The sequence below is a fragment of the Oreochromis aureus genome, linkage group 13, assembly GCF_013358895.1.
Source record: "Oreochromis aureus strain Israel breed Guangdong linkage group 13, ZZ_aureus, whole genome shotgun sequence".
NCBI classification, from domain to species: domain Eukaryota; kingdom Metazoa; phylum Chordata; class Actinopteri; order Cichliformes; family Cichlidae; genus Oreochromis; species Oreochromis aureus.
The window spans coordinates 33738896-33810984 of NC_052954.1; the positions used below are offsets into that span (position 1 = coordinate 33738896).

Genomic DNA, 72089 nt, shown 5'->3' on the forward strand with positions numbered 1-72089 from the left:
TGTTAATGTTGGACAGGAAGTGGTTTTAGTGCAGGAAACACTAACCTCAACTTCCTGTTCACTTCCTGAGATGGAGCCAAGCGTCTGTGTTTCCACTGGATCATGGCAGCGATGTGGAGACGGAGCAAATCTGCTGCTTTGGGTTTGCTCTAGCTAGCAACACCATCCAAGCCACGACTGCAGACTCTCCTGGGACTGACGCATGCCTGCTGCTACCATCACAGCCACGCTGCCAAACTGGTCCCAAGAAAAATGAGTTTTTATTTAAAGGTTTTGTTTGTTTTTTACTTTTGGAGATAAAACAGAGTCTTGGTATTTGTTGGAGGCACAGGTCGGTGATGGTGAGAGGTCTTGGTGAAATATGTTTAACTTCCTGTTTGGGATTTTTATTCTGGTGTTTGAAGCTTTGAATGATTTCGTTATTATTCTAACGGTGACTCTGGTTTCTTGTCATACTGTTGAGATTCTGCTTCTGTTTTGACTCTGTGGTTTTCTGATTGGCTGTCGTGCGATCCTGTGTTTTGGTTCATGTCTCCATTATTTCTCGGTTTTACTTTGTGGTTTCTACTGAGAAGTTGTTGTTTTTTTATTTACTGGACTTGGTGCCTCCTTGTCTCTCACATCTTGTTGAGCGTTCATGTCAGTGTCTGTGACGGTCTGCTCCTCCCTGATTGGTTCACCTGCTGTTCATTACTTCCTCACTTGTCCCACTGCAAATTTTGGGAACATATTTAATCCCTGAGATTTCTCAATATAGACAAATACAACTTTTTGGGCTTCAGTTAAAGAAACAAACGTGTAAAATGACACATAATGTTGTTTAAACCTCGTGTTTCTCTCGTCTTTGTTGTGTTTCCATATCTGAGCTTCGATTAGCAAAGCTGTTCTTTGGACTCTGGTTGTCTTAGTAGATCATTTTTGCCATCAACCTAATAAAAGTCAGAAATCCTTAAATTAAGATTTTATATCTGGTGCTGTGGACTTTATTGTGTTTGTCTTTGTAGTTTTACAACACAAAGTTTTCCAATAACGTTTTGATCTAAATATTTATATAAATATACATTTTTAAAAAGTATATAAAATAATTCCTATTTGGAATATGGAAAAGTGGAATTACTAAATGGTAAAATAATAATAATAATATTAATAACAATTGGGAAATACACCCAAAAGATTTTTTTAGCACAGATACAGTTTCACAGATTCAATACTTTGATACTTAAATGGATAAAACTGCATCTCAGAGCATTTTTCCGCACCAAGGATTGATCATCAGCCGGGCGAGGTTAAAATTAAAAATACTAAAGTCTGATATGTAGCTTCATAATCATCTCTTCAAACGAGCACTCAGCCTATTGATTTATGAATATTTTAACCCCTCTAAGTAAATCCCACTTTTATTCCTTTCCGGGGGTAAAACAGAATTCTTGAAACTACCGGCTAAACATTTTCCGTAACAGGAAGTGAAGGTTAGCATTAATGGATTTGTGTTATCAGGTTGTCCTAAGATGGCACGCTGTCTCGTATCAGTTCAGTGACATAAATGCTAAAATGCAGATTTGATTTCAGTAAAACGACATTTTCTACTCTCTCAGCCTTTTTGCATTTCCTTATTTTTTATTTTACTGCACACGTTATTTCTTTCTCTCAAGAGGTGAAAAAAATCCTCCACTGAAGTGTTAATGGATAAATGTGACACTGCAATCAACACATCAGTGAAGGATTTTTACCCCTCGAGCACGAAACAAAGAGCAAAGTAAAACAATACGCTAGTATTCACCTCATCAAATGACAACCGCATGCACCTGCTTTGCTTTGCTAGCTAATATATTGAAAGTAAAAACTAACAAATAGCTAATTTTATTTAATGTGAGTGCATTTCAATACATTTAAAAAACACATTTTTTACTGTCAGTCTTTGAATATTACAGCCAGTACTGTCAGCATAGTTTACCGTGTGTGTCACATGTATGTGGTCTGTGTAGCAGCAGGCTGTAAAATGACAGTACAACGCAGATGTGATGCTGTAAGTCAGTCGAGTGTATTTAACGTATCCGTGTTTCTCTGCTTGCATGAAATTAAATGTCATGTTTTCACCTCCTGCAGGTTTTCTATTGACTGTGGACGATACTCAGACTCTCTCAGGCCCTGTGTGCGTCACATTTCCTCATTTATGTCTGTTTAAGCTCTAATTCACACGCACTGAGGTCACACGCTCGGTTTGGAGCATAAAAGAGCAGCAGGACGACCAACACGAGGTTAGATACACAGACAGACAGTCATTAAGACATTCCTCTGCACGCCGAAGCGCTCACTCGTCCCTCGGCCTCTTTCTTCTTTTGTATTTCAGCCACACACACTCCTGAAGGCTGCTGGGAGAGGCACGGGAGGGTGTCTCTGTCTGGACCCGCTTCGCCGTGGGTCTTCAGTCCAGCATTGCACAACAGCGGCAGCAGATTTGGAGGGCGTTTGGCTCGGCTCATCGGCTCTGAACGAGCGGCACCGCGGTGGCTCTGATTGGCTGCCCGGATACATAAACATCCATTGAGCGTGCCTTCAGGTGACGGAGAGGTTTAAGGTAAGACTCGTGTTTTCATACTGAGACAACAGCTGTTGACTGTCAGCTCAGTCTGGCTGGTGGTTTCGGTGCTGTTATGCTGCTGAAACTTCTGAATTCTCACTGGTTGGAAGGTGTGAATTACCTTTTAAAAACTGGACACCTGTGGAGGCGATACTCTGCCAATATCAATCACTGTGCTAGTAACAAACGGCAAGTAGTGACAGGCGGTCCTCAGCTAAGGAGAAGCTAGAGAGCTCAGGTTATTTCTGTAAACACGAGCAACAATCAAAGGACGACAAACCAAACTGGACATCTCGATGGGTGATGTCACAGTGGTTCAGGCCATCTTTTATATACAGTACATAGTCACAGTGGATTGACCGTGCAGTTTGGTTCAGTTGAAAAGCTGAAAACAGATTAAAGGAGATTAAAAAGAAAAAAGTAAATAAAAGGTCAATGTTGTTTATCGTCACCAAAGGAAATGCATTTTTTCCGATATCCAGCAGGGGGCGACTTCTCTGGCTGCAAAAAGAAGATTGTCCATGACAAAGCTGATCTATGGACTCTATGAACACTTCCCTGATCACGCTTAATCAATATAAGATGAGTTTGTTTTGTAATTTATAATCCCATACACCACTTTATAGACACAAAGAGCAATAAAGCAGCGTGTTTTTCAGGTAAGCTACTTTTGATCGATGAAGTCGACGTCTAAAAGTCCAGCTGAAGGCTTTTTAAGGAAGACTTTGTTTAACCAACATTTCTGTCTGTTTTACAATTTGTAATATGGCTCCAAAACACCAGCTCATAATTATCATCATGGTTTAGTCACACCAGAGTGAACACCAGAGCACAGAGCCCCCCGTGACGACCAAAAATCACAGGTTGCATTCAGTGTTTTTGCTGTCAGAGACTGATTGGTGGAAGTTTCCTGACAGTTTCCTGGCAGGAAGCAACCGGTCTGCAAACAGTCCAACAAACACTGTCTAAATAATTACAGTCTGATTTATAAATGCAGACAGGCTGCTAACATGTTGTAAACAATCTAAGCTGGTCTGCATCGATTAACTCGGATCATCTATGACGTGTCTTTGCAGTAGGGGACTCGACTAAGCTGGGTGCCAACTGGTTGTATTCTGGTTGAAGTCCTATAGTTAGTGGTTGGTCCTCGTCACTAAAGCACCCTCTGTTTTTCCCTCGTGTGACTGCAGGATTAGCTGTGGCTGACATCTTGTTTTTCTTTCCACCAGTTTTAATAAATTAAACGTTAGCGCTCAAATGCTGAAATGCTTGTTTCGGTGGTGCTCAAGCCAGGTTGTTGCAGCACCTCCAGCTGCTACTGACTGGACTGTGCTTGACTCTGTTGTATCAGTTATTTGTGCTATTTTAAATAGCCGATATACTGGCTCACAGGTGGAGTCATATTCTTTACCTTAGCTGACTGTTAGCATCAGGTCACATGATGACGGCCTAAAGGCCTGTGCTAAGAGAGCAGGAAGCTAGCAGCTGGTTATTTAATGCAGCGGTCCCTAATACTGGTAGTACTGGTACTGGTCCCTTAGTCTTTTGGTACCAGCCCGCGAGAGTTGAAGCTTGGATGGGAAATTTATGGTTTTCAGGGTTTTTAGCGTTATTTTTTTAAATTGTTTTTATCGTTAACTTGGTTTCCCTGGGTTTTTTCCTGTGTGTTATGAATAAATCTTCTTTTTTTTGGTACCGGTACTGGTTTTATTTTGTTTTATTTATCCGCAACGCCTTAAAGGCCGGTCATAAACCAGACATAAACTGGTCTGTGGCGGAAAAAGGTTGGGGAGCGCAGATTTAATGTATTGTGAAATATGTCGTTGGTGAGTCCTGAGTGGGCGGACACCAGCGTTCCCGGCTCATCGGCCTGTTTGTTGGCTTTGCCTGTGAATCTGAGCTCACATCCAGGTGTTTGATGAAACTGCCGTCATTACAGCTCCTACAGAGCTGCTGAGTTTGTGTGGTTTGTTGGTTTGCTGGCAAAGTGTTTGAGGGTGTTTATTACGTTACACAGGTCGGGCTTTTCTTTTCAGTTCCCAGCCACCAGATGAATGTAATTTGTTTTTGAACACCACAATTATATCGAAAACCATGCATAACTAAAGTTTCACAGAATAATGTATACAGCTCTTATCATATTATAAATGACTCATACTGCCCAACCATACAGCACCCCCGAAATGAAACACCTTTCAAATTCAACAATTTACAACCCCCACCATATTTTTTAATTTAATTATTTTATGTTTATTTTGTACAGTCACATCTTTTAAGGCCCTGTCGGTGTATTTCTCCCTCATCCCTTAAAAATCAAAAACAATCCGTGGCCACGATTTTAAACACGTCGACTTCGAGTCAAACGAAGGTCAACAGGATGGCATCAGCAAACTCTTTTCACGGTTTTGTAGATTTAAATGTGCGGGACAAGAAAGTGAAAATAACTTAGAGCAAGCCCAATTATGAATGATTAAAAAAATGTAAAAATGACATAAAGCAAAGAAACCAAACCTGCAGAAACAAATCAGGGGGATCCAAAGAGTGGGAGCTCTGAGGAGGCCAACAACAGGAATTAAAACCTCAAACAGGCTCCAAAACTCAATTATATCACAAAAACTCAGCGCAGTAACACAAACCTGGCACCGTGTCATCTTGTTTATTTAGCCGTCGAGTTCATTAGTGCATGTTCCCCCCTGCAGCCGCTCTGTCCCATCGGGATGGTCTTCACTGTGAGAGTCACGGATTCAGACCTGCCCCGCCAAAGACGCCGATTCGGCCTTTTAAAAACACACCATTCCATTTGTTCCATTTTAGGAGTAGTACCAGAGTTAGCTCGTAGTCAGGGTTTTTAGTCTTCTTTATTTTGTTCATTTTGTTTATATTATTTCATTTTCTTCGTCTGTTTAATGAATGGGTTTTATCTCTGTTTTTTACTGGAAAGGACTTTGGTCACCGTGTTGTTTGTAAAGTGCTCTATAAGTAAAGCTGGATTGAATTTTTACAATGAACTTTTTACACTAAAGCAAAATTATGTTTTAAGTCATTTTATTAGTCTTGGCCACATGAGGTCAAAGTGGACTCATGTTTGTCATGATGACAGATAAATTTACCCCTGTGAGTAAAGTGAAGCACGCAGTAGCATTACTGTATAAGGTGACATGTTGTGATTTGGTGCTGTGTAAATGAAACTGAATTTAATCCATTTAATTCGATTTTTCTGTTTGCATCCTGCAGTGTAAGGAACTGTCCCACTATCGCATGTTAAAGCATATCTCAGCATTACAAGTATGGCCAATTTCACATCACAATGGACTTTTCTCAGGTTATAAACGTGTTATAAACTTATATACACGTGTTGAAGCGGCGTGACTGCATCGTCAAAAGTGTTGCTGGGGTTTGACTGCTTAAACGAGCCATAGCTTCGGGCTTAACACAAAAATGTGGTCTTAAAATGTGTTGCATCATATCGATAAATAACTGACGTTATATTGAATTTTTTAGATTAGAATTTTTTAAGCCACGCGGGAAAAAGAGGAGCCTGGACCTCGAAATAACGTGGACGGCATCATGCAGGCCTTCAGTCCTGCTCTGTTTGGGCTTTTTTCTTGAACGCAGCTTTTCAAACTTACTCGACTTGACGCTTTTGTCATTGGTTAGTGATTCTAAAAATATTTGTAGCAATTTATGACATACGACTCATACAAACACAACTGAGAGCTTAAAGTGGAAGTAGAAGCTGAAAGTTAGTTTTCTGTGATGTTCACAACACGTGTCACCTGAAAAACTGTGCGAATTAGATGTAATATTTATCTTTTGATTACCAATAAGGTCAACGTTACTGGATGTTTAAATATGAACAAATATTCTAAAAATCTAAGATCAAATAAAAGCATAAATTCAGAAGCACCAAACATTTAATAATGTTTATAACTCATTAAGTTGACCTTGAAGACCTGAGTGGATGTAAGCTAAATTTTTCATGGATCGTAAACACGACTCCACTCACTCCCACTGAGTTTTATCAGCAAAACTTCAAATTCATAACTTGAAAATGAGCTGTCGTGTTTACAGAGGGACACAAATGAACGCCAACGCTACCAAAAACCAAACCTACTGATGATAACGATTTCAACAAAGGATATAAAGAACGTGCAGAACCTTAATCCCCCATAATTTGAGTTATTTTACCAAGAATGGTAATTTCACTCCTTCACAGTATGAGCATGCACATCTTTATTAAAAAGAGCAAAAGATAATATAACTTGTATTTTTTAGTAGCAGCAATAACTGATGTATTTTTCATTAAAGAGGAAAAATAGAAGTGACATGAAATGAAAATTTGATTTCTATAGCACATTTTCTTACACTTAAACAAAAGAGAAACAAAGACATGACCACACGAGCTGTTAATATAGACAAACTTAATGAATTATTGATTAACAGAACATTAAAGCATACACTACTGAACACGGATATGCACCCAGAGGAATTAAAGATAGGATAGGAAAGTCTGAATAATGCATTGGGATATGGAAACAGTTGTGATGGATCTGAGGTCTACTCTAGGCCAGACTGGATCTAATCCTGGATCTGAGACCCCCCCTGACCCGTTCACACTGCCCACAGTTTGGCAGGTGAAAATGTGACTCGTGTGCAGGTTACAGGTCTGGTATTCAGCATGTGACGGACAAATATACAGTATTTTACCCCAGCTCCATCCCTATGTGAATAATATAAACATACATTACTACACTCATTTATTCCCTTTTATGTAACTTTTAGAAGAAGTATTAGCAGTCTGAAAGTCCTATGTGAGTATCAGCGTAGGGCCATGAAGCTGTTTGGCACAGTAAACTCTGCATAACTGAATAATATAGCAAAAATAACCTCCCACCGGCTTCACTCATCTATAGTACTTCACTCTTTATTGGTGCTCCATCACTGCTCCAGATCACCACTCGGGCACATGATCCGTGATTGAGCGTGTCTGAAGGAGGCCGACTGCTGCTGTGGTGTTGAAGTTAAAGAAGCGTTGACTTGGAAATACTGGACACCATCAGAACGTAGGAAAAAAGACTGTAACCTCAATGCAGTCCCACATAAGACGGGACAGGTTTGTGCTGTTCTATGTTAAAGCAGATGCTGCAGGTTTGATGGTTTGAACACTTCGGAGCTGCTTTTTTAGGCAGGAGAGTTTCAAAGTCTGTGTAATTTATCTGCTCTTTGTTATCTGCAGCCTATTTGTAGACGCTAAATCTAGAAATCTATTCACAGACAAGAGCCAGAAGCACGTGGATGATAAAACTAACATTTAACCATATAACCTGTTAAACTTAACAAACACAAATTCTTCCTAATATTCAATTTAATTCACTTAAATATACATAGTGCCAAAAAACAACAGCAGTCACATCAAGATGGTTTATATTGGAAGCTAAAGACCCTACAATATCCTCACGAAAACTAATTTATGTCCTCTTTAATGCACATTTGATTTTGAGCTACCCCGTTGTTGAGGACACATCCTGGGCTTTTTGTATATCCGGTGTGTTTGGGCGACCTCTTTTAGCTCAAAAAGGAAGGAAATCACAAAAAATGTTCAATGGGCAGATTCTTTTTTCCTCAGTTCTCAGGAGGAGATGTCTGATGTTAGCCAAACTACTTTTAAGTCTCTTCGCTGTGTTTTAAGTTTGTTACATTTATATTTTCTGTCTTCCTGTCACTGAAACACATCTGGATCCCTTTCCAGTGTTTTACTGACACTGGGATGCAAACATGGATCAGATATGTGGACCAGTATAACTCAGAGCTCTTCTGCAGTCTCCTGTTTGGTTTAGTGTGTGGGTATTTGATGGCATCATCAGCATACATCTGTGAAGTTGTAGTAGGTCGTCTACTTTAATTCAGGTTGCTAACATACAGAGTAAACAGCACAGGACCAAATCTGTCTGCATACTGGTCCATATGTGAACCAGCTGCTGTGGGAACTGTTCAGTTGGGGTCCATGAGGGGGCAGTAGAGTCCCTCCTGGACCACCCGATGGTCTGAGGTTGTTTCTGCCTGTGTGTTTGGGGGAGTCTAAAACGTGGAGGTGGAAGGGAAATGAAAGCAGAAGGACCATGTGCTGGTTGTTGTTGTTGTATGAGGTGTTGAAGGAGATCTGACCGTAAATCTGGATCATAAAATGGAAATAACAGGAAGTTTCATGGGATTAAAACCGAGCCGAGGTCATTCAGCAACAGACAAAACACATGCGAGTGCAGGTTTGCTTTTCAGACTTCACTGTAATGAGATTACAGGAGCTCTGCAGTCTCTAAATATTGTTGCATGTTATTATTTCAGTCTGATTCTGGAGGTGAAAGATTAACAGCAGAAACAGTTATTGTATTTTTCAAATCAGCGATCCTTTTACTCCCAAACACACACTCGCTCGTTTAGGTGTAAATCTCATTTTCAGAGGCCGACCTCGGTTGCGTTCAGTGACCCTGAGGAAGAATTGGATGTTGTTTAAGTCCTGGATTACGCCTGTAAGGTCAGGATTAATTTGTACGTTTCAGTTTTTTAGGAGCGGGGATGAAAAATAAAACACCTCCTTCATGCTTCATTTACACAAACGCACCAAACTCTGTACGAACAGTTCAGCTATGACTCAAACAAACAGCGTTACAAACACACTGCAAGAATCTGTGAAAGGCATTCAGCTGCCAGTTTATTAGGCACACTGCCACTTGTGGAACTATCCTGTGATACATTACAGCTTTATTACAGTTATATGATCAGTGTTCCTTGTAAGTATCGTGGAAAGGGGTTGTATGACCTTTTGTGACACCAACACACTATGCTAATATTTTAAACTTGATGTACAACACATAAAAATAATCAACTTTGTCGTCGTGGTAAGAAACTGTTTGAAAGTTGAGAGACAGTTTAAGAAAGAAGAAGCCAGAAAAGACATCCAACTGTCAAAAATACCTCAGAGTCGGGTTACAAAGAAAGCCAACAGTTGGTCAACATTACGTTTGTTTTTGGTGAAATTTAGCAGTGAAAATTCATTTACAGTATATAGGATGTAAAAGGAGAATATAGAAAATTATATGAGGTTATTGCTCTTGTAGTGAGCTGTTTCTGTTATTTTGTCCATCCCGTTAATTCCTAAATAATAGAAACGTGAACAAAGGAAAAAACAAACTCGCCTTTATTATCTGTGCATTTAATATCGTGTAATTACATTTTAATTTTACTACTAATGACAGCTGAACTTTATTTTAACAACTTCAAGTTGGAAAAGCACAAACGATTGATATAAAACCCAAACGTGATATTTCCACATGACTGACAGTTTTAAACTGTTTTTTCTGCTGAATAATTACTACATGCATATAATGTATTAATACTTTGCTGAAAATACTTGAACACTTTTATACTTTAACAAAGTCCCAGAATATTTTTACTTTTGAATGGTTCCTTACGGTATAGTTCTGAAACAAAATGTTAGTACGTTATCAAAATGAATTATTGTGAATGTAAACGAATGAAAATAATTTAAATACTTACAAATATTTTAATCTAAAATTGATTGCATATATTTATGTTATATGTTACTTTCACTGACCTATTTTAATCTTAAATTATTTGAAGTGGCCAAAAACATTAGATTCATTCATGTTAACGTAGGTTTGTGTGTGTGTGTACGTTTTGTTGCCCTACCACATGTTACAAATACAGAAAGGTTTAACATCTCCCTCTGTCCAAACACGTGACAGATTTTGTACAATAATCTCAGATTTTAAGGTAAATTCTTCTTCACGTTCTTCTACAGTTGAATTTCCTGTGCTGAGGAAAAATCCTCCCGTAAATGTGAACACAGCCTCTGTGTCACAATCAATGGTGGTGATCAGTTATTGATTTGTGTTTCCAGTCATACCGAGCAACACAGTTTTAAAATACACTCACGGTGCATACAGTGTACAGTTTGTGTATCAGTACTACAAAGAACGTCTTCAGCGGGCTAGTGAGAAAGAACCAAATGTTAAAGGCTGGTGTAGAATACCGTACACGGTACATCAGACTCAGACCAGTTCATGAAGTTTGGGGGCCACACTGGTGCCTTTTGGCATCCAGCGTCAGCGCTGTCATGTTTCTGAAAGGTCCCAGTAAGAGCGCGCCGAAAACGGTTGTTACACGTAAGGAAGTGTTTGTGGAGGATTTATCTATTTATTTTTAGCAGATTTCAGATTTGCATTTTTTACTGCTTGTAAAATCTCAGGAATATATACAGAAAAAGCTTCATCATGTTTTAAGTTTACACATAAATACATGTAAAAATATTTTTTCATTTAAGCTGTTTGAAACTATTAATTTTTTATGTTTTACTGTAGAAGCACTTTTAATATTTATACAGTATAAATAAATTATAGGTTTTATTTATTCACAAAATACCTCTTATTAAACTATAATTACAGATATCAGCTATAAGATCATAATATTCAATTCAGTTTTTTTTTATATTGAGGCTCTTTATTTTTTTAAGGTAGACCCTACAATAATACATACAATAATATCATGCATGGAAGTGGACGGTAATTATTAAAGGCTCAGCGTGTGTTCGTACTGGGCAGCTCCCAGTGTGGATGTGCAGCAGAGTGGAAACCAGCTCCGTGCTCTTCTCTGGAAACACAAAGAACATGAAGTCTGAAATAAAACCAGGCGGCAGCTTCTGTGCTCCAGGTCCCAGCAACGCTTGTTCTCTTCTGCACATCCAGGGGGCAGCGTGGGGCAGGGAGGTGGGCTCCTCTGTGCTGGGTCATTCAAGTACACTCACACTGAGGCGCCGTGGACGGAGCAGGCTTTGCCCCGTTTTAGGTACAAAGAAATACTTAGATTAATTAATAAATCAACAAATAAGAAATAAATGAGATGAGGAAGAACACAATGTTTTTAAAAACAAATTCAACATTTGTTAAATAAATAAAATAAACCTTTAACATTCTGTGAGAGTGAAGTGTGATGGGTTTTAAAAAGGGTGAAAAGGCTGTGTTTGTTGATCCATCTGTGCAAAATTACACTTTTCAATAAAACAAATTCCTTCTTTTAGTTTATTTTTTTAAGTAACATCAGCAGAAGAGTTTTCACCACATCCAGATGAACACAATCAGCTTTTCCTACCTTGGTGATTGAACATTGAGACAACAGATCACACAAATAAGAAACGGTTCCCTCAAACTTGTAACAATACAAAACACAGAACCGCACTGAAGGACAGGACGGTGTTCCTGCACGTGTTGTTAGTGTCAGGAAAATGTTTGTACGGAGGGCCGACATGGCCGAAACGAAGATCACGTAAAGCATTCAGAGCATTGTGAGACTTGAAGTAAGCCTGTGAGACCAGAATGACAGTTTATTATTCCAGTTTTTCTCATTTTCTAAAACCAAAGCAGATTAGGACCTGTCTCACAGATAAACCGTGTCATATCCTGTTTCCACTTTTCCACTAAACCAGCACTTTACTATGTTAGCTTTCACTTCAGCTCCTTATTACCTTGGAGTTTCAGTATGGATGGATCCAGAGTTCAGTGCGACTCTTTGTGACTTAAACACTTCCTGTTCACACTCACAGCTCTTAACTTTCTGAACTAGAGCCGGCTGATCCCTCGGAAAATTTCCCAAAACGTAGAACAGGAGAGACGGGATAAAAGTAGTTTCCCACAAGGGACACACCTGATCACTGTACTCCTCAGCAGAGACAATATAATGATACAAATATATAGTAATAATATAAATATATAAAAGAGTGTGGGTGTTCAGATATAAAATGTGACAAATGGATTTCTGACATTTGCGTCTGTAATTACCTTTGTGTTATTATTTTATTTAATATGTATAAATTAATTTTACTTGCATTTTAATTCAGCGTTACGCTCGTCATATTCTAACATGAAACAGCTGAAAATTGTTACTGTGTTAAATATTAGAGTTATTTATATATATAAACATTAGAATGAGTAAATGGGGGATGAATACCAAAGTAAATCAATACAGAATCCACTTAATGTAGAAGTCTTTGAATTTTGTGTAATATTCCCCACATTAACTTGTTTTTGTATTTGTAGTTTTGGTCATCTGTAGCCTAACAGCTGTTATATTTACCTTTGTTCATGATTGATTAAAGCGGTGGATAGATTTAAAATTTGAAATCTTTTTTGCCCCCGTTGACCAGAAGGCGTTTGAGAACCACGTAGACGTCGAGGTGAGCTCCTGACGTAATCTGGATTTCTTCTGCCCGACACGAAACAGCACAGCAGGACTGAAACCTGAAAATCAAAGTTACTATTTTATTCATTTCATATCAGAAACAACTAAATAAATAAAGTTGCTGTAATCAGAAGCAAAGCACTTCACAGTGGTACTGGTGTCACCTGGCAGAGAGTCGCAGTGCGTCTCCCAGCTCATACTGGGCGAGGGGCGGGGCACATCCTAGGCTACATGTGCTGATGTCACTGGGCCCGCCCATACCCTGTGATTGGCAGGTGCTCTACAGGAAGTGTGGATGGCTGAACATTACTTTAATGTTGACATAACCTGACACGAGTTTATACAACAACACGGGGTCGAAAACACGATGAGATGTCGCGCTAAACGTGAGGCTTCAGCTCCCAACAGGAAGTTCCTCTTTTTAACGGTGGCTCGTCTGTCATCTGTGTGGACACGACACTGTGAGCACAACCGCACAAATCCTGCTTATTAACAGTTATTACCAAAACATCAATTAGCCGCACCACGTTTTCACTACATTTAGGAAACGATTATAATCCTGCTCCCGGAGTCGCGCCACGTCACAGTCAGTTAACTTCACTATTGCACTTATTTTCCATCATCTACACTTAAATGTAGCTAAACTTCATAAAGGAGCACTGATTTATTCACCAATGTCCCATCAACGTTGGCCACATCTATGCATCATAAACCTGCTGCAGGTTATTATTTTTCCTTTAATCCTGCACAAACCACGTGAAGCATTTCTGCAGTAATAAATGAAAGGCCGTAATAATGCATGTACGAATCAAAGTGATTAAAAAAAATCTCATTTTTCCCACACAGAAGTAAGGAAGCATCCAGAGTTCTTTGATAATGAAACCTAAATAAAACAGTGATGTAGTTAATGTGCATCGATCAGCTGCTTATTACAAGTAAAAAGATATGCTGTGTAAAATACAAACATTATATTATTTCTTTATCCAAGCGAACTTTTTAATGAAACACACTGAGCTGCATAAAAGCTGCAAAAGTGCTGATTTTATTTAAATGAGGTGTAACTGTATATTTTTAATAATTCTAATAATTATTAACAGAGAACTTTTTTTTACTCTATAATTAGTTCTTAATTAATCTAAATAAATTAAATAAATAGCAACTCGTCAGGACCTGGAAATATTTTACATATTTAGTTTTTTTTTTTCATTTTTACCTCCAGAGATGAAACGTCTCATTAAAATACACAAATATTCATAAATTTATTTAATATCTTGTAGTCATTTTTATTTTAACTGTTTTTTTAGTGTCTTTAGCTTGTTCTGCTAAAATAAAATCCACCTGTCTGACACTGAAGTCAATTAACTCAGTGACAGAATAAAAATTCATAATTTTTAAATTTGTTATACTTTCAATATTTCTCCGTATTTCCTTTACGTCTTTGTCATTGAAGTATTCATACATAGAATCTCTGATGTCCTGACTGTGGTTTGGAATCAAAGCTGCGACGGTTTAAAAACAGAAATATGAAATCGCTGCACTGTTGACAGTAAATTCAAACAATGGATTCAACCTGAAGCTCTCAGAGTTTAGTTTTACATTCATGCTGTTCTTTAATTAAAGCTAGGTTGATGTACGTTATTTCAAGAAGTTTTGGACACAAACGATCACCAGGTCGCCGCTCTGCAGTCGAGTAAACAGAACAGGAACGTAATCTCGATTTAAACGGGACGATTTTTTCTCCACTTTCAGGATTTTTCAGTAACGTGAAACTGCGACAGCGGCTCACACGCTTTCTGTAGGTTTTTATATTTTATTGCATCAAGAAAACCAAAACAGCCGTGATGTTAATTCCCTTTGAGAGGATCACACAAAGAGTTACTCCGCTGTGAGAGACTAAAACGAAGACTGTGAGTGGAAACGACTTCTTTTAACAAGAAGACGACGACCCTGAACGCACCTCACAAAACCTGGATCCGCTCGGGCTCGACGGCAGAAGGACTGGAGGAGGAAAAATGTTCTTTTTGCAGCAAAACCCAGGAGGCTCGAGCGTCGCATCCCTCCTGCAGCACTAGTGTGGCACCAAAGCACCCCCAGCCAGCGCCGCCATTTTGTGTCCGCAAACCGTTTTCAGTTGCAGTTGATGTGTTTGGAAAACTTTTGCAGACTGGAAGGCAGCTCCTTGTTTTCACCGCCACCTTCGCTTCCCTCCGTGTGCGAGCGGACGACACCTGCACAAAAACAAACCCCAGAGTGTGTGGGAGTGTGTGTGTGTGTGTGTGTGTGCGTGAACCCCAAACCCTCGCGCCATCACCCCCAACAGCCTCGCTTTTCCCCCAACACACCCAGTGACCTCTGTGTTGACGCTCCAGCATCGGCCATCTTGTTCCATTACAATTTAGTGTAACTGTGTGTGTGTGTGTGTGTGTGTGTGTGTGCGCGCACTGGGGCGGTGCGTGCAGACGCTTCTGTCATTGTCTGGCTCGGTTCATTACCAGTCCGTTGGTGGTCAGCACTTCACTGATCATTAACGGCTGTACAGCTGGACCCTGGCAGCGAGCCATAAGTGTGTGTGTGTGTGTGTGTGTGTGTGTATGTGAGCATTCGGGCGTATTATGTGTTTAAAATGTTGAGTTCACGCATTTGAATGTGTTTTCTATCAGAAATGGAGCAGCGAGCTCTTAAAGTTTAAGACGAGTTTGATCAAAGCTTTTAAACGTGACTGAAACGTAACGCAGAGCAACGACGCCTCGTCACTCTACGGAGACGCAGCTCGTCTGGTTTGTTAGCTTTCTGTTGCTGTTTCGAGGCTTTAGGTGCACATCAGTCTGATTTTAGACACCTACACTTGGAACCGCTGATCGCTGAGGCCTCGGTCAGTACCGCTCCCTCAAAGGTGCCGACGTGGCTGATGGGTGTCTGCAGGGGTGCGTGCTGTGGCTCTGTGCTTTATGGCAAAGGTGACAGCGATCAGTCACTCCCATTATGTGTGAATAAACAGGCTTGTTGTTGTTAACGGGCCGTTTTAACCCAAACCACAAATCTCCCCAATCCTTCACTGAGTCGTTTTGAGAACATCAACATGACCATCGAGTGGAAGGCGGAGCAAAAAAGAAAAAATGTACAAACTCAGCAGAACTCTTACCTCTGGAAACAAAGTCCCTACGACTCCTCCAACCTCTGCGGTGTCTCCCCACAGCAGGAAGAAGTGCCTCCATCCATCACTGTCCTGTGGACGGAGGTACAGAAGCATCAAAAGCACAGCTGGCATATTAGGAAGCGTTTCTTTCTACAGGCTGCACCCTGCGAACACTGACAGCACCCAGAATAACTCTCAGGTGCAAAGATGTTGTTTCTTCTCTATTCTGAATTTGCCTGATTTTATTATTACTTTCATTCATTTTTCTACCTTGCATGCTTAGTTACCTGCATCTGTCGTGAACGTGGACGGTGACCTCACCGTGCTAACAAATCGAATAATAGAAACCCTCCTTTCTGCTGCTTATAATGGACTGTAATCAGCATGGAGCCACACTGCTGCTCGCTCACCCTCAGCTTCACGGCGTGGCTCATCAGCTTCATCACCAGCACACTTCTCCTCATCATCTCCTCCCTCTCCAGGATTGTGTTAAACACTCTGGTTAAAGAGCTCTGTGCTAAATTGAAATGCAACTATATTTATAGAAAATAAGTGTTGATATCTGAGCATCTCCTGCACTGGACGAGGTTCTCGTCCTTTTAACTCTTTAAAGTCCTTAAAAACTCGTTCGGCCTCTCCGGCTGTGTCCACGCTCAGCTCACGGCCTCACCGAACGCTGAACAGATCCTCTTTTCTTTCTTCCAGCAGAGCTGAAGGTTTTCGGTTTTTAGGAATCCTCCAGTTGGATCGTCTGTAGTTAACTTCCTCCTAACTTGGCAGTCGTTGTAAATTTTAGTTTACATGGGTGTCAGACTTTACTCTAACACCTGGGAGAACTAAGTGTTTCGAACTGGTTCCCAGTTAGTTTTGGGGACATGAAAACAGAACCTGGCCCCATAAATAGTTAGGAAGACTGGATTTAACGAGCGAATGACTGTCAACCCTGCGACCGTGAGCGCCGCACTCGCTTTAGCTGTATTGTGTATATTTGTGTTTATTTTTAGCTGTGTGGTTCACTGTTTCTGCCCCAGGACTCATCTGCTGTGTCCCGGCCTGCAGTTTGGATAAGACATGCTGTGTGTCATCACGCCCACGTCTCTGTGTGTTCCTGTAGAATCTGAGACGCTGTATTAAAAAAAATGTGACTTCATACACGTTTGTCTGCTTGACTGCATGTCTGTGTGTGTGTGTGTGTGTGTGTGTGTGTGTGTGTGTGTGTGTGTGTGTGTGTGTGTGTGTGTGTGTGTGTGTGTGTGTGTGTGTGCTGGGGTAGAGAACATCTGCAAGTTTCTGTGTGTTTTACAGTACAACACACGCGCACACACACACTTGTGTGTGTGTCGATTCTTGCAGTTTGACAGCACGCTCATATCTCCTGTTTAATTGATTGATTGGTTTTATTATGCACATCAAAACACATTTGTCCAAACCACATAACAACAGTCTGTTATTAGATCAGCGTTACAGCCTCGATTCACAGTGAGAGCTCAGCAGCTACTGCATGCTCTCCATCTCCACCAACAGTCTTATGCTTTCACATGCAGGGTGCATGCTGCACAGGTCTGCAGCAGGTCAAAATGATGAATATCTTATTTAAGTGTTGTTGTTTATGTCTAATATTCAGATGCTGAGCCCCGACAGGGGGCCAACTTAGGCGTGGTGGGTCGCCGAGCTTACAGTACGCTGGCGGGAAACCCTCTGAGCTTAAAGATAACGTCAGGCCATCTGTCCCAAAGTTTAAGTTGTACTGTAAACGCAGAGGCCTCGTCAAAGCCATGGCTCACTATCATGGAAAACACAGACAGCAAACGTGAGCTGCAGACGGCCGTGCTAGCCGCTGAGCCGGGGCTGGAGCTGCTTTAAACGAACACATTTTATTAGTTTAGCACCAGGTTACAGTCAGCGTCATCCGCAGGTGTTCTGTAGTGTGAGGAAAACATCCAGCGCCACAGGAGGAAACAGCGTACTGTATATAAAAGATGGATGTAGCGTCTGCGGGTTCTGAAGTGCATGAAACCTGTATTCTGTCCAACGGCCAGCAGGAGGCGACTTCTCCAACTGTTCTTCACCCTCAATAAACATGAAGCAATAATTCAGAGTAAAATGCAACTGAAATATATAAAATCCAAAGTTTATTGATTCACATAATTAATCATTCAGAAATGTGTTTGGTATAAGCTGAACGTGTGCCAGTCAAGTACATTTAATGTGACCAGATTTCACATTTTAAATTGTGCTAAAAAGAACTAAATCACACAGAAAACTTTGCAGTAATAACATTTGTTAAAATCAACATTTTGGCCATAGAGTTTTTTTGAGTGATTGGGAAATTATCCCGACTGATTTATAACTTCAGTAAAAACTTTCCTTGTTACTTTGTGCACTCGGTCATGAGTGTCATGTCTTTTTATATTATTATAAAATTCTGAGAATAAATTTCAATTTAGATTTTGAACCTTAAACTTCAATAATCAAACTTTACATTTTAAATTTTGAATTATTATTTCTGTAAGTGCAGAATAAAAATAAACAACCAAAAATATTATTGCTGTAAAAGAAACAACAATAAAAGCTCCGACTTACTAACGGCAAAAATTAATAGAGAAATAAAAATCTTGTTGTAAACAAATACAGAAAGTTTGACTTTTATTCTCACATCTGGGCACTCACAGACTTTAAAATGCAGAAGAATAAACGTGACCCTGAATCTGTTCCATATTATTTTAATATCTCAGTGTATTTTTGTGCTTTTGCTTTGATAAATGACTCAAACTGACCGCGTTTCCTCTCGTCTCTGTCTCGGCTTCGTCTCCGTGCTGGGAAAAAAAAAGACTTTGTTCCCGTTTAAACCTCAGACTTTATTTCCCCTGAAATCAATACACACATCTAATTTTAGCTGCCCATCGGGGGAGGGGGGGGAGGGTAAAAATCATTTGTGGGGATGTGATATGATTAGCGCTGATGTAATGAAGTGGGTGTCTGAGTTTGGGTGAATAATCAGACTAGCTGCTCTGGTTTCTGGAGGATTTATTGCAGGTTGGTTTGTCTGCGATCATGTGACTGCGATCCGCTCCTTGTTATGATTATAAGCAGCTGTGATTGGACGACGGTGCTGTCCGTGTGTTTGTGTGAAACAGCAGGTGTGACTGTTGCGGTCTCCGTGAGCTTCGGTGTGTGTCCACGTTCTTTCTGTATGTGTGCTATGATCATACATGTGTGCCGTATGATTGAGCACTTCCTGTTCTCTGATTGTCATCGTTTCCAGATGCCTGATTGTCAGTGAATGCCCCCCCCACCACCACCATCCCCACCACCAGGCCAAACACAGCAGCTGTACAGTGATACGTGTGTAGCATGCAGTGTCTCCTATAACAAGTACTCACTATGATCTAGCAGCAGTGACGGCTTCCTGTGTGACTTTATCAGCGTTGTTGCTTCAGCTCATTCACGTTTGCAGCATTCATTCATGCACAGCTCTCTGAGCTCTGCGCTGTGACATCACCATCGCTGCAGCTTCATTCTGTCCTTTTTCAGCTGTTCTGTTGCAGATTTGCTGCTGTGATTGGATCTTTGTCCTGCTGATGACCCAGTTTGGTCCAAGCTGTGGGACATATTAGACTCTACTTCGGTATACCGAGGAGTTGACGGTCCACTCCTCCCTGTGCTCACAGCTGGTCTGAGGAGTTGGTTTTGTGCATTAATGTCTCCTCTTTGGTCTCGTCTGTTCCAGCAGTCTTGAGCTTTGTTCAGATGCAGCTTTGCAAACCTAAGCTGCGCTGCCAGGCCTTCCAAACCTGCCATGACCTTTAACCTTCAACCTGCTCACTGAGGCCTGTAGAGTCTGCGGTGGAGCTCTGGGGTTTTTGCAGTTCCCCTGAGCAGCGCTCGGTGTGACCTGAGGTCACTCCACTCCTGGGAGGACCGGCAGCCGTCTTGATGATTGGACTTGTGAATGTTTGTCACTGTTTGATGACGGGCTGCAGAACACTCTCCAGACTGATGTCCTTTTGACATTGTGTGAACACAACTGCAACACCTCTGCTTCACAGAGGCGCTCACGCTCACTAATGAATTCATTAATTAGCCTATCTGATTAGCAGCACCTGAATGCAACGTGCCCTCTCTATTCCTGTGGAAGCAGTGAAGGATGAATCCAGCTTTTCACACTGTTTCTGCAGTTTGGCCTCATTTTTTAAAGAACTAACGACACGGGGTGAGGTTGTCTTTATTTAAGACCTGCAAAGGAGCAGATGGTTTTTAGTATGTCCTGAGAAAACTTGAGAATGGAAAGAAGGTGTACTTTGTTTTCCATGAGTGTATATAAAAGGTGGCTGTAGTGACATCACCTATTGGTCTGCAATAGTATTGCTGTTTTTCTATGTGAGGGTGGAGAGCTGAGCTGCAGCTCAGTAACATCCAAATAAAATCCCAGAATTTCTCTCACCAGAACCGGAGCTCAGACTTCTTGGATGTTAGTCGTCTGTTAGTATGATTGTTTTGAGAGTTTATTGAAGAGCCGTGTACGGGTTCTTACTATCTTGGTGGGGACCACAATCCAGGTCCCCACGAGCTTGAAGCCATTTCTCACACTCAAAATGTGGTTTTAGTGTCAGGATTCTGATTGGGTAAGGGTTATGTCAATGGGATGTCCCCACGAGGGTAGCAAACCAGACATTGTGTGTGTGTGTGTGTGTGTGTGTGTTAACTGCAACAGAAAGTAAATGTGCAGATGTTGATTCTTACTGTTTGTAGACGGATGAAACCGTCCTGTAGCTGTTAAATATCAGCTGGTACGCGTCTGCCACATGTCGACACTGTGGGGACTTTTTCAGTGATGGTGCACATGACAGTCGACTCAACAGGAACTCAAACCAGCAACCTGCATGTTAGCAGTCAGGCAGCCAAACCTCTGGTCTTTATCACATGGCATCACAGAACCAGCACTCCCACAAAGACGGATGAAGAGTCACACATCTGTTAGATCCATTATTGTCAATCTTCCACACTGTAAAAACGATAACTAGTAATTGTTGATTTGAGTAAAGTTTTCAAATTAAACTGACTTAGAAATAAAACTTTCCATTTACAACCTAAAATAGCTTGTCTGCCCAACAAATTTCTTCCATTGTTGTCCTAACTAAGATTTTCTAGCGAGCATAACAAAGATTATCAACTTTTGAGTAGATTTTTGAGTCGAGTTGGGAACCGGTGGGAAACCCGTGGGTGACTGGCACACATCGTGGTCTGAATAAGTTTGAACTAGACCAAACGAGTCTGAGCAGACTGTGTGATAGTGGTTTGTCGATGTGTTCTGAACTGAAAACCTGCTAAGAAACTTTGAACAAACGTGGCCAAAGTTGGATGAAAATTACAATTTTTCGACCATTACGGTTTTACCTGGTCTGAAGTTGGAGTGTATTATTTGACCATTTTTTGGACAGGTGCGGGGAGCTGCTGCCATTTGCCCTAGCAGGTAAGCTAACGACATCTGTTATTAGGATTTTCTACAAGCGCTAGGCTGCATCCTCCTGAGGACCCAGGAGGGTGGAACGAGTAAAGCACTGAAAAAAAAAAACCAAACAATAACATATTTAAGTCATCTAAGGGACTTATATATCATGTTTAAGCTAGCGAAGGACCGCTGGGGGTTGAAAATGATATGCCAGGAGTTCGCTGTTCTCGCTGCTCTAGCGAGCCTTGAATCCCAGCTAGCTATCAAAGCTGGTGGTAACAGACGTCTCCAAAACGTAGAAGCATTTTTGCAAAAATGTGTTGTCTTAATAAACTGAGCAGATATTTGAAATTTACACAGCTACATTCTCGCCTGAAAATACCTTAAAAGTTTACTTTGTGACCCAGAAAGAGTAATAAGAGTAATATTAAAACTAAGTGGCTGCCGCCATTGTTTGAAACTAGATTCGGCTGGGCCACGCTATGAATTCTGGCATAGGGTGGGCCACGAAGGATACACCTGACCTATCCTTCAAAGCTGTGGAAAGTATTGTATTGTTTTGAGAGCCTTTTTGTTGGTGGAGTATTGATTTTATGTACAATTCCACGGGTAGACGCGATCTGTACGGTCCGACTTTGCACATGCGCAGTAAGGATCGGGAGTCCGATCCGTAACTTTTTTTCTCGTTTTTTTTCTACATTATATTGAAATGTTTCATTATTGCAAACATTTTCTCTCAGGCGGAGAGAGGTCGTGGAGTGTCAGCCTATGGTATCTGAGGTCCAGGAGAGATGACCTCATGCTGTTTTCCTCTGAGGAGGTAAGACTGTCCTAATTTATTTATAATTTAATTATTATTTAAATTGGGCATGATTTATACTTATATTGAAGCAGTACGGTATTTGCTGGGGTAATGCATTGGCCAACTTTATTATCTTGTGCTACCACTCCAGTCATGGCCCTTGCCAGTGTTATATTGAAATCCTTACCCTGAACATTTCTGCCAGTACAAGAGTCCCCATGCTAAATCGAAATTGTGAAACAGAAAGGCAATCTCATAATTTTGACTTAGCATGTATTTTTTTCTTTTTTTGTGCTAGAAATAGGACTTCTATAGTCTGAGATTGTTAGGAAAGAATACTAAGGCAGGTCACAGAATCTGATTGGTCACAGATTTTGGTGCAACTTAGAACATAATATGTATTTTCATATTGATACTGGGTTTTGTGGGGGGTGTTTCTATTCCTGTGCAAAAGACGTATTCATGAGAGATTTTTGAAGTAGGTAGGTTTTGCAGGCATATAACATGGTGCAGACTGTCCAAGACAGCTACCCAGGAATGTTCTGTGCTGAATAAATGACAATATTTTGGTGAATGTATTGTTTAGATATCTGAAAATTTCATCGGATCACAAGCAAAGACCTCCTGGGGACCTTCAATGCATCCCTTGACAAAGTTGTGCCTGGCCTGCTGAAACTGTACTGGTCTAAGAAGGGAGCTCTTGGTGAGGAGATGGAAGACCTCCTGGATAAACTTGATGAACAGGTGAGTGAAGTGCTCCTTTATCTGACATTTTCAGAAGAGAGTATACTTTTCTCTTAACAGAAACTGAAAAAGATGTTGGCTTCAAATAAAACACATCAGTGGATATGTCAGTAAAAATGAATGTCATGAGTCATTGCTTTGTTCTTATTTGGCAGTATTTTATTTAATTTGTAAAACGAAAGTAAAATTGTTAACATGGTGGTGTTGTTGTTTTTTTTTGGGGGGGGGGTTGTATGTTTTGCGTGTCGCTGGGTCTGACCTGTGCTTTACTTTCATTACTATGAGAGTTCTGATTTTGCATTGTGTATAGTACACCATGTTACTTCACTAATTGAAATTCTTGTTTTCCACTGAATACTCTTTAGACATCCAACACTGTGTCCAACGGGCACTGAGAGGCCTGCCCATTTTCCTCAAGAGAAGATGCAACAGAGGTTTTCCTGAAGTGCTTAGTAAGTACAAAAAACTAATGCAAGTAAAACTAATTGCTATGAGATGTTTTTAAAGGATGAGTTTATCCAAAATGGAAATGTACACTTTCTCAGTGCAGTCCAGATAATTTTATAGTGGGGATTGCAGTTGTCATAACTCTCACTCCTGTTTTTCTGCTGAGCAGCAGCTGGGCATTGTTAGTGGTTGTTCCATAGCAGAAAATCTTTTTGTACAAAACTCACAAGGTGGCATTAATTAAAAGAAAATAAGCTTTTTCTTCTTAAAACCTCCATGAGTCAAACGACCAGCATGGTATAGAGGTTAAAGTTAAAATCTTTAGAAAGTTCTTTTGTCTTTAGTTTTTCTTAGCTTTCAATAATTCATATTTTACTTTTCTTCAGGACACTGACATTTTGGAACCAGTGTTGAACGGTGCATCAGTTGCCATCCTCACCATCCTACAAGATGACGATGCTGATACGTCTGTGCGAGAACATGCAGTTGTGTTGGAAGGGGACATCGTGCTACATAACATTCCAGATCTCTCTACTGCCCTGGCACACCTCTTTGGCCTTCTGTATGCCCTCAACATTGATTATCCAAAGCAGATGAGTTTTACCTTTGAAGCAATTCAGGCCATCTTATTTTGGCCTGGTCGGACATTATGAAGGTGAAGTGGATAAATCATTATTCGAAATGTAAATTTTAGTCAGATGAATCTGTATTGTTGAGAATATATGGTGAAAATTTGTCTTGTAGTATTTTAAAAGATTTGTTATAGTGTTAGTTTCCTCTTCATTGATGGTAACATTTCTAATAACTTTTAACTTCCATAGTTCATCATAGTAAGCCTGTGTAAAATGTCAGTGTCTGGGTGCATAGGCAATCGTTTGTGGCACTACCCTATTTAATGTGCAATAGTTATGTTCAGCTTTTACAAGATGGTCAGGGTGTGTGTGTGTGTGTGTGCATGAATTATTAAGTTGCTGGACACTTTTCTTTTTTGGTTCTGGACTCTGGAATTTTAACGTCTCTGCTGGGGTGCTCAAAGCACCCAAAAGAAACTGGCAACACGTTTTTTTGTTTGTTTGTTATTTCTTTTCTTTTCTTTCTTTTTTTTTTTTTTAACAGAAATTCACCCTACTACCCATGACATTCTGAAATGTACTGAAAAGACTGTTGAACAAAATAAATAAGCTTTTAGATAACATTGAATTGTGCTTTGTTTTATTCTATATCTATTTATTAAGTGTTTTTTCAAGTATAATAACAACATACATTTTCCTTTGTTTGTATAGGTAAATTTTCAACTCACTGGAGTAAGAATTGTATGATTACTCAACAAGAATATCTGTGTTTGGTGAAGGCAGAAATACATGGCATTGAAACCAGAATTTCTTCGTTAGACTTCCAGGATTATCCTAATTAGGTGAACAAGAAGATCCAAGTTGGCAGAACTTGTAAATCTTAGTTGAGTCAACAACAGTTGGCAAAAGTTGAGAAAACTCAAAAATCTCTTGCATCATGTTGCCTTGAAATTTTACGTTTTCTCAACATTTTCTTTTTTACAGTGCATTTTTTAGGAAGAATGTGTCCATCATGATGCCAGTTTGGACCAGAAACTCTCCCTCTGATCCTGCTTCATCATCCAGGACAAATATTTTACAAAATATTTTCATGTTGTGCTTTATCATGTCACCATAAAGCAGCTCTCCTCACATTTAGAGGTTTGGTGCATCTTTTAAGTCAAATCTAAAGAACCTGCGTCCCTTTTAAACTGAAGAAGTTTGAGAGTACGCTCTGCGGTACTTTTTGGTCTTTCCCAGAGTTTACAGTTCAAAGTGGATCTGAAGATCTCTGGATTCTCCTTAAGATCCTGTCAAAGCACACAGAGGTTTGGAGGCTGGTTTTTTGCTTTATCACTTTCTGCTGTGACAACATAACGTGCTGCTCCTCGGTTTCCAGCCTGCTGTTGCTCTAACAAACGTTAGCAGTGAAAGAAAAGAACAGAAATATCACCTTTCACAGTACATGGTAATAATCTTTCAGAAAACCGAGGGCGCCGACAACTTCTCAGAGCGTCTTCATGTTTCCGTTGCCATCGAGGTTTTCCCTGGCGGCGATGACATGTGTAAGCACATGTAGAAATGTCGGCCATATTGATCGTGAGCAGCCTTTAATCTGCGGCAGCTCTTTCCTCCATTACAGCTGATTAGTCGCCGCGTTTTGCTTCCTGCCGTGTTTTGAAACCTGAGACGGCGGTTGTGGAAACACGAGTGTAATCACAGCCGAGAAAGACACAACAGGCCGGAGAGACGGCTGCGTGCTGTTTGAAAATGTTTGAATATGTTTATTGAACGCAGCCTGTAAAATCCCGACCAGTAAACCGCAGTAAATCCCTGCAGGACAGATGGTGGTGTAATTGGTCTCTACTGTACGCTGCCCGGTGGAGCGCCGGCTGGAAAATAAGGTCTCAGTCCAGTCTGGGAGAAATATGTCAAAGAGCGAATCAGCAGCACCGATACAATCAAACACATTTCACACATCCTCACAGTTTCCTCTTTTGATTATTGTGACAGTTTTTTCTGGTCTGTCTTTGTGTTTTCATCACAAAAATACAGAAACATGTTTTTCAGGTTCATGAAAACTACAGGAAGTTAACTGTGCGGCAAAAGTAAAAGGAAGAAATGAAACTTTTAAGAATGACAGCGAAACATAAAACAAATTACAGTTCGGTGAAGCTGTCGACCGAGGAAGAGCGCAGGCGTGATTAAAGTAAACGTGCTGTCACTAAATGGGAACACAAATGTACTCGCCGGTTAACCCAAAATCATCGTCGATAAAAATCTTCTTACCGTAACGATCACAGTGTCTGTGTGTCTGCTCCCCAACTCCTCCCAGAGGTGCTGATCAGTCTGGATGAAGCTCACTCCGGCCGTGGTACCAGGATCATCTACATATCTGTATATATGTTATCTGTACTAATATCTATAGAGCCCTTGGAAATTATATGTTTGCAGTATGTGTATGCTGCTGTTTGTAAATAGATTATTTGGTAAACTATTTTTAGTGCAGTGGTTCTTTAAGTCCACAGAAATATGTTGTCATACATATCTTTAAATAAATCCTGGGGAACTCCAGGCCTCGAGGGCCGGTGTCCTGCAGGTTTTAGATGTGTCCTTGATCCATCACAGCTGATTTAAATGGCTAAATGACCTCCTCAACATGTCCTGAAGTTCTCCAGAGGCCTGGGAATGAACTGATCATTTGATTCAGGTGTGTTGACCCAGGGTGAGATCTAAAACCTGCAGGACACCGGCCCTCGAGGCCTGGAGTTGGACACCCCTGCCTTAAACTATGAATATGTAGCTCGCAAAGAAGAAGAACAATAAATATGTTTTTATAACTTATTTGCCATCTCGTTATTTACAGCGATATAATGAGCATAAAAGAATGACGTGGTAAATTAACGTACACGTCTGTGTTTTCATTCATAAGAAGCAAATAAGCCCTGCATGCTGCTAGGATGAATAATTCTAATAACTTCTCAGGAGCAACAGGATAAAACTAACGTGGGAAATGTGAGTAAAATAAAAAGGGACGGCTTTCTAAAGGAAGTGAATGACTCCGACTACCTGAGTTCGCCTGGCAGGTCAGCACAGAGCCAGCGCTTTAAAATCAGCTGAAGTATAATTTTACACTGACCTTCAGAACGAGGCGAGATGGGAAAACTTCACATCCAAGTTAAATGTTTTTAGTGGGCTTGTGTGAGATCATCTTTTTTTTCAGTCATTCAGATCGCCCACAGTTGGGACGTTCCTGTATGCAGTGATAAGCCGGTCAGCTCATGGATTACTTCTGATCGCAGCAGTTGTGTGTCTGCTGCACAAACACTCTGTAGGTCGGCAGGCTTACAGCTTAAAGCGGCTCTCCAAATGATAAAGAGACAATAGGAGGCAGCGGATAAAGTAGAGAACACTTTGTGATGGCAACTGTTCTCACGGTTTCTGAGTTTTCTGGGGTTTCATTCTGATTTCTTCTTTTTCTCTGGTGCTCCTTTGGTTGGTCGGTGTATCTGTTTGGATTTTCTTGTGTTTTCTTAGTCACTTGAGTCTTTAGTTCTTTTTAGTTCTCTATTTTATTCGGTTTGGTTGGTTTATTCCACTTTGTCCTGTCCCTTTGCCTCCACGTTAAGTTCATTCATCTCTGCTTTTCCTCATGTAGTTATTCTAACGACCGTTTTATGTTTAGTCTTACTTCCCTCCTTTTGTCTCACCGTCTTGATTATGTTCAGCTGTGTCTCCTTATCTTTGTGTTTCCACTTCTCTGATTACCTTCATGTGTATAAATAGTCCTGGCCTTCCCCTCAGTCTTCGTTTTGGTGTCCTTGGGGTGTTCTCTGGTAGGTTTTGGCCCTCACCTTGCAGGCTTTGTATTGTGGATTTGTCAGCAACCTGAATAAAAACTGTGTTTTCAGTTTATTTCTGTCCTGTTTCCTGCACATTGTGACATGAAAAGCAGATTTGAGTAAATTTGTCTTAATATGTGATATTGGAAATCAGAATATAGGTAATAATCTGCTTACAGTAAAAACCCTTCAGTGCTGTCAGTAAGAACCTAACGTATAAATATCCTTTGACTTTGATTTTTGCTCTTTTTTGGAGTTTAAACATCTTCTTATAAATGTTTACGATCTTCTCTGAAAACAGAAAAATCACAAAAGCCCTGTTTCTCCTTTGTGTTCCTAATATTCTGGCCCATAATGTAATTAAAGTGATAGCTGAGGAAAAAACGTAAAAATATTTGTCAAACATAAAATAGTCTCGTACGAGACAATTCAGTGCAGTCTGGTTCAGTTTCAGAGGATTTTTTTAATGGTAGCTTTTCATATAAAAGCAGATTCAAGTCCCTTAAAACTGAATGAATGATTTTTCACATGTGATGTCAGAACCATGACTATCCCATAAGAGCTTATCGTGAGGCTTACTCAGCATGTCACCATCCTCTGATGCAGAATTTAAACGGTCTGAGAGACGTCCAGCTTCACGGGCTCTAAAACAAAGGAGGAGAAATCTGAGACAATCAAATGATCTCCTGATGAACTCTTGGTAATTACCTCTCCAACTGCTCTATTTACAGTACAGTCGTATGATGTGACCACAAGAAATGCCAAACAGACCCGCGAGTCCAAAGTGGAAGACTTAAATTGACTCAGATGACACGAAGCCGTCCATTAGTGTGTAAATCTGAAATCTAAAGAAAACATCTGTGCCATCAGCGTGATGCAGACTTCGCATCAGGCCTGTCTGATTCTGCCTGGACAGTTTGTTCCTCAGAGTTTTTCCCTGGAAGCGGAGCGGCGTGCGCCTGTTGTCAGCCGACGTTTGGAAACAAAGCGTGCAGAGAGTCATCTTTTCTTAACAGACCATCAACGCACAGCCAGAGGTGAAGTCACTTTTATGGAAATGAGGAAGATGAGAGGAAGTGGGTGGAGCCCAGACTGGCTTCAGACCCGCTGACACCAGCTGAACGGGCACAGAGTGCCCGTGCATGAGCTCAGGCATCGAAGCACACAAGCTTTAGCAGTCTGTTTGCCACGAGTGAATGCACCACGATGGTCTGAAGGTGGCTGATGGTGAACCAAGAAGGTGTTGCTTTGTTAGACGTCCCTGTTGTGTGATTTTAAAAAAAGAAACAGAAACTATGACTGTTTATTTTTGATGTTCCTCCCTCCAGCCCCAGCTAAAACCCCCCACACCCCACCCCAAACACCTGGAAACCTGATGATCAGTAGTTGGCATCGTTGGCCTCAGCTGTACCCAGAATGTTTTTTTTAAGACATGATGTTAAAGCATGGAGCTATGATCAGAGATGCCTTCAACTTTCTGCAAACAGTTCCTTCAACACAGAGAGGCTGTTGGTTTCACTCGGTTGTGTGAGCCTGTTTAAAAGTCAGAACATGACAAATGTAAATGATTTCTCTGATTTATAACTTTCATTTTCCTCCAAATCGTTGAGATTTCCTGTTGCATAAATGAAACTGAATTAAGCGTGTTAATCTGTTTCTCAATTTATTCCCTAAAAGTTTTGGCCCACCCTGTTTGAATTTAACTGTCAGCAGTTTGGATTCACTGTGTCTAAATATTAATATTATCATATTAATTGTATTATATTTTTATACTAATATATGATTAATATTTTACTATAGATATTATGACTTCCTATTTCTGTGTATCACTCGTCCAGCCATAGACTGTATATTAAAGACTGACATCCATGATGTCATCCATGAGGGTGGAGTGCTTCAGTGATGGAGTCGAGTGCTTCAGCATCTGATCCGTTAGCCTGAACTGTCACTAAATAGTAAACTAAACTTTGAGTGATGTACTGTAAAAATAAGACTGTAAATAACAGATGGAAGTAAACACATCACTCACTGGTTTGTGGAGTTCTGTTTGAAAACCATGATTTTAACGTTATCACTATTTTTTAATCCACAGTCTGTGCACAGAGAGCCCGTACTTCACTTATATATCAAGGAATTTTATTTTTAAAAAATAAAGAAAAGAAAAGGTAAATATGCTGTTAGTTCATCGGTAACTCATGTAATGTTTGGACCTGTGCTGTGACGATCAGTCAGCCCAGGTGACAAACATGACTCTAAATGAGCCCCTCCTCTAATCCAAGAACCATCACACGGGTCCAGTTCAGGAGCGTCTAGCAGATTAAACAGGCGAGTTTAAAAAAACAAACCTTCATGCTTATGCAGGCTGTAAATGTGTATTTTTGCTGTAAAGTTGTGCATTTTACCAAAGAGTCTGTGACTGAGTCACTGCTGTCTCACGTGGATATCAGAGGACCTGCAGGTTTTTGGTCAAACTGCACGTTCAGTATCTCTAAACTAGTTCTGGATGCAAATAAGCATCTTCCTGTTTGGGTTTATTCAGACTTAGTATTTGTTATCAAGACTTGATCGAGCGATAAGAGTTGCTTGTTGTGTCCAGCAGTCGAGTCTGCTAAGACTGGAAACTTTGTGCAGGGCGATGTTTGGAAAGATGATGTTCGCGTCTTTTGCCAAACCTTCCTGATAGAAGAAAAGTACACATTCATGTTCATGTCAAAGGCCTTCTTTGTACTTCACTGGGCTCCAGCCCTGGCAGTATGATCTCTGTGCATGAGTGAGTGTGACGTCAAACTGAATTTGATTTGATTTGCAATTAATGAAAAGGCTAACCTTGGATCAGTCTTTTACTGATTTCATGTTATTAGCATCATATCTGCAGTTTGACCTCATGACAACGAGCACTTCCAGTAACTGATGCTGGAGGAGTAAATCTTAATTTGGGGTGATTTTCTGCCTTTAACAGCTCGCGTTGGTGAGACGGCTCAGTGAGCCGGTGACAGAGCAAGCAGAAAGACCAGCAAAGAGGTTTGACCAGGCGTGACCGCCGCCCCGCCTGGGACAAATTCCTGACAGAGTTATCATGACCGCTGGACGAGGACGGCGAGGCTTTCATCTCAGAGGTCAGATTTACTACTGAAACCGCTGAGCCGAGGCAGAGCTGAACCCTGAACACTAAGTGGAACAAAGAAAAACACTGAACGCTGTGATCTAACTCACAACATCGACATTCCCGCTCCTACTTTTTACTCCATCTTTCAAGCTGAAGTCTGAATCCGGGCTTCAGGTTGTTCCCATCTCTCTGGGTTGGTTCTTGAAAATTTAAGAAAAGATTTTGTAAACCTTCCGAGGCTTCAGATGAGCCAAAGGACAAACTCAGGAATGTCAGCATCAGCGTGTCCTCTCCTCTGTCTTTCATGCCGTCACTGCACCACAGGGGTCCCTAATCCAGGAAGAGTTAAACCTCTCCTCCATTCAGGCAGCACAGAGACGAACAGACCCAATTACACAAAGGAAGAGATGGACAGAGAAAGAAAACAGAGAGGAAGCTGATGGACGTGAGAAAAGAGTCAAAAGGTCAAACTTAATGCAATGCAGTGCTCAGAAAACGACCAAAAAAAAGCGGGTAGATGAAGTTAAACTGACAGAAAGACAGGAAAAGGAGGAATAAAAGGACAGGTGGCAGAGGTCAGGCTGAACGCCTTGCACTGGAGAGTAACTAAACTAAAGAGCAAAGTGGGAAAAGTAGGAGATTACTGGGGGGAACGGCGTTGGCCACAAGCCAGAGAGACCATTAGCAAAGTTGGTCCGGTCAGTGTAGCGTAGCACCGACGTGCATTTAAAAACTCTGCTTCCATCTCACATTTCACACGCTCTGCAATCCTGCTTTCAACCTCTGCTGCGGCGATGTTGGCGCACCTCGTTTTCAGGTCATAGAAGAAGAAAAACCTGAACTGGGAGGTGAAATAATCCATGTGGGTAGCACCGGAAAAGTCAGACCTGCAATGCTTCGATTCACTTACACAATATTATATTATTAAAGAGCTGATGTGTTGATTAACTGGCTGTCACACAACCATGTATCACCGTCTTTCCACATGAGGCTTTGCCTGAGTCACAAGCATAGAAAGCCTCTTTTTATGGTGGTGCACTGACTTCAGAGGCGACACGAGTGTTTGTGATCTGTTGGCTTTATCACAAAAACCACAAAATCAAAAAACAGAATCAATCATGCTGCCAGGAACAGAGCAGACCCTGAATATGTCTTTACACTCTGCACTTCCCAAAACTCCACTGTAAACCACCACCCTAAGTTTTCTCCCACCAGCATGTAAAAGTCCACCTGGAACACCGGCGTGCTTCTTTGGGAACAGCGTGTTTTAGAGGAAGCCTCGCTCAGTTAAACAGGACCGAGCCAAACCGCTTAAAGAGCCTTAAAGAAGCTTTATGGGTCAAAATGCTCCACATGTCTTCAGTGGGTGAGCAGACCTAAAATACAGAGCTCGCTGTCAGAGTGACGTTTGGCACCGTCTTGCTGAAATAAGCTGGATGTTCTCAGAGAAACCCAATGATCCATGTAGAAATGTGCTTTGGTTTTTCTTGCAAAAATGATCTTTTCTTGCTAAAGCGAGCGACAACAGACGTCATCTCCATGCAGGACGAAGGTTTTGGTGTTTGACGTGTTTGTTTTTACATCCGCTGCTTTATAAATCATTTATTATGATTTACGGTGCAGATGCTCAAACGTCTATGACCTGCTGCTTACAAATGCTACAACTATTACTACTGCTGTGCTGGGTGAGAATAAAAGCACAGTCCTCCTCTGAGGTCATCGATACTGATTTAATTGGTCATTTTTAAAAACATCTTGTGTTGCAAATTTCCTGGAAACAAAATGTTCCGACTAAAAGAATAACAGTAACCATCTGAGGTGGCAGAACGGGCCACGCCCACCACGCTGAAATGTTTGCTCCATGTTCATGTGGTGCTGATGGAGGGAGTAACGGGGTGAAGGAGGTCACCGTCACTCCCTCCCCGGCTCCTACAACAACAGGCCACCGAGTGGCCGTTGGGATGCCCGCTGACGCCCGCGGACGAGGAACGACACCGCCGCGATTATTGTCAAAGCCGATGACCTGTTTGCTTAACCTCTTCACCCAACCCCCGAGGAGAGGTCGAGGTAGCCAGCCAGCAGGACCCCCTTTCTCCTCCTCCTCCTCTTCTTCTCCTTGTTCTTCTTGTCCATGTCCTCTCCCGCTGCTCCCCTCCCGCTCTCATACAGACCCACAAAGACCTCCTCTCGCTTCCCACGCCGTGTCGTTACCTCAATTACATCACATGTCATCAAGCACGCCAGGGATTTGGCCTGCTCGGGTTTTCCCTTGTGCCAAGTATATGGTTGGCTGTGGAGGAAATGCCTGTGAGATCCTAATCTCCACTTTCTTCTCTGCCAAGGTTTAAACGGGAAGTTTGTCTGGTGAAAGCGTTTCAGCAGAGTCGATCGTGCAGTTTCAGTTTCCTTTGTGCTGTCACAGTCACTGACATGTAAACTCTGCTGCCTGCGTCACACTGCAGAGTCAACGATGTCTGTAAGTCAGTATCAGTGCTCAGTCGTCATTCTTTAACCCCGTTTTCAGAAACATGAAGCAGATTCCTTTGCTGTACTTTGGAGTTTGAAGAAGGCAGCTGCTCATTTCCACATCCAGAGCAGCTTTGCATGATTCACAGTTCAAAATAAGCCATATTTATCTGATACTTTGCCTTGGTGAATCCCCTCAGTGTCACGCTCCTGGATTTTTTGACCCAGAGTTTTTGGACTTTCCATTTTTGCTTATTTAGATATTTTGATTCTTGGTTTGCTCACCGTTAATATTTTCATCATGTAGTCTCCTTTTATCGTGTATTTAGACTTTAGTCCGTTCTTAGATCCTGGTTGAGTTTAGTTCCTCCCTCGGTGTTTCATCCTCATCTTATTCCTCCTCATCTTATTCCTCCTGTATGAGGTTCATTTGTGTGTTTGCGTTTCGCCGTTTAGTTATCACTTCTCACTCCCTGCTTTATTTTGATAGTTAGTAGTGCCTTACTTTTAGTTTCCTTCCCGTTGTCTTCAGCTGTCTCCACTTCCCTGAGCAGCCTTATTAAACTCCTGCCTTTTTAAAATCCCACCTGTTTTCTGTGTCTACATTTTGGATCCACAACATCATGAGCTAATGCTAGGTATGTTAGCTAACAAGCTGCATCTATAAACTGTGTAAGAGCGTTAAACCGACAGAATTAGTGCCGAGTAACATTCAAATAAAATCCCCATATTTCACTCAGGAAACTGGGCTCAGAGTCTCGGATGGCCTGTTAGTGCAGTGACGTCACTGCAGCCATATTATTGGTCAGATGATGTCATTAAAATGCTCCAGAAGGCCCCGACATGTTTATTTCTGCTAACATGCGACTTTGTGGGGACTGAGTCACTGCAGGAGCCTCCAGTGGATGTCAGAGGAACTGCATGTTTTGGCACTTCAACAGTAGTTTAACATAATTACCAGATAAACTTCAGGGTATGAAGCTGTTTGAATAATGTGTCATATCAGGACATTATTTATGTGCTTCTGGTCCAAGAGTGTGAAGTTCACTCAGATATCAGACTTAATCAGTCGCTGCGCTCCCCGGTGCTGCTGGGGTTTATGCTAAGCTAGGCTAAACAAATGTTTCCAATCCTGTTTCCATTGGAGGATTTAGTTGGTGGGGAAAAAAAGTTATTTGTGACCAAATCTGCCCCTGAGCTCATCTTAAGAAAAAAAAGATTCTAGGTGTTTACACCGGCCAACTTCCTGTTTCTGCCGCACGCCACCAGCACAAAACATCACGCCGTCCTCCATAAACGAACAAAAATCCGACTCATCCCCTCGAGTCGTGCAGTGTTAATGCAGCTGTGGACTCTGTGGCCAAACGCAGCTCTTAATGTTGGTACACAGGATTAAGCTGGGCAGTAAAGCCTCCTGTTATCAGGCAGCATTATCCCTCAGGAGGCTCTAACCTGGCTGACCTGTGAGCCTGTGTGCTGGAGTCCGGCCAGTCTGCAGGTTAATGAGTAAACAGAAAATACGACGTTCCCTCAGAGCTGCGCTAATGCGGCGAGCTTCTGAGCGATAGGTCCGGTTACGCCGACTCGCCGTAAACAAAGGAATATTTTTACTGTCGGTGTTTCCAGGCGTGCGACCCCTGAAGGCCCGCTGACGCTAAAAGCAAAAGTCTGAGAGTTTTTTATAAGAAGTTTGGTCTGAGCTTCATCTGCGTGGTCTTTATAATCAAACACACTTTACTGAGCACACAGAGCTGGGTCATACCTCCAGCTTTACCTGCTCGTGATGCTAATGCGTGTCGGGCTCCAGTTTGCTGATGATGCTGTGATTGTTGGTTTCTTCACCTCAACATGAGAGAAAACAGAACGTCTGTTAGTCCAATTTTAACTTAGTTTAAAAGCAACTTGCAGGTTGGTGACCTCAGTTCATTAATGCGCAGGAAAGTTAACAATATCCTGATTTTCCAGAAAACAAATGTATTAAAGGAATGTTTAGTTGTTTTTATAACATATCAGAGTGCTAGAAGGCAAAGTCTGTGTCAGCAATAAGAAATATGAAGAGAAATCAGCACACACGTGATGAACTACAGCCTTCAGTGAGCCACAAACAGACCAGGATCAGGACTGACCAGTCCGAGGATCCCTGTCACGGCACTGCGGCTGTGATCCAGTGTTTTCTGTGTGTTTAATTATTCCTTGATTATTGTTATTCATGGTTTCGTGATTGTTTTCTGTTCATGTTATATTTGTTGTTTTTAGCTTCTAGTTTCGGTCCCTGTTTCATGTCAGTCATGTCTCAGCGTCCGTGTCTCTGTGCATGCGTCATGTTTTACTTTGACAGTCTCACGTCCTGTTATGTCTGATTACTCCCAGCTGTGTTTCCACCTGTTCCTCTCGTTATCCTGCCGGTGTGTTTGAGTCCTCAGTCTTCCCCTGTTTGTTGCTGCGTCCTCCACGTTGCTGTGTGTAGGTCCATGTTCTCCAGTCCTGTCAAGTCTATTCCAGTCACTACTGACCAGTCACGTTTCGTTTGTTTCTTTAGTATTCATGTATTTATGTTTTTAGTTTGTTTTTCCAGCAATAGAGCTGCCGCCTTTAGTGAAGCATTCTGTCTATCTATAGTGGATCACATATAAATATGGATCTATTAGAAATGAACCTGCAAGTTAATTTACCTGTGAGGAGAGAACAGTGAAGGGTGGAGGGATGTTTATCTCACTTTGTGACTAAAGACATCCAAGAATAGACATTTAGTGAAATTATATTTAGATGTTTATTTATTTATATTTTTATATCAGTGAAATAATGAACAATAACTGGACATAGAGGCCAAACTTTGCACCTCTCTGGAAAATAAAACGTAATAATCACAAAGGTTCTTCAGTTTGGACACGCCCACTCATCTGTAGAGTAGAAGATGGTCAACAATTTAATCAACCAACCAGCAGTTTCATATTTTTCTTGTTTAGAGACATATTTCAGTACCTGCTTTTCCTCTTGTTTACCTCCGTGTCTGTTTTCCCTCTTTATCGTGCGTCCACCATATTCTCAGTTTTCCCTTGTAGTCCACGTCTTTGCACAGATATTCTTCAAGCTTTGAGTTTCAGGCCCGGACGTGCTCTCGCTCGTGTCACTACAGCTCATGGAGTTCATGGCGAGTGTCAGCAGACAGGACGGCGTCCTTCATGCAAACGATCACAGGAAGTCACCTGTGTGACTGACGCTGTAACTACGCTTCTATAGTTATTGTTTGGAAATGAGCGCCATCGAGGGAGGACGGCCTCAATCCTAAACCAGCCTATCAGCACGCTTAAGCACAATGCTGATGTTTTAATTTGCTTCCTTTTAAGGAAAACTGGAGGACAGAAGGGCTGTTTCATTTAAAATGAGACGTAACAAATACAAAGTGAGCTTCCTCTAGTTCACTGAGGAACAGCTTCCCGGCACTCTGAGCTGATCTCATGGACAGCTTCAGTATCGGGAAGTCGGACAGCTCGGCTCTGTCGACAGTAATCGCTGTGAAAGCCCAGCTGAGGTGCTGCTCATGACCCAAAGACAGCTGTTCAAGCAACAAATCCCAGACACATAATGAACAGAGCGACTCTGGAGTTATTTCCTTCTTATCATTGTGCAAATCTCAAAATGCTACAGGAAGTGTCCGATTTGGGTTTTTGCTGCTAAAGGAGTTTTCCATCATCTTCATCCATCTGATTTAAAAAGGAGAAAAATGGAATTCTTATTGTGAAATTTTGGGCGTTTTCCATCATGACTAAAAATGTGCCTTAAACAGGTGGATGGGAGCACATGTGCTGTCACACATGCTTCCCTTTTTGGACCGATGCCACAGGTATTTGTGTATTTCCCCTCTGTTTCCTTCCCTCGTCCATTAAGCCTAAACTCTATATCTACTGTGAGGCTTATTAAAGACCTTTATCCCTCAGCAGTGCCTAACATTAGTGACCTGTAAGCCTTTGTCTTGGCACAGGTCAGGAGCAAGTGTATAGCAAGCTAGTGGCGCTCAGTAAAGATGGTGGTTGGGGTTGGGTGGAGGGGATTTGCTGTTTCCATGACAGCAAACGACTTAGGGTTAGCTTCGATCCTTCAAAGACTTTTAATCATCGCTTACACCTGGAAACACCTTCGACATGATTCTGTTTTATGCATCTTATTGTTGGTGGGTTTGTAAACAGCCTGCAGCCTTTGCTGTATTCTGGGTCCTCCTCTCTCTGATTTAGGACCACATTTCCCATCAGCCCTGTTGCTTAGTGTTCCTCCACCATCTGCCCCGTGATGCTGTGTGCCAGCTGCATCCTGTTCACTAACGGTCGGTGTGCTGTGGATGTTTCCTCCATCTGCACCACATAACTGAAGGGAACCGCTCCACTTAAAGTCAAACCATGCAGATCTGAGATATTTACAAATCTTCTTTTATCTTTTTCATCTTCGTTTTTATCGCCACATTTTTTGAAGATGAAGACTTTCGTGGCTAAGAGACAGGAACCTGAAGTAGATGTAAGCTGATGCTCAGTTGTGAATATTGTTGGACAACACATTTATCACCAGATCAGTTATGAAACCTGCCACATTCACGTTTTCCAATCTGTGTTGCTACTAACAAAAATCATAAAGTCGAACTTTGCCTGGTACAAAGCTGGAAGTCCCTAACCCTGCAGTTCCTCTGATGTCCAGCAGAGGCAGCAGTGAGTCCGTCCCCATAGACTCCCATGTTAAAACACTGTCTGGTCTCTGTCCATGACTTCCTCCTTCAAAAGATCTTCATGGAGGAGGAAGATGCCGTTTGCGGTGCGTTTGGGGCGTTTATGAGGCAGGCTTTGCTTCCTGCAGTAGAGGCAGCAGCCTTGAAATGGCTCTGGGTTGTTTTTCGGGCAGTTATTTTGTAGAATTAAGTTCATTTTGATTTGATTTCAGTGTTTTTATAAAACATGCATGTATAGAATGAGCAGTCGAGCTGGATAAAAATCTATCAAACATTCACAGAATTTGCCCCATAATAAACCTTTCATAACTCGTACTTCACATAATTCGTAATTCTTCTACAGAGGAGACAAATGACGTTTGTGAACCTGAGTCAGCAGATTAGAGCTCCGACATGAGGTTTATGCAAACTAACCTAAATGATGACCTCTCGTTTGACCTTTGATGCTGTTGCAGTTTCAGGGTGTTTCAGTCAGGAGGTAGCCCCGCCCTAAATCAGCCCTAAATTTACTGTCCGTGTTGACTCTAATGTGATCATATTTTACAAAGTGAACTTCACGTTGTGTTTTGTCTTCACGAGTTTATCGTCTCGCTCTCTGAAACTAGAGAGCGAGACGATAAACTCGTCAGGAAACTGTTTTAATAAGATGAGAAGTATGCTCATTTTCTCCTCGACTTCTATACACTCGGATATGCTCTGGAGTCGCCCCCTGCTGGGCATTAAAAGAACGCAGTCTTCCGTCTTCAGACCTGGAAGCTCAGCCTGTTTTTTAGTTTAAGGGATAACTCCTTCATCCGTGGGGGCAAATCCTCGCTGCAGGGTCAACATCTGGTGGGAAGAATGAAGCCAGAAGAGTGGAAGCTGTCAGAGCCGCAGATTAAGGCTGGAATATCGGAGTGACATCCATCATATGGGTGTCTGCACACTTTTAGGGAAGATTACGTTGGCGTGAGGCTGGATGGGACCGATCAGTCCTCTGGTGTGGGCTGATTACAGTCACAGATTGGTGTCATGGCTGCAGGCAGCAAACGGCCTCATGTTTGCACACACTGCTTTCACTGAGCCGAGTCCTGCTGGATAACAGGTTGCTGTATTTGGGTTTTTTTCCTCCCCTCTTTAAACTCGTCTCAAACTGTAAAGTGCAGCCCGGGGCGTCCTCTCAGATTACGCTGAGCTGAGGAGAAGAAATGGGATGTGAGCAAACGGCCGCTGGTCAGCTCGTTTTTTTTCTGCCTAATTATCCTCTAATTCTCAGCAACGTCTTCGCAGTTTGGGCACGCGGCGGATGTTGTTTTCATCCACAGTGTCACTAAAATGAGCCTCGGCGACACGATGCCCGACACCACCGGGAGCCAAGAGCCACACGCCTCCTACAAAATAAAAGTCCCAACACGTGTCCGTTCATGTGCTGCTTCAGAGCATTTTGGTGAAATGACTTTTACTTTCAGTCTGTCAGTTTTCCCAGAGCGAGTGTTACAATTAAAACACGTCTGGACTGCTTTTAATAAAATCCCATGTGTGTTGTATTTTTTAATTTTGCTTTTCATTTATTTATTTTTGTGCATTTTGCTCCTTTATTTTCATTCTTCCTCCTTCTTACAAACAACAAAGATTTTTTGCATTTTTAAAGATTAAAAATCGAGAAACTTTGTATAAAAACAGCTAAAAGCGTCTCCGTCTGAACAAATACACCAATAAATGTAAAGCAACAGTAATAAACATGTGGTAGTGTTTTATTTTATTTAAGGTTAAAATTACTTTTAAAAGAAGATTATTAGCATACCACAGCATGCTTTTGTTTCTTTTAAGTAAATAATATAAATGCTGCTTCCATCACTTGTTTATGTACTCACACTTTCTGATGGTTAATCTATAATTTAATAAACTTTAGAAATGTTTTTAGCAGCAAAGTTCAGATTCATCATGATCAATGTTCTGTTTTAGCATCATAACTACAGCCTGATTACAGCTGCACACACACACACACACACACACACACACACACACACACACACACACTCTAACTGTTGTCATTGTAATCTGATTACTGATCAGTGTGGTCAGTTTTGGTGCTTGTGGATGTGATCAGCTAAGCTCACCTCTGTCTGCCTGCCTGCTCACAGCTTCATAAACTCTCTGAAAACTGTTTTCATAAAGTTCACATCCATGAGCTCAAAACTTTATTAGTTCTGATTTATTTTTCTGGTTAACAGAAAAAAAAACACATTAAAGTTTAACTGTGTTTTATTCCAGACAAAGTCTCATGGAAGCTATAATATCTGTTTAATGTTCATCATTATTATTTATTATCTGAAACAAAAACGTGTTTTCTGATTTGTCACTTTAAAGAATTTATTTCTTTGCACAATTATGCAAATACACAAACATACAATTTCAAACAGGAGAAACTTCAAAACTTATTTATTTAAAAACGTATAAAAAGCTCTTCAGACAAACTTTAATTAATTCTAATGTAATTTAAACTTAATTAAAAAGTATTATTCCATCAGCTAATAAGTTTTAGCTGCTTAATCATATTCATAATCGCATATGCATAATTGTCCTTCGGACAGTTTATTATTCTAAAGTGAAAATCATGAATAATTGGCTGATTTCAGTGCTGCTCACTGCAGGAAAACCATCAAAGTTTCCACTTTGGTAACTTGACTGTGACTCTTTGCTGCTTCTTTTTTATTTTACGGAAAAAATCAAATCAAAATCATCTTTTTTAAAAATTAAAAACACGTTTTTTCCGGTAATAACTAAATAATACTAAATCATTTAAAAAATATCTGTGCCGTCCGTGTTTTTGCGTTTCTGTCTCCTCACTCTGACGGACGAAGTTACGGTTTCCTTTTTTAAAAAGTCTCAAACTTGAGCTTTTATTTCTCTTCCAGACGTTTAACAAACAGCCTGATCTCCGTGTCGAGGCTCCAGGTTTGTTTTCCTGCTTCCAAACTGAGACTTCAGCCTCGGCAGCTGCTTCTCGCACTCTTAAAGGAAACATAGATTTCTTTATTTTCTTGTTGTTCGGAGGAGAAAAAAAGTTGAAACACGTTTCATTTTTATTCCGAAGACAAAGAAGCCGCTCGAGACTCAAACGGAAAAAATAAAACCCTCAGAAAATTCTGAATTAAAGAAAAAAAAGGGTACTATTCTATAAAAAGTAATAAAATGATTTTTATAAAAACCAGGAAATAAAGAAAAAGAAAGTAAAAAGTCAGCTGGGATCCAAGAAAAAAGAAAATAAAATTCTCAAACCGAGAACAGCGCAAAACGATCAAACGCTCTGCGCGTTTTCCGCAGACCTGCGAGGCTTTTATTATTAATGTTATTGCTTATTTGTTTCTTTTTGTTAGGCTGATTAATAAAAGACCAAAGTACAGATTTGTGCTGTTCACAGCTGAAGAACAGCTCTCCTGTCATCACACCGAGACGCCGCTGCTGACACAGGAAAGTATTATTATTACATTATTATATGTTGTGTCAGGATAACATTAAAAACTCTGCAAAAACAAACCACTCTGTAACTTGCATTAATATTCATATTGTAAAAGAAAAAGTAAAGGACTTGTTCCTGGCTTCCTGTTTCACCAAAATAAACAAAAAAAATCTTATTTTTATTTTTAAGATAACTTTAAAGAATCCATCAGTGATTTTTCATTTTACATAAATGACTAAAAATATGCGAATATAAAGTCCAATAATTGTTTTTACTTTAATTTAATTAAAAGTGAAATTTATTTCTAAAGCACATTTTAGAATTATTTAAAAAAAATCAGCCAAAAACCACAAAAAATTAAATTCTAATCAGAAACAAACACACAGAATGACACATTAAACTAAATTAAATTAAAATAGATCTGCAAAACTTTTATAGGTTTTAGCTGCTAATTTGAATTCATATAAAATTATCATTTTTAAAGTGAACGCAGGCTGGATGGATGCTTTCCGTTCATTTCACGAGCTCATTAATAATCGATGATACTTTAGTGTTACGTTATGAATGCACAGTGACCCAGTTAGACCACTGGTTTAAAACCAGTATTTAGTAAATGTATCAAAGTGGTTTTTAATGTAGCTGTGCTTATTTTAAGGTTTGCAAACCCTGAAATGCCAATAAATGTGTTTGTGTGTAAAACACAGCTGTTAAACACAGATTGTGTGTTCATGGGGGAACAGTCATGGCTGATGAATATTTCAGGTAAAAAAACTGCATTAGTGTTTATTCTGCGTCACGTCCTCGGATGTAAAATCAGGATGTGCGTGTTTCCATGTATGGAAGCCTGTGCGTGCCAACATCCCATCACACAGTTTGAAGTGAACCTGATGGATATAAAATGAAATTTTTAAAGTTCGACGTCTTCACGAGCTTCTCCTCAAACATTTACAGGAAGTCGTGTTTACTGCCGCAGCGCCTAACCCCTGGCTGTGACCTTTGACCTCTCAGACGGCACCACCCCTCAGCGGCAGGGGGAAGTGTCCTTTCGGAGCGAAACATCTCGCCGTTGCCGCGACATTATTAACCACAAGCCAAGCTGAGCCGATCAGCTGATCAGAGCTGCGGCGGCGGCGGACGGCGCCCAGCTGCTCGAGCCGCTTCGACCTCTGAGGTGATTAGTGGTCACGCAACGGGCCTGAATGCAAATACTTAGAAGAAGAAGAAAAAGGGGACGAAGAAGAGGAGGAGGACGAGTGAAGGAAGGGTCAGTGGTTTCCAGAGGATCTCATTGGTCTACATGCTGGTTTCCAGTGAGCTCTTATTGGCTGCAGAAAGTTCCCATGAGCACTCGGGGCTCTACGGGGGTGGAGGCAGAGGAGGGCGCAGAGGAAGGTCAAGCTGGCCACGCCCTCTTCCAGCACAGAGGCCTTTAGTTGATCCTGGTTTACCCACCTGCCTCACCTCCTCCTCGTCTCCTCCTCTCACTCCTCTATCCTCGTGTTCTCGCCTCCTTTTTCCTCCTCCTCCTTCTCTCCTACAGCTCTGCTTCGCCCTCCCATCACTTCCTGTTCCTTTCCCTTTTCTCCCCAAATCAATAACAACAGCAGTAAATAATAACTTTATTTATACAAGTGTGCTTTGACAGACGTGGAAACACTGAACCGGGATGTTCATAAAAGCCACAAAGTTACAAAAACAGTACAAATAACATGTGAAAAACAACAGAAATGATAAAAACATGATTCTAAAGGACAATAAAAGCCGATGAAGACGAAGCAAGATGAAGGAGTGAGGAAGCCCTTGGCTCAGGGTCATGTGATCTGTAGCTCGAGGTCAGAGTCAGACATGTTTGTTTGTGCAGAAATAAAAATACAGAAATAAAAATGTAGGAAGTGAATCATGTCATCTGTTACCGCTAATCAGTGAAAACACGTCCAAAGATGACCCGTCAGGTTCTGCAGGTTAAACACGCCGCTGATCTCAAACATCCCAGTGAGACACTTTGTTATGGGAATAAATACAGTTAAAATAAAGACGTCACATTTCAGCTATCGTGGACGAGTGAGTTGGAGGTGTTCGGGGTGGATGGTGGCCCTGCAAAGCCCCAGAGGTCGAGGTTCAGGTCTGGACACCTGCCGCTCCTTCACGAACAAAAGCGTCGGTGTTTAGGTCGAGGAAGGCGGTGCTTTTACTTCAATCACTTACTTAAATGAATAAAACCTCAAAGCTTCCTCTGGGGTGCGCGCTCTCTGCAGCTGTGAAACGTCCTCGCTGTGGGTTTTTTTATTTCCTCGTACTCGTTTCTTTCTCACAGGAACTTTTCATGGTTCTTGTTACCGTTGGATGTCGGCACCGCCTGTCGCCTCGCTGGGATTTGGATGACGATCACAGCTGTCTCTAATTTTTTTTATTAATGTTTTTGATGCTTTCCTGCGCTCACATGTTCAAACAGCTGACGGACTTACAGGTGGGCCAATCACGGTGCACCCACGTTCCCTAAAAACACATTTCTATAAAGACATCCGTTCACTGAGCAGAGGTTTGTAGCGGACTGATATTCCCGCCTCAGGTTGAGCATCTGTCCTCTGATATATTTACCTCGTTAATCCTCCACATCCTTTAGTTTTTATCAGAATCTTTATTTTGAAAAAACACAACGAAGTCATACACAGTCCCGTTCAGTGCAAAGGAACTATCGATCTTATTAAAGTACAAAGTACAACAGCCGTCTGTGTGCGTGGGTGTTGGACTTCCTCACCGGCAGAACTCAGGTGGTGAGGGTGGGTGGGTGTGTCTCCGACAGCATCACCATCAACACAGGAGCACCACAGGGTGTGTCCTCTCCCACTGCTCTACTCCTCTACACTTCAGACTGTGTGGCCACCCACGGCTCCAACACCATTGTGAAGTTTGCTGACGACACAGTGGTGTTGGGTGCCATCTCCAACAGCGATGAGGCGGCCTACATGGACGAAGTGAAGAATTTGGCATCATGGTGCCAGGACAACCACCTCCAGCTGAACGTCAGCAAGACCAAGGAGCTGGTGGTGGACTTCAGAAGGAGTCAGCACAGAGACTACAAGCCCATTTTCATCAATGGAGCTCCAGTGGAGAGGGTGCAGTCCTTCAAATATCTTGGTGTCCACATCTCCTCAGACCTGACATGGGCTGCCCACATTCAGGTGCAGACCAAGAAGGCTAGGCAGCGCCTGTATCACCTCCGACAACTAAGGAAGTTCAGGGTCTCTCCAAAGATCCTCAGGATCTTCTATACAGGCGCTGTGGAGAGCATCCTCACACAGAACATGACAGCGTGGTTCGGGAACAGCTGTGTGAAGGACCAAAAAGCTCTCCAGAGAGTGATCCGTACAGCAGAACGCTGCTGCAGGATTGCTCTCCCCCACTTCAGGACACCTACACCAGGAGATGCCGGACTACAGCAGCGCAGATACTGAAGGACCCGTCCCATCCTGGCAACAAACTGTTCCAACTTCTACAATCTGGTAGAAGGTTCCGCATCATCCGGGCAAGGACAGAGAGACTCAAGAAGAGCTTCTATCCTCAAGCCATCCAGGCCCTAAACCACCCCACACACACACACACACCGCCATCTCACATCATCTATAATTGACTGAGACTCTCCTCCAGACACTCAATTCCTTTAACTTCCTTTAACTTTAAATATGTTTATATTGTCCATTCTGTAAAATAGTCAGATGTCTATTCATATTAATGTACAGAATTCACCTGCTGCTGCTTCTACTGCACATTCACCCAATGTATATACTATATATATATTTATAATGTTATCCTCTACCCCCCATGTTTTTGCACATGTCGAGGAGCGTGTCAGGATACATTTCACTGTGTGTTATACTTGTATAACTATGCATGTGACAAATAAAGAACCTTGAACCTTGAAATAAATGATATACACACAATGTTTACAGTGTTAGAAGTTGTTACCTGTGTCCTTGGCTTGCACTTACTGCTCTCCATAATAAATATCATTTCCATTTATTTATTGGAGAAAACATCTTAGAACAGTTTCATGCCATGTTTCGACCACATTTCCCACGATGCATTTCTTTCAGAAACACGTCAATAATCATCGAGCCTGAGGAGGCCGACGGGCACTGAGGGCGAGCTCGTGACTTCACCCCCCCCCCTTCATTCATTAGTCTCAGTTTCACCTTTCCTTCGTTAGCCTGCTCCTGTCCTCCAAATGCCAGCTCCATGAACCTTCTACTCCCCCTGCGAGTCTTTGCAGTCTTCATCTCATCTGCTGTTTCTTCCCTCCTGCTGTTATCGTGTCTCTTCATCCTCCCCCTCCAACCAACTAACCAACCATCCTCCCGCTCTACCATCCTCCACCTCCTCTCTTTGCACACTCCATCAGCCGTGTCCTGCTTTCGTCCCCTCTGCTCCGTCTCCTCTGTGATGCCTGCCCTACAAACACACCATGTTCTCCTGCTTCATCCACCTTCTGATGTCGGTTTCTGTGTGAAAAAGTGGAACAAAACCTTTTTATTATTACAAATTAGCCCGGTGTTTATGGCCATGATTCAATTATTTAACAATGAATCATTATAATAAAACTTGAACATGTGAAGAGGGGAGCTGCCGCACAGGAAGGAAAGAGGAAGACCTCAGATGATGGAGGCAGATGACCTGCCAGTGAAAAATCCACAATTTCAATCACATTTTTGAATAAATGAAATGTTCAATTTGAGAAGCTAGAAGCAGAGAATCTTTGGAGTCTCTGCTTAATAACGTCCATTCACGACTTTACACGCAGCCAAAAAACCAAATCTGTTGGTCAAATACAGTTTCCACGTCCCGCTGCCTCCTCTGTGGAGAGCTTCTCCTTCATCACCCTCACCATCCTTCAGCAGCTGTGAAACCGACCGCCATGTTACCAGCAGACCTTTCTCAGAAAGTTCCCAATAATCTGGAACAAACGGGATGAAATCGTTCCAGGATTTGTTCGGACGTTTAGCGCTGGTAGAGTTTTGGTGTGCCAGCATGATCTCACTGTAGGTGACGCATGAGGGAGTCCTCCTGATGTGACGACAGGTTCAGTGAAACCGCTGCATGTCCTCTGTTGGAGCCGCTCGGCTGTGGAAACGTCCGCATGTCGGCCCGTCTGTCCCGGCAGTCTGATTGGTTACATGTTACAGGAAGGTGAATTATTACTAAAGGATTATAAAAGGATGAGGAGCCAGAAACAAGCACGTCACGATGCACGCGAGTGTAAAACCTGCTTGACAGCAGGAAATACAAAACAGCTGTTTCAGTGATCCAGGAGGACTGTCTCCTGCTTAGTTCCTGGTTTTACCGTCTTGTTCATGTTTCGTGTTTTTGTGGGTTTCACCTTTTTGATTTTACCTGCCTGCCTCAGCATCCTGCAGCTGGGTCCTCTACACGACCTCTGACCTCCACGTAACACGTCAGGTTCTGCCACAGACGTCTCCTGATGCTTTCAGTCAGACAGCAGCAGCTGATTCCACTTTGCTTCCACGTGGAGATTAAAGAGTTAAAGAAAGAAGGAGAAGAGCTTTCGGTTGGACTTTGGAAGGAAAAGATGGAAACCTGGATGATGCTGATGGTTCAGAAACACTTTGGCGACGGTGTCCGAGCAAGCCGAGGTGACCTGAGGTGAAACTTTAACAGTGGCGGGGCTGGGCGGTGCAGAGGGATGAGAGGATCTATTAGACGGTGGTGTAGCGAACATTTACTGTGGGTCTGCTGCTTTCATGGGATTTGCTGAGAGTGAGACAAATACACAATATCAGCAGACATCAGAATCAGCCTTTAAAACTCAACATGTTTAATCTGATTTCACAGATTTGCAGACGAGAAACAAAAACCCGCCCCCCACGCTCGCTGCTACCTGAAACCTCGGACAGTTTCAGACCCAAACGTGAAAAAAGCCTCTCAGATCTGCGGCGTGTTTCTGACGAAGCGTTACCTGCGCCTGTCTCTCGGCCTGTCCGTCTAACTCTTGGGCAGTTTGTCCGTCTGACTGCCTGCCTGTTTAAATCTCGCCGTCCGATCGCTGCACACACCTGTCTGTCTCTCTGTCTCTTTGACTGACCGGCCGTCTGCCCGGCTTGACGCTTTCTTCTCGTTTCTGTCTCTTCGCTCTTCCCTCCCTGCCTGTCTGAGCCCCGCCGGCCCGTCCGTCTGTCTGTCGGCGGACAGTTAAAATCCGGCCTCGCCTTCCCTCCTGAACTCTTCGGCTTTTCGGGTGTAAAAATCAGAGAAAGTTGTCTGAACTTTTGCTCTCGACTCGTCTGAAACTGTCCAGCGTTCTCGCAGTTTTCTCTCATCCTGAGTGGAGCTGTGAAGATTTCTATTTGTCTGTTTGAGGTGTTTTCTGAGTGAAACTCTGACCTTTGACCTCCTGCTCGTAAAGCTGGAGCCCTGCAGCTTTTTGTGCTTTCCTTTCAGAGGAGGGTGTCGGGGAAGGAAACGGAGATTAAACCCGGACAAATGAAGGTGGTTTTAAAGAAACAGAGTTAATCGGCAGAGGATGAATCCTTTCCTCCCACTTTTAGTTACTCGGTGAGGTACCAGCTATAATCCGAGCTGGTTGAGGCGACATCCATCACTTTTCACCTCCTCTCTGATTTCGACTCCCTGCTGCCTTCCTCTGTTGGATGGAGGAAGTGGGTTAAAAATGGCTGACGTCTCAGGAGAGGGTCAGCTGGAGGGAAGGCGGCTGACTTTAACTGTACGTCTGGAAAACCTGCAGACATTTGCGTGAAAGCAGACGGTCATAAGACGGGAAGGAAGGAACGATGGATGGAGGGCGAGGAACGTGCAGCAAACACGCGGTCGAGATGAAGCACGCATAGGTAATAGAGTGTGAAGCCACGAGGTGAGGATGAAGAGCGGGTCAGGATCGCCCCCTTCCTCCCCCTCCTGTGTTTTCTTGTTTCATAGTAGGAAAGGAAAGCTGGGGGGAGGGGAGGGAGGCCGGGCTGCGGAAAGCGAGTGACGGTTCAGAGGGAGGGAGCAGGGGGCGGAGTCAGAGGGGAAACTGGCACTTGGGTGGACCACTCAGGTGGCGGTCCTCCACGAAAAAAGAGAAAAAACGCCTGAAATCCTGCAGAAGATTGAGATAATTCTAATTAGAAGTGACTCTGCGTGCCAGTGATCCATGCAGACTATTAGTGTTGTCACGAAACGCTGCGGACGCTACTGGGCATGCTCGGTAAGTCGGGCAGCCCCCACATCGACAGGCTGTTTGGCGAAGGGAACGGAAGGTCACATCGCAACAGCGAGCGCTCCCTCAGCACGCTCAGGGTTGCCTAGATTCTGCACGCGATCTTCACCAGGGGGCGGGGTGAGAGCGGCGCCGCGGCCGCCCGGGTCAGAGCTTTTTTTCCCCATTTCCTGCGTTGTTTGTTTGAAAATACAGCAGAACAGTTTTGCTGCATTTTGGCTGCCGTGCAAGTCGATGCCCTTAAAAAAGGCCACCGAGAGTTCAAGGCCATCGGTCGCTGCCAAAACCCGACGACCGCCGCGCGAGCGATTCAACTCCAACAAATGAAAGCTCGAAAGAAAACACGGCTGGCAGAAAAAACCAAACTGACGTGTCGAAGCCGCTCAAACGCGCATTTAACCTTTTTGCTTTAGGAAACGAAGCCCTGTAAACTTTTCATAGTGACACGAAGATTAAAAGTGACGCAGAACGAGCAACTTTACGTGTCAAAACAACCAAACGTGATCTGGAAAGACCAAAGTGAAGCCTGAAATCTCCCAGATTAGGAGTTTAATGACCAAATTTAAGGTTCACGGGAGCCTAATCGTGCCATTAGAGCAGGTCTGAGGTGTTAAATTTAGAGATTGGAGGACTCCAGGATGTTTGGTACAATCACAGCTCGTTAAAGCAATTTATGGCCTTTTGTTAATCCTTTAAAAGAAATCAATCAGCTTGCTTTCTCTTTGCTGTTACATCTTCTGATCATAAACTATCTTAACTACGAAAACGTGCAAATGATTAAAACCAGAGGAAACATCTGTGTTAGAATACCGAAGACAAAATCTGATGTTTGATGAGCAGAAACCTGCTTCTTCTTTACTGTTTTGCAACAGTAATAGAAATGAGTAGAAATGACACAATATGTGTAAATACTGAGTATCAAAGAACGACCGAGTGGGTATTTTTTCATCATGTTGTGAGCAAGTGAGTCATTTGTCAAAACACAGGAGCAGGAAGTTATTTAAAGCCGCGTCTTAATGGGGTTAAAGCGTGTTGGTGCTGTTTTACATTCGTATGTGTGCGATGGAGGGGGGTTGGTTGGTTGGCTGCTCTACATTCCTCTTGTGTGCTGTAAAGTCTAAAATCCTGCCCGACTGATTCCATCAGCTCTGAATGTTTCTCTGCAGAAGACGAAGAACAGTCACCAGGACGTCTTTGTCTTTATTCAAAATCACATTTAATGCCAAAATTTTATTAGATGTATAAAAAAAAAAAAATGAGATTCCTTATTATTATTTCCATTTATGCCAGTTTAGTTCCCGTTTCCTTTTTGTTTAAAAAAAGTTACACTTCTAAAATTTTAAACGTAATTAAAAAAAACAAAACAGAAAATTAACTTTCCAGTTTTGCCTTTTTAGGTTCGTTGATGTCTGAAAACGAATGTGTGCAAACCGTTCTTTTGCATTTAAATATTTAAGTACCAACATTTTCCTGAGAGATTAAAATAAATACATTAAAAATACATTTTATTGGCTAACAGCTTAGTTTTACTTTTGAAATAAAAATTACAAAATGTTTCGTAATAATTTCTGCCATATAATACTTTAAATTGTTCCTTTAATAAATGAACACATTTGTAAATTGTGTGTACATAACATTTAAACTTTTAAAGTTTTATGTTGCAGATTAATATTTTTTAACTTCATTACATTTCAGTGTTTTTTTTTTAAATACCAGCACTGTCCTGTTTCACTAACAGCTATGAAAAAGTCAAACAAATATAAAACATTTCAGTAAAAAATCTTCTGCATTCATACAGTAACCTCCTGATATCTGTGGATAAAGCTGAATACAGGTAAAACAGTTTTTTTTCCACGATGACTGAACGTCTGCAGGTGGAGATGTGCCAGGCTCCGCCCACAAAAACAATAAATAAATAAATAAAAAGGGTAAAAACAATATTTTACATGAATTCTGCAAAGAGAAAAGGTTCAAATTAGCATTTGACAGTTTTGGGGAGTCTGTTTGTTTTAAAATCAGCATTTTCTTAAAGTTGGTTAATTTTTTTATTTTTTTGTTTCACCAAAAACAACTTTTTAAATATTCAAATTTCAAAATGAAAATCAGAATAAAACAAAATAATTTTTGAACCGTTTCATTTCTTTCAGACTTTACCTGAGATTAATGTTTGCACTGTTCCACATGATTTTACCTGCTGCATTCACACAGTGCTGCATTCACTGGCTGCTTGGAAATCACCACATCCTGACAGGCAGAATCTTTGGTGTCTAATCAAACAAACCAACACTTCCAGCTCTGTTTAAACCCTGAAATGCGTTTATGATTCAGAATAACTTGTGTTGAAGTTTATTTCCTCCAGCTCTGACTTTTCTTTCCTGATTCTGAAGATATTTTGAGACATGAGATAAAAGACTAAAACCATCTGAAGCTGTTACGTTTTTAAGTTCATGGATTTCTTTACACATACAAAAAGTATCAAATACAAAATTCAGTTTAAAGAAGTTTCTTTCTGCAACAAAATTTCATCGCTTCAGAAATAACTTCTATGTGTGCAAATTAGACTAAAAACTGTCTCCTCAATACGTCAGCATCTGTTCACCTGAAACAAATCAGTGTCATAGCGGTGCTTTCTTACCAGCACGCCTCCTCCTCGTGTCCTCGTGGCGTTTCTCATCCTCGAGGGGGTTTGTCATCTTTTAAAAAGCTGCACACCCATCCGGGTGTTTGCAGCTCTGCACACGTCAGTCATAAACAACAACAACGATGTGACACAACCTGTTAGCGTTAGCTGTTAGCTGTCCGTCTCAGTGCTCGTGTTAGTGACGATGAGCTCGACCTGAGGTGGGTCTGTGCTCACGTGACCTGCTGATGCTGTAAAGGTTGTTTGAGGGTTTTAATCATTCGCTTTAATTTTAAATAAAACCGAGATCATAAACTCTGCTTCTAATTCTGCAAAACTCACTCATGAAAACTGTGGATTATTTTCTTCTTCGAGTGGAAAACCTCACGTGAACGACTACATTATAAAAACTTCAAACCTTTTTGGTTAATTTCACAAAACATCAACATCAGTGTCTGGCTTTCACACAGAAACCCCCAAAACACAACGCTGGCATTAATAACTGTAACATCCTTACACACCTGGAAGTCACAGTTTAAAGTGTTGTATTTTTATCAAAAAGGGAAATGAAGCAATAAAATTCAGCCACGAAAATTAAAAACATAAATCGGGGACCTTTGAAATAGTAAAAATAATCAATTATTTTTTTTACATTATCAGTTCGGACTTGAAATGAGAGTGAGTACCAAACTCAGAGGAGAGTTTATGGGCTAAATTCAGGATTTTGAAAACTCTTAATAATAATGGATTGGATTTCATATAGCGCTTTTCAAGGCACCCAAAGCACTTAACAATGCCACTATTCATTCACTCGCACATTCACACACTGGTGGAGGCAAGCTACTGTTGTAGCCACAGCTGCCCTGGGACAGACTGACAGAGGCGAGGCTGCCATATCGCGCCATCGGCCCCTCTGGCCAACACCAGTAGGAGGTAGGTAGGGTAAAGTGTCTCGCCCAAGGACACAACAACCAGGACAGAGAGCCCAGGGATCGAACCGGCGACCTTCCGGTTGCAGATACGCTTCCCAACCCCCCTGAGCCACGGTCGCCCATTTAATTTAATGGTTCAAATTCATCAGCCTAATAAACACCAGTCAGTTCAATGAAAAACCAAAGCAGCTGCAGGTTTTTGGGGGGTTGGTGGATGGTCTTTCACTGTCTCTGGGTTTGCTCCATCAACAATATGAAAATTGTGATTTCTTTATTTTGTGTAAAGCAGCTGAATGGTAAATGAATCGAGCATTTAAAAAACCAAACATAAAACAATAAAAACGAGTCAAACGAGCTGCGTCGAGAGCTCACAGTGAGACAGACAGACGCTCACTCACATCTTTAAGTTAACGTTCGCCATGTAGCTGAAAAACAGTGCAGTCAGTGTTTTAATCATTTTATACAGTCTGAGCCGTTTTACTTCAAAAATATTAGCTACAAAGAAACAATAGTCCATTTTAAAGGTGATTCTAGTGTGTAACAGTAACAAAGTAACAATGAATCTGAACGATGTAACAGATTCTATTTAAGAGAGTAACAGTAATCTGGAAAAATAAACAATAGTGTAAAAAAGTAACAAACCTCTGAAAAAGTAACAAAGTCAAACAAATAATGTTCAATTTGAACTTTAATACTCTGAAAATAATCCACAACATTATCTGAAGTCAAAGTTCAAAATCTTAACAAAGATAAAATATTAGAAACCAAACACAGATGCTGAACGCGGGTCTTAAACAACAGCCGTAAATCATTAATGACGGTTTGGTTTCTGAAGTTTAAAGTAAAATGATTATTAATCTAAAACGACTCGATTGGCTTCCTTCTCTAATCTGAAACATCAGACTCGCTCAGTGTGGGACCAAAGTTTGTTTTCTTGAAGTTTTCATCATGTGAAAAACATGTAAATGATTTGATGAAAGACAGTAAAATAACCTGATACGTTAACGAGGCTCAAACCAAAACCACCTGAAGCTGGAAATGAGAAAACTTTGGTTGTTGAATCCTGGCTCAACAGTTCATCCTGTACGATAAGGTTTCTCTCACACTCTGGTAACACAAGTCATTTTCTTTTTCTTTCCTCATTTTTGTTTGAACTCACAGACTTGATGGCGTCCTGTCCTCCGCCCTGAAGCTCGCCGTCTCTCCGAGCTGCAGCACCGGACGAATGAAATTCAGTGTTAACGACCTGTGATGAACTTTGTTTAGCAGCGACCCGATCGGTGACCCTTTACACTCCAGCTCCGCGGCACGTTAGATGCCACTTAGAAGGCCGCTGACCAGAATGACCCTCGGTGCGGACGCACACCTCCAGAACACACCATCTGACGCCCGCGCAGAGGGGGACTCAGGATGAAGCCCAAAGCATTTTTCTACGGATTTAGAAGCCCCGACACTTCAAGTCAGTGAAGTTCTAATCTAAGAGTTTAACTGTTCAATTATCATTTAATGACGATGGTTAATTCCCCTATAAAATGTCACCATAATAATAATAATGATAACGAAAGTTCTGAACTGTTTGGATTTTGTCTAGTAATAAAGGTAAAGATCAATCTGTAAGTTTGGATGATTTACATCCAAATAATCAAAGTTAGTTTCTAATTATAGTGGGAAAAAGAAAGAAATCATTATCCAGTGAATCAGTGTAACAACAATAATAATAATCATACTGTAGTAACAGTTTTGGGTTTTTTCATGTTTCTTGTTCAGTTTATGAGATCATCACTTCTCGTTTGTTGGTTTCACTTTTGCGGCTCTTTGATGTTTTTAATTTGGCCGATCATTCGATCTGAGCTCCAGATTGTTTTAATACTCAAACTTTGAGTCACTTCCTATAAAATTCCTCATGTTTTCTCCCTTTGCTCCACGTCGGAGGTGATTGCCCCGCTGGCTCGTGTTTGACCTCAGGCACAAATTGATTTTGGACTTTTCTCCTTGTAAATCAATACAGAGTAAATTATATGATTTATGCTTCCATCTGAAATAAAGCGACTGAGATAAGACCCTTTGCTTTGCTTGTGCTTCTCTTAGCAAAGTTTTCTGACTTTGCCGTGATGGCACTGACGCACAAAGTCGACTTTACGATGAGGAAAACGAACACTGACGTTAGCTTAGTCATCGAGACGTTTGAAGCTCGTCGTGTGGACAACAGCAGCACATAAAGTGAATTCCATTTATGGACGGCGAAATGGTTTTGACAAACTGTAAATGTCATATCTCGGGGATTTTGTTGAGCGGTATTACCATCAGGATTTAAGACCTGCGTCGTAACACTCGAGCAAATAAAGCACCAAAATTTAAGTGAGATGTATGTGGAGAAGAACCAGCGAACATGGACAGAACAGCGACGTCATCTCTCGGGCAAAAAACTGAAACTAGATGAAAGATGTTGATGCTGTTTCCATGTACAACAAAGCAGAAATATCAATCGTATTATAGCAACGAAGAAACGAAACACAAGCATCTTTTTTTAAATAAACCGTTGTGAACATCTACTTCACGTACACAGACTGGTATTAGCAGAGTTCAGCACGCCGTCAGTTAGCGTGAGGCGTGAGTTCAGGTGTTTGAGCGACGCTGCACTTTGTAGCTTTTCCTTCTTTTGGCTTTTACACACCAGAAGTTTAAAATCTGTGCAAATATTTTGTGTGTTCCAGTTTTTAGACTCATGCATTCTTGATGCAGCCGTTCACGCTGACGGCGTCATTTTGCCGGATGAATTTGCAGAATTTATTTTTCAAACTGTGCTCGAGTTTTTCAATTTTTTGAATCTGAAAAATCAGATGTGACCAATCGCACCACTGACAACATGTGGTTTTGTAACACAAACTGCACACGGTTACTGAACACACAGTGACATGGAAACAGTGAAATAACACAGCTAAACCCTGCTCCGGGTCAGTCGCCTCTCTGAAATGACTATCAGAGGCCCAAACTGTGACCCACTGACGTCCTGAAAAGCACAAAAGCCTCAAATCCTGGATCAAACCGTGAAATTCTCCCTGCTGCTCCTGAGGAATCTGTTTCTTCTTTTTCTCGCTCAGTCTCATCAGGACCAGCTCATCGTGGCTTCATGTCAACTTCATGTTTGGCATTTGAAGAATTTTCCTCAGAAACACAACGCATTCGATGTGTGTATATGTCGCACGGCAAGTTTGGATCTGAAAAATCCCTTCCTCACAGAGAATATCTGATTTTGCTGTAGTTGATAAAAACGTGACGTAAATTAGTTTTTCAACACAAACTTTCTCTCTCTATAAAGCCTGACACGGATTCGAGAAGTATATTCAGCTGATGGCAAACTCTCATCTCTGACGTCGGTACAGCTTCAACCTCTGACCTGTTTTTCAATCATCAGTCAGTGGGTTGTTTGTCGATGTCGTGCCAAAGTAGGTATCCACCACAGAATTTGTTTCCTCTGCGTCTGGAGCACACACTGGGCTGTCCAAATCACAGACAAACAGTATCCCACATTCTTGACTTTTAGTTCAAAACACCTCCAAAGTCTCAGGACTTGTTACTCCTGACACTTTGGAGGTTTTAGCTCTTTATACAGTAAAGTTACATAAGGATACAAATAATTTTCAGGCACAATGTCCTCGGTTTGTTGGAATAATCCTGTCCGATACCACGTGAGAACAAGTGGTGTAGTAATACAGGTGCTACTCATGCCACAGCTCCTTGATGGACTCGTTCTTCTAACTACTGACTCAACTCTCACCAGTGGCCCTCCCTACAGCATTCACACATATACATTTTTCATTGTAGTTTTCTGCTGGTCATCCATCAGTTTTCTGAAGCGATCGTTCAGTTCATGTTTGTGGGAGGTGCCAGAGCCCAGCTGTCACAGGAGAGAGGCGGGCCCATCAGAGAGCCGCCATCCAGTGTTTTACGCTTTTTTTTAAATCATTTTTCTTTTCTTTAAAATTAGTCAAAGAAGCTCAAGAGAAGTTTTTATGATGTAAATCTGAATTTCCTCTAATCAAAAATAATTCAAACCCCTGAAATAGATCAAGTTTTAATTCTGTTGTGGACGTGGTTTCCACGTTTAAAGGATTATTGCAGTTACCCATTGGCTACCCAGAGTCATGTCACGCTCACGTGTTTTTAACGTGCAGACACGAGATTTTTTATAAACAGACACAAAACCCCAGAAACTTTTCGGTCCTCTTCCTCTCCCCCTCTTTTTCTTTCTATCAGCTCTGTTTATGTGCTGCACGTCTCTAAGCTCAGCTTTTAAGGACTCCTGGTTTTTACAGTGTTGTTGATGAACCTTCCCAGATGTTCTCTTTGCTGAAGTTTGGTCCGTTTTCGGTGTCATTAGGAAGAAAATGTGATATCTGCAGAAAATGTGTTTTGGAAAAAGTTAATTCTTTTTCTAAAACTGAGTTGTTTTAAATCACCGAAAAATGTCTTAGGAGTCGATAATGTCACTGTCAGCCCCTCCCTCCAGCCGCCATATGTGAAAATGTTTTTTTTTTAACAGTGAAAATCTTCACTTCACGTACACGGATGCAAATCAGTAGGTGAACAAACATGTTCCCAGGATAGATAAACCAATGAAATGTTCTGTTTCTAAGCTGCTGTGAAATAACGTGTGAAAGAAGTTTTAGACCGAGCCTCAGACAGCCGCAGGTTTTTATTCTTCAAAGTTTGGTCACTGTTACTGACGACCTCTGAATTTTAGGCATAAGGAAAGAGGAGCCATTCTGAAATCAGGATGTTTTCTGATAAAGTCTGAAATCCAGGTAAGTTTTAAGCCTGTGTCTCATTTTAAACAGTTATTTCTGTCTTTCTAACTGTGGTCGTGATTTTAATTATGCCTCGTTAGTACAAGGTAAGACTGTCAGGGTTCCTGGGTCGGTGAGCCGGTGTTTGTGGTGTTTTGGAGTCTTGTTGTATATCTTATGTTTCCTAGTTTGCTTGACTTCATTCAGTATTTCTAGTTCAGGTTGTCTTGGTTAGTATTTGGTCCGGTTCATGTCTTTGTCTCGTCTCCGTGTCCTTCCCTCAGCGTTCCTCCTGTTAAATCTTGTCTCCATGTTTGCTTAGCTGTCTGTTTTCTCAGTTGTGTATCTGTGTGTGTCTCTCCCTCACTCCCTCGCTCTGTCTCTCGCCCTCGCTCTCCTCCGTCTGTGTCCTGGTGTGTGTTTCTCATACTTCCTGTTTTAGTTTGACAGCCTCTTGTCCTGCGTGTATTAAGTTCAGCTGTGTTCCCCAGGTGTTTCCGCTCTGTCCAGCGGCGCCGTCTCCATCATCCTCTTGCTGTGTGTTCTGCCCGGTTAGTGTATCTCAGTTTAGGTTTCCTGTCTTTCTTGGTTCATTCTCTTGGTAATTCAGCAATAAAGCTGCGTTTTAGTTAAAATGCCTATGAGTGTGCATGTTGGGCCTGATCCTCTCCTGCCTCACACCATTAAAGATATCTCTAAGATGTTCAGCTTTGAACTTTTGAGTTATTAAAATCCAGGTCTTATTATTTTTGAACAGGTACCACAGACGTGCACATTTAAGAAAATGACTTTCTTAAGCAAAAACATAGACATAAATCATCTCAGTCTCTGTAGCACTACTTTTGACAGCTGTAGAAGGGTGCTTTATAAAGTAAGACTACAATAGTAGAGAAAAAACCCAACTATCAGATGATGCTGGGAGCAGCATTTTGGTGATGGTGGGGAGGAAGAGACCTCCAGTAAACCCCAGGATGGGGCAGTAAGGGTTAGGGGAAGAGAAGAGAGAAAGTAGCCTGATCAGACAGAATCATCAGCTTTTTTACACAAATTTATACGTAAAAATTCACCAGAATGCAGGAAAACTGCAAACTCTCCATTCATGTGTCCCCTCAGTGCTCAGACAGAGCTTACAGTCTGATGCTGGGTTTTCTGCTACAGAGAAGAACAACAGTGTCTGTGTTTCACTGTCTGACTTTTATTTGTTCAAACTGACAATGATGGATTAAATATAAAAGGAGGAGCCTCAAGCTTTAAGGAGACGATTTCTGTTTCAGTCCAAGCAGCCCGACTTTATGTTTCAAACATATATGCTCCCCACAGGACTTCAGCTCTCGGTCTTTACAGCCGTGCAGCTGCACATCAGCACTTTCAGAGTCTGCAGAGAAAGTCTGAGGCTGTGTAATATGTCAGCCTATGTGTTGTGGTGTTCACACTGTGCCCTGAGCAGTTTTCATTATGCCAGCCTGTGCACAACTCTGACTGTCGAGGACTAAAGACGCTGTGGAGGTTCAGTCTTCATAGATTCACCCAAACATCGTTCCTGTGTGGACTGCATCCTCACTGCTGCTGCTCGTCGATCGTCCGCCTGCTTCGCGCTCAGTGTTTCTGTTTTCGCAGACGCTGTGTGGTAAATAAAGGGCAGCAGAGCGTGGCAGAAACTAGACACCAAAGTAGACACTGTTTGAAACCTTGTCTCACTTTTTAAATTTTCATCACACATTTTGTAGTCAGCTGCCAGCATCACGTCCCCCAGTGATGCCTCCAGCCTCCAGCGCTGATATTTACTAACAGACGGCGCGGCGTGTCGGGTAAGTAAAGATGCAGCATGGATGACGTGACCGGGTCTACTCAGCAACGAGCAGATGTTTTACCTCAAAGGAGTTTTGTCTCATGTTTCCAAACTTGAAGTGAAAAACTTTATGTTCTGACCACTTCATGAACTTCCCAAAATCTCAAAAACCCTCCACCAAATCAGAAAAATAATCTTCATCTCTTTCACAGAGCACTCTCCCAATGTGATGCCGCTCGCTTGAGTTTAATTCAAACCGAGGACAGTGAGGAAGAATGCTGGGAAACAGCACATGAACAGCACGCCGGTATCAGCAGGATCCAGAGTAATGAGCATCAAATGTCACTTACTGAAAATCAGTCATCGGTGCAGCAGCGATCTTCAGTCTGAGCTCAACAAATGAGAACTTTAGTTTTGTTTTCGGTCACATTGATCCTCCGTTTGTGGATCAAACCAGCAGCTTATCTGATCGTTTCCTCGCCTTTGTCTCTGGGAATTTCACACAAAATCACTGACACTCACTAAAATTTGTCACTCCCGACTCTTCACATGCTGATTCTCGGTCAGGACCTCTTGGCATCACAGTTTAACCTCTTTAGTGTCATTTTTACAACTTGCAGTCCAGCAGCCTTCAGCAGATGAGGCCGATGTTTCTCCCAGTGCCATCACTGACTCTAACAGAGGAAACTGAGGAGAAGCTTGTTGCAGACTTTAGATGTTTGCAGTTTAACTTGTGGTGTGAATTATATTCAGATTTATTTATACAGCGCCAAATCACAAAAACAGATTCAAGACGCTTTATTTTGTAAGGTAGACACCCTACAGAAATACAAAGAAAACAGAGAAAACCCCAACAATCATATGAGCAAGTGATTTGGTGACAGTGGGAAGGAAAAACTCCCTTTTAACAGGAAGAAACCTCCGGCAGATCCAGGCTCAGGGAGGGGCGGGGCCATCTGCTGAAGCAGAAAGTTAGCGGCCATCCAGGTCTTTATGTCTTTAAGACATTCCTGCAGTTTAACTAATTGGTGTGTGTTACCTGGCTTCATGGATAGATAGAGCTGTGTGTCATCTGCATAGCAGTGAAAATGTATGCTATGTCTTCTAATGATGCTGCCTAAGGGAAGCATGTATAATGTAAACAGGATGAAGCTGCAGGTACTCAGGCTCTTAACATGTCAGGATCTCGAACTTTCCACTTCAAGTGAAACATGTAAACGTGTTAATAATGTCCAGTGTTGTTACTGCAGCCTACTGTAACGTCTGCATGCGTGTACATTTCATGTTTGCAGAGACAAAGCGTGGACTGGCGTGTTGATTTCACACTTTGTTGTGATACTGGTTTGTCTAGTTATATATTTGTTCTATTCTTTTGGAAAATGAACATTTTTTTAACAGAATAACCGACTTCAGGTGTGAAAGTCTTGATTCAGAACTGTTAACCAAATGCAACAAAATATTTTCATACATGCTTTTATGAAATATATTTACTTTATTTTCTTACATCTACTGTTTTAGGAGCAACAGATATAATTTAGTTCCACATACATCTACAATGTACAATACAGGAATTGTATTAAACAGTTTGCATCAAGTCTAATTTCCTGTAGGACTGTGGTGCCGCTGCTGAGTGCGTCTGTCCCGAAGGTTTTTCTGGATCAGTCAGGCGTGAACGGGCGAGCAGCAGAGACGACGTCTGCCGGCTCGTGTTTTGATATCTGAAACCGTCGCTATCAAACAGATTACGGGCAGAAATACCTGAAGTGACGGCAGACAAAAGAGAGTCAGGTATTAACACCTGTGACGTTGTGGGCATCAAACCCGAGAGGCTGAGAGCTGAAGACGATTACAGGCTCCGGCATTCAACACAAAACTGTTTGTTACATTTTTGTAGAGATGTTTGTATCAGTTCATAAATCTGTCCTCAGACAAGACTGCCCATCATTAGAGACCCATCAGACCCACGCTGTGTTTATTTCACTCGTTCCACTGTCATGATCAAATGTAGACACTGTGACGGAAGCAAGGTTCACGTTTTATTAACAGAAATCAAAAGCAGAGTACAATACATGGGACATTCACAGGTTACAGGTGCGCACAGAGGTGGCGAAGCATTGGATGGGGCAAGCTAGAAGCTTGGAGAGTGGAACGCGATCGAACAGGTGAGTATATTTTTTAGGGTTGACGGAAACACCGACAGCAGATGAACACAGGAGGAGGAAGAACTCAGGTAAATACCAAGAACATGTAGTTAAGGATGAAGGCAGGTAGAGCCTAAACTCATTACTACCGTGTTAGCACTAACGATCTGTACGACAGAGACGGTCCTTAAATACTCAGCAGGTCAGCTGATGGGCGTGCCAGGACCTTACAGACGTGGCAGTAACAGAGCAGAGGCTCACCAAGCTTCTTCAGATATAACGCCGCCTGCTCTGCATTCAAAGAAACATGGCAGTAATTAGCCGCCGTTGCTTTGGTTCGGTCAGTTTGAAGATTACTCAAAAGAAAAGTTCTGCATGAAATTGAATTTTTTACCAGATGTGGTGAAACAGATGTTTGACCACATGTCAGTTCACAGCTGGATCCAGGAATCTGTGGAAGGATTTGTGTATTCAGAGATTAGACAACATATCTTCAAAAATACTGAAATAATCAAAACTCTCTACAGAATCCGTCCCAGTCCCAGACTGGTTTCTCCGGCACTGACCACACAGTTTTGGTGCGACTAAAGTCGAACTGCCCGAACAGTGAACTGACGGAGGGACGCCTCGAGCTTATGTCAGAGATGCCGTGAAGTATTTCACTCCCTGGGATGATAAGCAGGTGTCTGGATCTCACATCTGTATCCGGAGCTGTCCGCTGTGACTGGATCAGTCTTTTTGTGAAGTTGTTGAGAATTGCAGACACATAACTAACAGCTCAAAAACAGGATGAAGGCTGTTTGAGAAGGAGTCACCTCCCCGCCGCAGAGCGAGGCGCTGACACTTCCTGTCTGGGACCTCATTGATCCCATCGATGAAGAGGAGCGGCTGATTAGCGCCAAGATGCTCGGAGCTTTGATCAGACTGCAGTTATCATTGTTCAGACAAACTGGATGATTGGAGGGATTTAAGTTTGTTTTAACTGATCAACTCTGGTTGAACTTTAAACTTTAAACTCCTTTTAAGCCTCCCGTTAAATTGGATTGAAGCTCTGGGAGGTGTGACCTCTGACCTCTGGCTTCCTTATTATTGGTTGCTTGAGATGTCTTCATCTTCCTCACACAAAGAAACCTGAAGACTTTAAACAACATCCTTCATATCGTCACACTGACGAAAATCTGAACTGTTTTATCGACACATTTACAGTTTGTTTGTTTTTTAATCATATATTTATCTCCCTTTAATGACTCATCATGTGTAACTCTGGCTATAAATAAGCTAATAACCGAACCCACCTTCATGTTTCTGCTGTCACTAATAAAAATCGCTTCTCTGCACCTGAATGTGTCTTTTCAGACTTTTATTTTGAACCAAATGCCAGAAAAGTTTTCCCTCTGTGTTTGATTCTGATCACTTAGAGAATCACGCGCTCATAGACACCAGGCAGGCTGGAATCAGCTCGTGCTCAGGTTAACACGCTGCCACTGGCTCGTGTGAACATCTGGATCTCCTGCTTTGCACCAGTATAACAAAACCACAGCAGACGTGCAGAGAGGCTGAAGGAGCATCGAGTTGGGAAGACGAAGAGTTACATTAGACCCAAAGCTCTTCAGCTGTGTCCAGGAACATGAGTGAAACTCGGTTTCGTGTAACTGCACATTCGCCATCGCAGCCTACGGTGATGCCGATTGGCTCGTTTGGTACCAGCGTTTTCTCCTACATAAAAGCCTCTCATTTAGCTTTGATTCTTTGAGGGAGTAAAAGATTTGAAATGGAGCTTATAGGTTTCTGATGCTGTTTTAGATTTTCTTTGTGTGTTTGAGCCGTGAGGGCTGCGAATGCCTTTGAGTCGCAGTAATCCACCTGCATGAGGGCCGTCTGTCCGTCTGTCAGCTTAAATCCTGCTCAGCTCCGGTTTCAGCAACATGTTCACTCAATCACACTCTTCAGCACTTCAGCAGTGCTACCAGATTCAGATCAGAAATAACTGAAAGGAAAGTTTGATGTGTTCTTTTTGCACTTTATCTTTCAGGACACGGTTATCTCAGCCCACAGCAGCAGACTGAAATACTATCTGAGATAATGTGAGTGTGAAAACCTGGATATCAAACATTTGTTCATGTTTGAACTTCACTGTTGAATCATTTAGGTGCACATCTGCAACCCAACGGCTCCTCAACAACACGAACATCGGTGATGCAAACTGCGTCTCTCACGTCCTGGATCGAAGACATGACAGCCGACACTGAGGAGGTCAAAGGTCAGTCTGCATGCTTTAGTCATCCCATCAACCCAGTTTCAGCTCCTGACAGCTCAGTATTGTCGGTGTTGGAAGGAGGTGACTGTGCGTGACTCACTGGAACAAACCGTTGGTCGATACGAGCGTCGGAGTGAGGAGCTCCAAAAATAAAATCAGCTGAGAGGAATCTGCAGGTTCTGATCTGCACGATGGAAAATTCTTACATGTTGATAATTAATTTTCTTGCATCGTAACTTCATAAAGCCACGATTACACACTTGTAGCCCAGTAAGCCCACTTGTGTCCTTTAAGTCACTTCCTGTCTTATTTTGAAGGGGTGTTTCCCCTCCTTTGTGGTTCCTGGCCCGGTCCTCATTACTTTGAGGCCTTGGACACTGAGAGTTTTCCATGCCTTGGGTTAAGGACCCCTGGATGTGGCACAGCTGTAGGCGGACTGGGACAGTGAAACGTCTCACTCTCTGTGAGGGACCTTCAGGAATGGTGACGCTGTTTGTCCAGATATCTGATTGGTCAGTAGAGGGTTCATACCTGCTGTCCTTTTACCTGGAACATAAAGAGCTCTGCAGCAGGCATAAGAAGCGAGCCGGACGGCATCACTCAAACCAGAGTTAAACCTGACGTTAGCTGGATAAGCTTAAATCCTGCGTCACAGCTGCGTTGGTCAGATCTTCATTCGTGTTACTGATGTGACCCAACAGGAAGTGTGTGCTCTGCCACCAATCCCAAACCAGCTCTGGTTCTGGGGAGTCTTTTACTGATTCGGGACCTGTGTGTGTGTCAGTGTGTGTTGGGTGTGACATCACTCGCTCAGGCACAATTACATCATTAGGCACCCTCCTCCTCCTAGCCCCGCCCCCCCGGGCTGTCCCAGCTGCCACAACAAGTGAGCAGACCAAAGTGCCGCGCTGACCTAAATTCTCCCAGAGAGACTCCTCTTAAAGCTGCAGGGACACAGACGCACTCCGAGACAGGAAGTCAGAGACCGAGACTTCCTCCGTCCCAGATGTGTTTAAGAATGAAATACTTCTGAGGACAGGAAACACCTAGACACCTGTCCGAAGAGCCCATAAATCAAAGAAGAGAAGCCTTTGCTCTGATACCAGTGAAACATGAAATACACTAAAACCCACATTTGTGTGTCAGTCCGCCTTTTTGACTTCATCTGATGTGTGAAATTCTTACGAAATATAATCCACTGATTCAGATTCCCAAAGAAAAACGACCCTGTCACTTTAATTTTCTCACACCTGTTCAGGTGTCCACACAGGCACAATGTCCACTCTGAGTGGAAGCGATCATTTTGATCCTCACATTACTTTTGTTTCAGTTCATTGCTGGGTTAGGTTTGCACACCAGATTTGTTTGGTTTTATGGCCCCAAACTACTTTCTAAGATTTTACTGCTGAAGGAGGTCGAGGAGAACTAAACATCTGACACAATGAGCAGGAGAGTGCAGGAGCGACGGGTGAGGAGGCCATGCTGCTAGCGAGTCGGCTACGAGCTAAGCTAAGCTAAAGTACAGACGCAGTGAGTGAATAGTTTGGCTTTAAATTAGCGAGTGAGTACACAGAGAGTGCTTCGGAAGAAGTGCGTGAAGATTACACCATGAAATAAGAGGTTATCTATAAGTTCTTAAATAGATATCTAAGCAAATAAGCTACACAAAAACACCACTGTGTGTTGGAGCAGGAACAGGAAGTGATACTCTACCGCAGAGAGAGCGAACACCACCAATTTAATTTACACGATGAGGTTTGGGCACCAAATGTTTGAGTCTGCTTGTGGATTTTTGATCCGTGCTGGGTTGGAAGTGTCACGTTAACTCGGACACTAAGTCCCGTCTCCAAACTGCAGCAGGGACATTTTGATTACAACATATTTGCTTCAACATCACGTTTGACATGTTTGTACAAATATCTTTGATATTAACGTTCGTGGTTTTCTTCTATTGCTTCTTCTTCTATATCACTGTAAAAGGGAATTAACACAAACTGTTTCCTCAACCTAACCAATGATTTTTAAATCAGACTAAATAAAACTAAGAAAATAATGGATCCGTGTGAGAGTTGAACTCCAGTTTCCTGGTTGAAAGTCTTGCAGATTTTTCGTCATCTCGACTTCATCGGTTAAACTGTTAGTGCGTGACGGTAAACAGGGTCACATTAACACTAAAAACAACCCACAGACAGATCTACAGTCCATGCTAACACTGTACCTGATGCTGTCACACACACATCTGACAGTCCTGGTTCCTGATTGGTCTAACCACTCAGTGGTCAACAGTAACAACACCCCCCAATTCCTGATAGACACGGTTCCCTCACCCGACTCTGCAGCTTACAGAGTGCAGGAGTGCATAAAACGGGGCAGTTTGGGGTCATGATTGATATTTTTATTATTGTTACTATTATGAGTGGTGCACATAACTTGGTTTCTCAGTGCTTATAGTAACTTGAGATTAATTTATTGAGTTTATTTCATTGTCCCGACTGTAGTCTGGGTACTTGGCTGATTAACATACAGGTGGCCGCATGTCTGTTTTTGCTTTTTGTCTTGATTTTGTCATCTTTACTGAAAAACTAACATTTTAATAGTTTTATTTTAAAGACAGTTACAGACTTTAAAGGAACAGAGTATCTACGGGTCCACAAAAAGTAACAGAAGGTCATAAACATCGTCTTAAATTCAGTTTGCATGGCTCTGAAATTATTTTAGTCACATTATTTAAATCAAAAGCCCCTCTATAGATTTACAGCTCGATTGGCTGTGATTTAAAAGAGGTGATGGCAACAGTTGGCTAATAAGATCCGTTAGCTAACAGTTATCGCTCACATCAAATAAAAACATTAATATATAAAAATCCCCAGGTGACCTACACCCAGCAGGGGATCAGCAGGCCTCCGGGTTAATAATGCGACAGTGAAGATGATGAAGGAGGCCACGTTAGCCACCCTGCTCATTAGTCTAAATGCTAAAGGAGCTTTTACGTCTATAAAACGTTTCTACTCTAACTCAGCACTCAAAGTCTTTTTTTAATCACAAGCCTCGTTCACACACACGTTCATACCTCTTTACTATACCTACGTTCACTCTCACACTCCAGTGGAGGCATCAGGGTCACTCGAGGTTCAGCCTCCTGCCCAAGGACACTTTGCACACAACCCACTCGACCCTCTGAACCCCCACTGCCCCCAAAGCACAACAACAAATGGAAAAATGACAGCAAGCATAACTCGGAATAAAGCTGGAAAAATGCTAACAAGGCAAATTTTGCTGTGTGTGGATTCAAATTTACTGATTTAATTTAAACTCAGACCACTGAAAAATTGTAAGATCGATCTCACTCACGGAGTTTGTTCTTAAATTTCACTTTTAACAGCCTAAAAAAAAACAAGTGTTAAACTTATCCACAGGTATGAGATATGTGGATATAAAAGGAACAATAACAATACTGTAAATCTACTGTGATCTCCAAATGGCTCAGGCTAAATGCTGGACTATCATAATATCACTATTACAATATCACTTTTTCACCAAATGATTATTGTGGCAAAAATAATTCATGATAAACGTATTTTTACAATATCACAATAATTAAACCATATAAACTGCTTTGTTGTGTTTGTCTCTTTTTGTGTTGTTTGTAACAAAAAAGAAAAAAATTACATGTTATTACTGTGTTTAAATAATGTTTAATTTATAATAATCAAAATTTAGCAAAGTGAGGATTAACTTTACAAAAGTGTACAAAAAGAATGACTATTATTTTTTTAAACATCACAATACAAAAAGAATTTACAAAAACATTATTGTAATTTTTTTAAGTGCAAAAGTCAAATTCATCTTTAACTTTATTGTTTGTGTCTAATTTGTAACAAAAACCCTCCAAAAAAAGAAAACTCACACAAATAAAAAGAATTCAAAATAACATTATTGTTTGTGTTATAAAAAATTTGATCTTTATCTTAAACGTTAAACGTCTTTACCAATAACAATAACACGACACTATAATTATTACAAAATAACTAATTATATTATTGTGATATAAAATATCGTCGTAATGTTAATCTTTACCTTTATTATGTGTTTTGTTCTCCGTTTGTTTTGGAAAAGTGTAACACAACAAAAAAGTCACAATAATTTTATAACGTCGTCTCAGTAAAGCCGACATTTAATCCCTTTAAACAAATATTATTCTGAGGTGTTAGAGGACAAACGTGACCTGCTGACGGCGTGCCGACTGTGAGAGTTTCATTCTTTTCTCCATTATAATAATTTTAATATTTTTCAGTGAATTTCAGGTTCTGAGAAAATGAAATGTTTCACAGCTGCAAAAATAAACACAAAGATTAGAATCTACATTTACAGTCACGTCTGAATTCTGTTACATTTTTATTTTAAACATCCATAAAACACTAAATCTGCTTTAATCAAACTCCCATTTACATTTGAATTTCCTCTCATTTTAGTCTTTTTTTTCTGAGTACAGCTGAATGTTAGTGGGTGAACACACACACACACACACACACACACACACACAGGGATCATGTGACTTTCAACTCAGCAAAGCCCAGGCTGTGTGTAAACTGACTGAATCCACTTTTTCAGACTGAAATCAAACAACAGAGAAGAAAACAAATCATAAAGCAGCTGAAATAAACCTCGAATCATCGAATCATGAAAACTGTCCTGTTCAAAATAAAAGTTATGGAGATAAAGAGTCAGTTTAAAAACCCTCCTGATAACATCAGCGTTAACACGGAGCTGTGAAGGAGCCTCTGAGCTCCTGAGCAGCCGAGAAACAGAAGAAATAAATGTGTAAATATGTGAGTGTGAAGGCCAAACGTTCAAAATGAAAGAGGTAGAAAAATCAGCCACGTGAAAAAGTACAAAAGACACAATAATATTCTTAATGACCATATATCTATATATATATATTTATCTATATATAAAATTATCTATATTACTGCAAGTAAACCTGTTTTTCTTTTTTTCAGACTTTATGCACAAAACGTTAAATATTTATGGAAAAACCGTTGGGACAAAAAAATCATAGAAACATATAAATTAGGCCAATAAACAGGCCTCATAATAACCCTAAAGGAACCAAAGCGGTCAAATAAGTCACGATACAACTAAAAACTGCAGTTTGCATGACTGAATCATTCATCAAATAATCCATTTAATACTAATATCAAATAAAAATATCTTCCAAAAGCTCCCATGTGATAAACACACACCTGACTTATGAAAAGATAAAAAATAAATAAAATATGCAATTCACTATGGAACAAATGAAATCAAAGAAATGAAAAACAATAAATACAGCACGTAAAATGAAACAAATTCACTCACAGCCTCCGGCTTCTGTGTGTGTGTGCACTTTGAATAAAAACTTATTGCTTTGTGACGTTTGCACACATCATCAGGCAGAAACTCTGCTTCAGGTTATTTCATCCTTTTTAATCAAGTTTAGTTTCTCTGGAAAAATAAAACAGACAGACAGCAAAGAAACAGACATTACAGACTTTGTACAACTGAGTGATGTCTAACTACAAAAGTGCAAAAAAAATAATAAAAACCAAACAAATCCCCAAAAAACAAAAACAATTTTTACAAACCCAGAAAAAAGTGACAGAGAGAAAAACCGAGCCGACAGTTTCCCCCAAAGTTTCCCCACAGACAGACCTGCGTACACCCAGTGTGTGTGTGTCTGTGTGTGTGTGTGTGTGTGTGTGTGTGTGTGTGAGAAGGTCAGCGTCTTCTGAGCTGCAGGAGGCTTTTATTTCACCGAGGTTAAGTTTTTATGTTTGCACTGTAAAAAGTAACAATAAAAAACAAAGTTGGCGATGTGGGGGGGGCTTCCTGTTTCCTGTGTGCACACTCAGCTGTGTGAAGGATCCAACCTGCAGCTCATTTACACTCAATAAATTCTGTTTATTTTACAATAAAACCTTAAATGTGAAATATTATAATCCATGTGTTTGATTCCTGTTTGGGAAAAGTTCTCACCCGGATTTATTTTCTTCTTTTCTGTCTTTTCTGAAATTACCACCACATTTATATCCAACTTTTAAAATGATCACAAACATTTTTTTGTGTTTTATTTTTGAAAAGCTGCTTTTACTTGGATCCACCTGAGATCTGAGGATCAATACCACAGTGATCAGGGCTGATTGTCAAACACTGCTCACGTTTAAAGTGAAGAATTGGCGGTTAGATTAAAAATAATTTCTGTTGATTAAAAATGTTTAAAAGTGTCAAACTCGCTCCTTTTTTCCTTTTGTTGGTTTATGTTGTTTTATTTTGTGAGCTAAAATATTTTAGTAAACATATTTACAGAGGAAACTGAATCAAATCATATCTATATATAATAATACGTCCACGTGGCTGCAGTGGAAAGACATTAGCTTTTGTTTTTATAAATAAAGGCATAAACAGTAAGATTTTGGACCACGTGTTCGACTAAAGTCACAAAAACTACTTTAAAATATTTTTCCAAATAACAAAAATGTGCAAAAACCTGGATTTTAATATATGATTTTTTTTTCATTTATTTTCCACATCAGCTTTTATTTTCACTAAAGCTTCCCTGTGTGTGTGTGTGTGTGTGTGTGTGTGTGTGTGTGTGTCATCTTAAATGTTAAATATCTGCCCCTCCCTTCCTGCTGAGGTCAGCTGACCAACATTTTCCACATGAGGAACTTTTCGTGCACTTTTTTCCTCCCCAGAATATTTTTTAAAAATAAGTTGCATATATATGATTTCAGCTGGCCTGAAGTATCTCCAGTTTCATTGATTGTCATGCACGTTTTTAACTCTTCCCACACCTCTGAGTCCTCTGACTATTAAATTATTAGTTTTTTTAATGGCTGTCTCCTAAAGGTAAAATAAAGTGACTCCATGGCTGTGAGGACGCTCTGATTTTCATTCATTTCATTATTTTAAACTCTTCTCTCATCACAAAGAAAAAAAAATCATTAGACAAGAAAAAATCTGGACATAAAAGTTTTTCACATGACCAAAGCTACATGCAAATAGGCCTTTATGTGTGTGCTTGTGTGAGGGCCTGATGCTTGTTGGAGCTCCTTAAAAGGAAAGAAAATAGTCCCAGCAGCAGCACAGAGGCCTCAAGCCTCCGCGGGTCACTTAAAAATGTTCTCCAGGAACCAGAGCGGGTCAGCGGGCCAGAAAAAAAGCGAGAAGACGGCAGAGAAAGTTCAAAGAAGAAGAAGAGGGCTGTGCGGCGGGTCTGAGCGCACATGCGCAGGAGCTTTTACGCTCATTCAGGCCTTTACGCACAAACACACACACACAGCAAAATAAACGGAGTGAACAGTCTGCGTGTTGATGCTGAACAAAAAAACGTGTTTGCATAATTTCAGCTGAAGAGTTTGTTCCAAAAACATTTACACACATTTCTGGATTTAGTTCTCATGAAGGCCGATTCAGTAAAAAAAAAAAAAAAAAAAAAAATCGAATTATTTTTGGAAGGAAACTCTTCACACAGAGCGGCTTTAACACCATTATTTAATCGTATTGTTCTAATTCAGAGGTCAAACCTGAGATATGATTTGTAGGCTTCTGCTTCCTCTCAAAAACCCTGATCGTTTCCAATTTTAAGGCTTTGTTCACAAGTTTTTTCCTCCCAGTAAAACACAAAATAAAAGTTTTGATTGTCTCGTTTTTTTCCTCCACGATTGTCTCAAAATTCATAAATAATTATTAACCCTGTCATATTTCCAGCCCCACCCCCTCGTTTTCCTTAATACTGACGCGCAGACACTGACGAATAGAATTTAAATACAATAAATACAAAACATAAATAAACGACAAACAAAGTACTGAAAATCTTTGTACAAGATATAAATAGTTTGAAATATACTTATAGCGTTACCTTTGGCAAGTCTAGTTTACAGTTGGACGACCGGCGGTAACAAAAGTTTCTCCCTTTTCCAGTAAAGATGAAGCCGAGCTGTGCGTCGCACTCCGTGTGGCCAGAAGTCTCGCTTCATTTATGGATTCATACACACATTTCTGATATTTACCACTTTTTATTTGCCCTTAACGTGACGTCTGTGCGTCCTCGTCCCGGTGCAGTCCACGGAGCGAGGGTGTGTGGGTGTGTGTGCGTGGGGGGGTCAGTTTAGGAACGCGTTAGGGGTCACCCTCTTTTGGTGGGACAGCACCCCGGGGAACCCCGCGGACACGCCGGGGGAGAAGGCCGGTAGCGAGCTGTTTCTGAGCGAGTCCGAGAGCAGCGCCTGCGGGGAGCCGCCGAAGCCCGGCGCGCCCTGCGGGAGATGGGGAGGCGGCGGAGGTGCCGCGGGCGGCGGGCCGCCTCCTCCACCCGGCGGGGCCGCCGCCGCCGAGTGCTGGCTCCCCGACACGAAGTACCCGGGCTGACCAGACAGCAGCCCGACCGGCGACGAGCTCATCCCGTAACTGTTCGTCAGGCCCAGCGGCAGCGAGCGGCCCAGCTCCCCGTTACTCAGCTGCTCCACGGCGGGCAGCAACGAGCCGTAGCCAGCCGCCTGGTTCAGGAAGCCGGCGGACGAGCCGTTGTAGTGCGGGTGATGGTGGTGGTGGTGGTGCAGGGACAGGAACGGGGACAGCTGCCAGTACAGCGGGTTGCTGCTCCGCTCGTTGATGCCCAGCCCGAGAGGAGCGAAGCGCAAACCGCGCTTCATCGCCAGCTTGCCCCGAGAGGTGGCGGAGCGCCGGCGGAGCTTCCCGGTGGTCCCGCCGATGAACACGTCGTCGCTGCTCGGGTCCAGCATCCAGTAGTTGCCCTT

General features: G+C 41.6%; 1 protein-coding gene and 2 long non-coding RNA genes across 4 annotated transcripts in view; 1 reads left to right on the forward strand and 2 right to left on the reverse strand.

The window, feature by feature from the left end:
* The first annotated feature begins 2021 nt into the window (after positions 1–2021).
* LOC120443238 lies at positions 2022–54178 on the forward strand. The gene is made up of 3 exons (XR_005615263.1): positions 2022–2258; positions 2351–2578; positions 53479–54178. It is a non-coding gene; the product is annotated as an uncharacterized LOC120443238 (long non-coding RNA).
* On the reverse strand, positions 45540–51609 carry LOC120443237. Of its 2 annotated transcripts, XR_005615261.1 has the most exons (4): positions 51401–51609; positions 46923–47300; positions 46417–46693; positions 45540–46033 (listed from the first exon to the last, which is right to left on the reverse strand). It is a non-coding gene; the product is annotated as an uncharacterized LOC120443237 (long non-coding RNA). The 2 variants fall into 2 exon arrangements; XR_005615262.1 differs by lacking the exon at positions 46417–46693.
* Positions 54179–71435: 17257 nt separating the features above from the next.
* Positions 71436–72089, reverse strand: part of LOC116335521 (forkhead box protein G1-like) — a 1283-nt gene continuing 629 nt past the window's right edge. Inside the window, exons 2-3 of the mRNA XM_031759237.2 lie at positions 71668–72089; positions 71436–71607 (exon numbers count right to left, since the gene is read on the reverse strand). The exon at positions 71668–72089 is cut by the window's right edge and continues 228 nt beyond it. Coding sequence (XP_031615097.1) covers positions 71436–71607; positions 71668–72089 — 594 coding nt within the window. The remainder of the gene's footprint in view (positions 71608–71667) is intronic.